Below are 72,089 nucleotides of genomic sequence, written 5' to 3' on the forward strand. Positions count from 1 at the left end.
GAGGTTATGATCCACCACTCCCAGATCCTTCTCAGCAGCGCAGCTGCCAAGCCAGTTATCCCCCATTCTGTATTAGTGCATTTGGTTTTTCTTCCTTTTAAAACAAGATTATACATTTGGGGATCTTCTTACTTGTCTTCTGGTTTCTGAGCCTTTAGGGTGCATGCATTTCAAGCTTCTCTCTTTTCAAATAAAAGCTCAGTTTTTCTGCTAATCACCTGACTCCAGATGCTGGAGCTTTAAGAAGAACACCAACCTTTGGGAGATTTGTAATGCAGTTGCACGAGTTGGTGACATGGTTTGATCTGGAACAGTGAGACTCCAATAGAAAGGTAGGCTCTGGAGCCAGTGAGCAGATACCTGGCCTCCCAGAAGGCATATGCCTGAGCATCAGGACAGGCAGTCCCTAGCATGAAAAGCAGGAGAGAGAGAGAAGACCATGTGAGTTCTGAGCCAGAACAAATGAAACAGCTTCCGTAGGAGTCAGTGTCATAAGAACATAAGAACGGCCGTACCAGGTCAGACCAAAGGTCTATCTAGCCCAGTATCTGTCAACCGAGAGTGGCCAATGCCAGGTGCCCCAGAGGGAGTGAACCTTACAGGCAATGATCAAGTGATCTCTCTCCTGCCATCCATCTCCATCCTCTGATTAACAGCGGCTAGGGACACCATTCTTTACCCTTCCTGGCTAATAGCCATTTATGGACTTAGCCACCATGAATTTACCCAGTTCTCTTTTAAACATTGTTATAGTCCCAGCCTTCACAGCCTCCTCAGGTAAAGAGTTCCACAAGTTGACTGTGCGCTGCGTGAAGAAGAACTTCCTTGTATTTGTTTTAAACCTGCGGATACCTATTAATTTCATTTGGTGGACCCCTCTCTCTTGTAATATGGGAATAAAGTTAAATAACTTTTCCTTATCCATTTTCCCACATCACTCATCATTTTATATACCTCTATCATATCCCCCTTAGTGTTCTCTTTCAAGCTGAAGAGGCCTTGCCTCTTTAATCTTCCTCATATGGGACCTCTTCTACACCCTATCATTTAAGTTGCCCTTTTCTGAATCTTTATTTTAGTGCTAGAATATCTTTTTTGAAGGTGAGGAGACACATCTGTACACAGTATTAGAGATGTGGGCGTACCATGGATTTTATAAGGCAATTATATATTCAGTCTTATGGTCTCTAATTCCTTTTTTAATGATTCCTAACATACTCCTGTTTGCTTTTTAATGATTCTACTATTCCCTGTTCTGCCTCTGCACAGCTGCATGGACATCTTCAGAGAAACTAGTCACGATGATGCCATAGATCTTTTCCTGACTCGTTGTAGCTTAATGTAAGCAAGTCATGCGAAGAGCTCTACCCTGAAATACGTGCGGTGTGACAAGAATTTCAAGAGGTATTTTGCATAGGCACCGGATCCTTACCCATCTCCAGGTTGCCGAGCTGTGACTGTTTTGTGACAGAAATGACTCAACCTCAGTTGGGTGGTACTTGCTAGACTGGGACATGGGTTCCAAACCCAGTGAATTGATGAGAAGCTGGGACAGTATCTGTGCATCTGCTGGTGCAGCTGCCTTGTGGAGCAAGAAAACCAGTTCCACTCTCCTCCACTGTGGAATGTCAAAATTGATTTTTTTTATTTCCCTTAGACTCTATATACAGGTTACTGAGCTCGAGCTCACTTTGGGCAATGGTGCACAGCTAGCATTGGGGCTCCCCTACAATTGAGTGAAATCACAAAAAGAAGCTGAAATACTGAGCTGAAGAGCATCTGAGTACTGTGGCTAACTAGGTGGGGAGCCTGAAGCTATATGCGAGGAACAGAGCAGCTGGCGGAGTGAAGCGAGTTTGTGGTGGACGGCTGGAAGAGGATCACGGGACATCTGGTGGAGCAGAGCAGCTGACAGAAAAAGCGCTGAGTAGCTGGTAGGGTAGTGTGGAGAGCCCAACAGATGCGAGTGGAGTTGAGCAAGTTTGCAGGGACAACCGGGAGCAGCCTCACGAGGGCAGCTGGTGGCAGCAGCGCTGGTGGAAGTGGAGGCAGTTTTGTGAGGACGGCTGGAGGAGCAGAAGTGGAGCGGGCTGGTAAAAGCAAGAGCAGTTCCGTGGAGAAGGCGAAGCAGATACCCATGGAGAGGCAGGGCAGTTGGCCGCACGGGTCGACCACGTAAAGGTGCCCCTTTCTACCCAGTTGGGAGTCTGGTGAGGGACCTCTCAGATAGACCTCTCGAACTTTGGGGCTGCCTGACTCCTAGAAGAAGACTGTTGATATGTCGGGACTTTTTGGGACTGTGGGTGATTTGTGGGGGTTGCTGACTCAAGAGCCCAGGGAAACAAGACACAGCCCATTTCCTGGGGTGGGTCTTGCTCACGGTTTGGTCTAGGAACTCTAGTTTGAGTTGTTTTCCCAATTTTAGTGGCTTTTTGGTTTATTTCATGTAAATTAAACCTTTTTCTGCTACATCCGAGGGAACCTCTCTGTGCTTGCGAGAGGGGAAACATTGCCTCTTTGGGGCACCTAGGGGTGGCTTTGATGTAAGATTTTCCCAGGTCACTGGGTGGGGGCTCGAGCTGGGTTTTGGCATTGGGTTATTGAAACGGATACCGGCTCCTGGGAACCCATACTGGAACCCGGCCTTGTTGCTGCAACATCAGAGAGCCAGAAGGGTTACATCTAAATGATGCAAGACACTAACTTCATATAGATAGAAAAATTAAGTTAATGACTTTTGGTTGGGTTGTTACTAGTTTAGATTATAGTTACTACGATATTTCAGTATATGTGTCAATTCGAAGTTTTGATCTGAGTGAGTCGATCTATTTGTAGTTGGTATTTTTCCATCATTCTACATTATACTTAATTAAGAATTCATTTGCCATTTTGTTGACCAATCACTTAGTCTTTTGTGAGATCTTTTTGAAGTTCTCACAATCTCTTTGGTCTTAACTATCTTGAGTAGTTTAGTATCATCGGCAAACTTGCCACCTCACTGTTTATCCTTTCTCCAGGTCATTTAGAAATAAATTGAATAGGACTGGTCCTAGACTGACCCTTGATGGGGAACACCACTAGGTTACCTCTCCAATTCTTGAAGAATTTACGATTAATGTCTTACCCTTTGTTCCCTGTCGCTAACCAGTTCTGAATCCATGAAAGGACCTTCCTCTTTTATCCCATGACAACTTAATTTACGTAAGAGCCTTTGGTGAGGGACCTTGTCAGAGGCTTTCTGGAAATCTAAGTACACTATGTCCACTGGATCCCCCTTGTCCACATGGTGTTTGACCCCTTCAAAGAATTCTAATAAGATTAGTAAGACACGATTTCCCTTTACAGAAACCATGTTGACTATTGCTCAACAGTTTGTGTTTTTCTATGTGTCTGACAATTTTATTCTTAACTATTGTTTCGACTAATTTGCCCGGTACCAACGTTAGACTTACCGGTCTGTGTCCAGCATGTAATAACCCAGGGTGGGAAAGCCTTGGGAGGATCAGGATGTGCATTTGGTTTTCAATCCACATAACTATCTTGCCAACCACCTATGCAGCCTACCCCCTGGGAACACCACTGTAAGCTGGAGGCCAAGATCTACCCCTTGTATCTGGGCCCCAAAGAAAGGCTGCCTCCAGGGAAGGCAGTGTGTCCTACTGCTGGATTGGGTTTGTTTCCTAGTTGGACTACGGGGTGATGCTGGGAAAGTCATTTTCCCTCTCTGTGCCTTAGTTTCCATCTGTAAGATTGGGGTAATGATACTGATCTCCTTTGCAAAGCACTTTGAGATCTACAATGACAAGAGCTCAATGTCATTATCTGGGCTTCCCCTGAAGGAATGAATGGCACTGCCACACCCAAGTGTTCAAAATTATGAGATTAGGTTAAAACTCCTGAGACTTTTTATTTTAAATAAATATATTTTGCTTTGTTTTTATTTGCCCTCTGTTTTTTCAGCTTTTGGGGTGCACCTGGGTCATTTTCATGCTTTTCTCTGCAGCCACAAGGGCTAGAAATTCACCTTTTTTAAAAAAATGAAAGCTGAGTCTTATGTATTCACATGACTTCAGGAGCTGAGCCTGCAAGAAAAAACAGATATGACAAGACTTGTGAAAAAGTCATGAGGGCTAGTGACACTGTAGTAGGTAAATCCAAGCTTTGTAGAGTTAGAATGGTCACCTTGCCTAAGACGTTCATTCGCTATTTGCACTTCAAATAAACACAAGTCAAACTTCCTAACACAGCAAGTCATCAGCCGGCAGCATTCATAGCCAGATCAGAGAGTTAACCTCTGTAGCTGACATTTAAAGGGGGCTGGATAATTTTATGATCATTGAATAACATTTGCAGTTCTGTGCAATAAGCAGAGATAGGTATCAGATCTCATGCTTCAGGATACCAGGGACTATTTCTCCTGCAAGCTGCTCTGCACGATTAGCCAGGTGCATCACAAAGGACTAGGATCAAGTCATTGCCAAGAGCAGGACACCAGACTTGATGGCCAGTGATCTCACCCAGCATAGCAAACCCTCTCTTTCTAAGCTTTTATCCCAAGTAACTGACTTGAAGGACATTGTGCTACAAGGCGCCAGCATAAACCACAAGAATGCCGAGTTGGGCATCCTTTTGGTGCTCTGAATATAACAATTAATGCACATAAGCCACTGAATTATAGGCTGGAGACTCTGGGGGCCCATATGGCAGTTAACAAGTAACACTGATTCGCTTCCAGAGGCTGTGGAGACATAGACTCTTATTCTTCGAGAGAGGATCACAGCAGACACAGGAGACTCTGGGCAAAGCTCACATCCTCTCAGCCCTGCTGCAGGAAGCAGTTGTACTTTCCATTGATCAGGAGGGGACTTGTGGGACAACCAGTCACTGAGTGCAATTCTTCTCTGGCTTCACCAGCCAGAACAATTCACAGCGAATGACTTAGCCCAGGAATTTAGCCCCTTTTCTCCCCAGACAGACACTGATTTTCACAACCATGTTTCCAAGAGTTTAAGGCAAGATGGGACAACTAGATTACCCAGTCTGACATACGCAAACTAGAGCAGTTGAGGGTTTTGATCCAGGCTCCGGCCTGGTCTACACTACGCGTTTAAACCAAATTTAGCAGCGTTAAACCGATTTAACCCTGCACCCGTCCACACAATGAAGCCCTTTATATCGACATAAAGGGCTCTTTAAAACGATTTCTGTACTCCTCCCCGACGAGAGGAGTAGCACTGAAATCAGTATTGCCATATCGGATTAGGGTTAGTGTGGCCGCAAATCGATGGTATTGGCCTCCAGGCGGTATCCCAAAGTGCACCATTGTGACCGCTCTGGAAAGCAGTCTGAACTCGGATGCACTGGCCAGGTAGACAGGAAAAGCCTCGCGAACTTTTGAATTTCATTTCCTGTTTGTCCAGGTGGTAGAGGTGCTGTATCCAGCTACGGAGTACGGTTTGCCTAGTCCAAATGCCAAAAAGAGCTCCAGCATGGGGTGTATGGGAGATACTGGATCTTGATTGCTGTATGGGAGACAAGATCTGTTCTATCAGAGCTCTGTTACAAGAAGACGAAATGCCTAATTAAGGATTTGGATAAAAATCTCCACGGGCTTTATGATACAGAGTCCACCAGCACCAGTCCTGTGTGACAAGCGTAACAGAAAGCCAAAGAATGAAAATGACCCGCGTCGATGAGGGAGGGAAGGCGGTATAATGAGCGACTCCAGCTTAGTCCCCCATCAGTCCCACAACAGTTCCCTTAGAAAAGCATATTCATGGTCTTGGGTCTGGAGGCTCCAATGCCGAAGGTCAAAACATTTTTCTGGGGGTGTTTCAGGGTGTTATATGTCGTCAATTTACACCCTTCCCACCCCCCGGAAAGAAAAGGCGAAAGAAAAACCGTTCTCGCCCTTATTATCAAGTGTCACCCCTGTCATAACATATATCTAAGGGTTCAATGTTGGTCTTTACCTGTAATTTGAGGTTAACGAAAGGGAACCAAAACACCTGACCAGAGGACAATCAGCGAGGAAAACAAAGATTTTTAAAAGCTCAGGGGAGGGAATGTTTGAGCGCACTGTGTGTCCCTTTGTGACTGGCGTCTTTTGTCTGTCTCTTGGCTTATGGAGAGGAGTGCGGTTTCTCTCTTTCAAGCTTCTAAATCTCTGCTTTCCCAGTTTGTAAGACAGGTTATAAGACAATATAGCGTTTTTATAATTGTCCTTTTATGTCGGGGTTTACATGCTTTTGCTAGCTTGCATTTGAATTGTTTTTAAATTGGTATTTCGTTTCTTTGAATAATAGTTGTTCTATTCATTTTTTCTTTTAAGCCAATTGATCCTGTATTGTCAAACTGATACCAGAGACTATGGTATGTGTTTTTCTTTTTCTTTTTCTATATAAAGCTTTCTTTAAGACCTGATTTTGAGTTTTCTGCGATGGGTAGGCTAAGGAACGAAGGAAGGGAAATTCTCTTTGTGTTTACGATTTACGGAGGTGATCTGTGCAGCCTCAGCGGGAAGAAGGGGGGGGAAGGGTGAATTGTCCTCTCTCGTTTTGAAAGTCAAGGAGTTAAGTACAGTATCGTCCAGGATAACCCAGGGGGGGAGCCGGACAGAGGTAGAAGAGGAGTTGTTTTCCCTTTGGTGCTGAGTACTCAGGCTTCTGAGTCTTGGGGTCCCCCAGAGAAGTTTTGGCGGGACCAGATGGAGCTCAAAGCACGGCTGGAATCCTGGGCTGGGTGGCAGTGGATGATCAGATCTAAGCTAGTAATTAAGCTTTAGAGGGTCATGCTAGCTTCTCATTTTAATTGAACGCTAAGGTCAAATTCTGAGTTAGGAAGCTACGACACACCCTATTGTGCTCACTTGCATGCTGCTGGGCAGACCGGGGTGCTGGCAAGCACTGAACCCACCACATCCCCTTCCTTGGTGGGCGGATGGCTACACGTATGACTGCTATGTCACCAGCAGCAGCAGCCTGTGAGTGCTCCTTGCTGGCCTCGGTGAGGTCGGCCGGGGGTACCTGGGTAAAAATGGGAATGACTCCCGGTCATTCCTGGCAGATGGTACAAAATGGCTGGTAACCGTCCTCATCATAGCAACTGGAGGCTGAGCTCCATCAACCCCCCCTTTCATGTCAAAAGAAAAGATTCTGTCCTGCCTGGACTATCATAGCAGCTGGAGGCTGCCTCCCCCTCATTTTATCTCACTAAAAACTCAGTGTTTCTTATTCCTGCATTCTTTATTACTTAATCACACAAATGGGGGGACACTGTCACGGTAGCCCAGGAGAGTTGGGGGAGGAGGGAAGCAACGGATGGGATTGTTGCATGGGCACCCCCTAGAATGGCATGCAGCTCATCTCTGGGGCTCTGACATGGAGCGGCTGTGCTCTCTGGTTCTCTAGTACATTTTCCCCATGTTCTAGGCTGGACTGACTCTATTTTTAGACAAACATAAAGAACGGAATGACCCAGGGAGCCATTCCAATTTTTGTCCACGCACCCCCGGCCGACCTCAGCAAAGGCCAGCCAGGAGCACCCATGACAGCAGCAGACGGTACAAAATGACTGATAACTGTCATCTTATCACCAATTTACAATGACAGACGGTGCAATAGGGATGGTAATCATCTCTGCTACCTTGCAAAGGCAAATGAATGCTGCTTTGTAGCACTGCAGTACTGCGTCTGTCAGCAGCATCCAGTGACAGTGACAAGGCAAAACGGGCTCCATGGTTGCAATGCTATGGCATCTGCCAGGGCAATCCAGGGAAAAAGGGCACGAAATGCTTGTCTGCCTTTGTTTTCATGGAGGAAGGATTGAGTGATGACATTTACCCAGAATCACTCGCGACACTGTTTTTGCATTGGGATCTCAATCCAGAATTCCAATGGGCGAGGGAGACTGCGGGAACTAAGGGATAGCTACGGGATAGCTACCCACAGTGCAATGCTCTGGAAATTGACGCTAGCCTCGGTACATGGATGCACGCTGCCGAATTAATGTGCTTATTGTGGAAACCCCAGGGAGACGGAGCCCAACATCACCAAACCCACCAGCCTGAATCCCACCCGACATCACCTAATACCACCTGACCCAGGGGCCTGAAGAGCTCCTGGCAGAATTCACCCAGTCATGAAATGGACTCATTCAGGGGCAGCGGATCCTTCTCTTTAGCAGAGAGGTTGAGAAGACACACATCATCTTCCCCACAACCCCATGCTGCAGCCCCTTGGCAAAACCAGCTCCAGAAGGAGCACTGTTTCCCAGGGCCTCCTTGCTGCCACAACATTACTCTGACATAGGCCTGGTAGATCATGCCTACCTCCCCACAACAGGCAGTCTGGCTACCACACTGGTGGGCCCCATGACTGTAGTTAGCATGAGGATACCAAGGACTGATTCACCTTCATTAGATTTGACTCCTGTAATTGCCTGGCACACTGTGGTGCTGCTTTAGAAAAAAAAATTATAAAATAAAGAAGGAACAACAAAGCAAGGAGACTGTCTTGTCCCATAGTAAAGGTGCTCGTTCACAAGTGTGTACAGTATTCTTACATGCCCTCACACATAATCTCAAACACTTGTACACACTCACATGTGAAATCCTTCTCTGAAAGCTACAGGTTCTCTACATGCAAAGATTTCCACCTTATCTCTGCTGATCACTGCTCCGAACTGGAATTGTTCGAATCTCATTGTTATTACTCATGGCTCTCGAATAATCTCCTTTATAACCTTGACTATTAGACAAACTCTCAGAGTTTTTCCTTAGAGTTACGGATAGGTAGTTAAATAGATATTAAACCCTGGAGCCTATGCCAGAGGAGTCAGGTGAGTGAACCAAACCCCACACTTTCTGCAAACAGCTTGGTGAAAGGGCTGGAGGGCTGGGGAAGGCAGTGCTTGCTTTGCTTTCTCCTTGGTGGATCTTGCTTTTCAAAGGAGTGCAGCAATCTTTTTGCAGTTAGTCCATGGTTCCTGTCACACAAGCAATTAATTGTTATAATTATTTCTATCCTCTCTTAGCTTCCAATCTCCCCTAAGCAGGGGTACTGTCCCTGCTTTCATCTCCATGCTTTTTCTCTCTAGTGTATAGAACTTGCTGATTATTTCTCTCTGTGAGAATGTGAATGCTCGAGGAGTCCATCAGACATAAGCCCAGTACCTCCGACTACAAGAGAGCTGCAGCACTGACCAGAGGCATCCAGTGGTGGCCAGTCGGAAAATCACTTCTAGACTGAGCAGAGCATCTTCAAGACAGGAATGGGATCTGCTTCCTAAGCTAGCTGCTTCTCCTTGGGATGCCAGCTTGCTACAGGGGGTAGCTGGAATGCTAGACCGGGAGCAGTCAAGGTGGAAAAGCCAGGGCATGGCCTGGGGACATGTGGCGGATTTTTTGCAGTGGCTGATGGGTAATTCTTCTGTTCAGTGCTGCTTACATAAATGGGGGAATGATCCCACTACAGTGGGGCACTTTCCTGGCTCATACACTACCCCAGTGAAATGGGCTAGTGAAAGGATCTGACACCTCGCTCCCACTCCCTTTACCAGAGGCCTGCCTGACCTCGAGGGCTCCCCTTCCACTCTCCTGTGTGGCAGAGACCTTGTAACCCCAGCAAGGCTGGGCCCAGGATTCCAGGGAGGCTCCACCCCCAACCTTGTCGTGGTCACTCAGGGCAGGGGCTAGGGTGTCCCTACTCCGGGGTGCTCTCTGCACTGGACACTTCCCTGACCCACTGATCATTACATACAGCTCAAAGCAAATACAATTTATTTCACAGCAATCAATTTTAAAAATAAGGAAAAATGGGAAAGGTGAAAGGAAAATCTGTCACCTCGCTCTGTGGCTTGGGGACGTCACAACCAGCGTCTCTGGAACATCAGGGCAGTTCAGTCTGTTCCTCACATGTCCCAGGCCCCTGCCCAGGCCCTGGCTGTGCTGCAGGGACAGTGTGGGTCGGACACTTGCCTGGCAGGGGCCACACGCCCTTAGGCTCTAGGTGGCAGGACCCTTCTTCCCAGGGTCACCTCCGCCCCATCAGGGTTACCATCCCCCCCAGGTCTGGCCTGCGGGGTCTCTTGGCTGAGATATCTCCCTGTGCTGGGCCCTCTGCCCAGGGTCCCCCTTGTCGCTCTCCCCAGCTGCTCTGGACAGCTCCAGCCCCAGCTCCAGCCCCAGCTCCACCCTGACCTTGCCCCAGCGCCGCTGCTGCTGCTCTGCCTCCAGCCCCCTGGGCTGCTTCTCTGGCCCCTCTAGCTCTGGTTACTGCAGCTCCGCTCTCAGCACTGACCTGCTCCCTGAGCTGCTTCTCTGCCTCTGGCCGGCCCGGCCCTGCTCCCCAGCTCAGCTCAGGCCCCTGCTCTCCCCTCAGCTCGGCCCCACACTGTTCCAGGCCATTCCAGCTCACAGGAGGATGGGACCCCCCTGGCCTCCTGACTCCCTTCCTGACCTGGAGCATTGGCCTCTCCCCATTGTTCCTGGAGACTGTCAGTCTCAGGGTCCTGATTTCCCATCGACCCTCCCCCTTCCTTTTGGTACTGGGAGCTAGCAACCCCTCCACCCCGCTGAGTTTCAGTGTGGGGCCAACAGTCCCTTACACTGAGATAGGACTGATCCTTGGAGGTCTCTGGTCTCCCAGCTGTGGAATCAGGATAGATCTCAGTGCTCAGGGAGGATTGCGTTAATTGGAAGAATTGGCCAGTGACCACAGAAACCCATCAGCATTGCAAAGAACAAGACTTCTAATAAAGCCAGAAGGACTTTGTGCTAGGCAGTGATAACAACCCTTTGTCATTCCCAGCACCTCCCACATGAGGGTCTCAAAGTCATTTACAAAGTAATCACGTATTCACAAACAGGAGCAACTGAACCTCCACCCTGCCTCTCCAAAGCTTCCCAGCGAGGACAGTATGGCTAGCAGCAGGGGGGTGCCTGCAGCATGCCCAGAGATGGCTGCAGCAGTCTCTGGGCAGGCTTCTCTGCCTGGCAGGTATTAAGGGGCAAAGGGAATCTTGCCTCCAGCATGCTCTTCTTCCACACAGATTCCTATTCCCACCTTGCCATTGGCCAGGGCTTGTCATCAGCTAGTTCCTCTCTCCTGCCAGCCCTTTCCCACCTACTCCCCTCCTGCACTGCCCCCCATATCTGGCCTATGCTACCCTCTAGGCCAGTGCCATCTTGAGCATAAGAACATAGGAATGGCCAGACTGGGTCAGACCAAAGGTCCATTTAGCCCAGTATCCTGTCTTCAAACAGCGCCAGTGCCAGCCGCCCCAGAGGGAAAGAATAAAACAGATATCACACAAGTGATCCAGCCCCTGCCACCCACTCCCAGCCTCTGGCAAACAGAGGGTAGGGATACCGTCCCTGCCCATCCTGGCTAATAGCCACTGGTGGACCTGTCCTCCATGAACTTATCTAGCTGCTATGGTCTTGGCCTTCACAATAGGTGTTGGAACTAGCTTGAAGTGGTTTCCATCCTATACAGTGTTTACAGTTTGGTTCAATGGCTCTCAGGATCCCCACTATACAAACTGTTCCAGCACCCGTGGCCTTCACAACATCCTCTGGCAAAGAGTTCCACAGATTGACTGTGCATTGTGTGAAGAAATACTTCCTTTTTTTTGTTTTAAACCTGCTGCCTATTAATTTCATTGGGTGACCCCTGGTTTTTGTGTTATGAGAAGGAATAAATAACAACACTTCCTTATTTACTTTCTCCTCACCAGTCCTGAATTTATAGATCTTTATCACATCTCACCTCAGTCATCTCCTTTCCAAGCTGAAAAGTCCCAGTCTTGTACGGAAGCTGTTCCAGACCCCTAAGAATTTTTGTTGCCCTTTTCTGTACCTTTTCCAATAGATCTTTTTGGAGATGGGGTGACCACAGCTGCATGCACTGTTCAAGATGTGGGCGTACCATGGATTTATATAGAGGCAATATGGGCAAGTTCTACTCCATAACAGTGCCATGTCCAGCCTATTTAGCCCCATCCCATCCCTGGACCAGGGCTATCTCCAGCCTCTTCCCTTCCTGCACCCATGTGTCACCTCTTCTCCCCCCGAGACTGAGACCATCTGCGGCCTCTTCCCTGTGTGCAGCTCTGTACATGGCATTCTGAGCAGGAAGCCTCTCCACAAAATCACGCAGCTCTTCAAATTATCTAGATTGGAAAGGACCTGAGGCTGTTCAGCAGTTCCAGTCCCCAGCATCACAGGGGCAAGAGTAATGGCTCAGCTTATCTAGCCCCTGGCATTGTTCTGGAACCTCTGGGTGAGAGACACCATTGCCGTGCCTGGGGACCTATCGGGCTATTTCATCCGTCCCCCCACACCACGGAAACGTTGCTTTTAATTAATCCTGAGAGCCATGCTGTCCAGGGAATCACTCTGTGAAAGATACAAGTGACACCTATGGAAGGTCTAAGAGAGTAAAAGAAAATTTAGAAAGTGCTGCAAGCTGAATTGTTCTAAATTGCAGTAAATACTCTGTAGCCTCTGAGGTCTGAGAGACAGAGAGAGAAATCACTGGGTACACAGGTAAAGGAGGAAATGTGGGGCACTGAAAAGCCTATTTTATGTGGAGTGGCATCTGCAAGAAGAGCTGATAATTGAGACAGGCAATTCTGGAAATGCTCAACCGGACCAGAAAGCTCAGAACTACAGCTGGCAGAGACCTTTGTGACAAAAAACCCTTTTCACCAACAAATGGGACATTTTTGTGGGTACAAATGGTTGCTGTAAAAATTTTTCATTTCTTGATGACATTTCAAAAGAAATTTTTTGCAAAACTTTTTGAAAGTTCTAAAATTTTCACCATAAATGATGAGCGGGAGAAGGGAAAAAGAATCTTACCAAGAAGAAGGGGGAAAAATAAAAAATTTCCAAAAATTGGTTATACAAAACTTTGATTCAAATTTTTCATGCCCCCCACTAAAAAAAACCCCCAAAACCAGAATTTCTGAACCAAGCAAAAAGTCTTTATTTAAAATATACATCTTGTGTGCAAGAAAAGATGCTCTTTTGAGCAGCTATATTCAAACCAACGTTTGCAAAGGTTGGAGCAGTGGTTTCCTTCAGTCTGTGCTGTCTGCTGAGGGAGGCAAGGTAATGGGAAGAGAAAACATTCTGCCAGAGACGTAATCAGGCAGCAAATGTGCCCATCTTGCCCAGGGAAAGTCTCAAAATGTGAGAGGGAGAAAGGCAACATGGGGTTCTCTGAGTCGAAGGTCCCTGTGTCTCTCACAGTCCTCAGTTAGCTACAGCAACAATCTCCAGTAAGTGCAGCTCTGCCTTGCACTAATTCCAACCTGTGAAGCTGGGATCCACTTTCACTCAGGTCCTCACATCCTCTAACTAGAGCTGGTTGAAATTTTTAAAACAAAAATTTTTCCCACCAAAAAGTGGGCTTTCATTAAAAAAATATTTTTTTTGAGTGGGAAAATGTCATTTTCAATGAAAATTGTCTGTTTTTACAAGAGGAAACTTCACATCTTGGCCAAATTTTACATCTAATTTTGAACTGCAGTTTTGGGGGTTGGGTTTTCTTTTTTGAAACTCAAAAAGTTTTGGTTTTCAATTTTTGTTTCCCCTACCTGTTTTTTTAACTCTTTTCTTTCTTTTCCACTAAAGAAGTTGTGGGTGAGTCTGAGAAAATGAGGGGAAAAGCCATTCATACCTGCAAAAAAGTTCTTAATTTCCTTCAGTATTTTTCCCCACCCCCCACCCCTCCTGTCTTTTCCCTAAATCCCCGATCTGAAATTCAAAACTTCCAAACGTACGGCTTTTCAAAAAACAAAAACTCAATTTGAAACAAAAATGTTCAGTTTGCTTAAAAATTCCCTGTGAAAAATCAAAACATGGAGCATGAATTGTTTTGTGCAAAATCTGTTGGAATATTCAGACATTGCCTTTGGGATCATGGAAGGTCTATCAGACCTGAGCCCTCAGAAACCAAGAGTGGGATAGAAACATCAGCCATTGCTTCACTGTAGTAATAGAAAAACCCTGGGAGACCAATGAGGGACATGTGACCAGATTCAGCTCTAGCATACGTGAGTGCAACCCTTGGGGAAGTAAATAGGAGTTGTGTCTGTGTACACCAAGCCTAGCTAGACAGACAGTCCCTAGGCACCTTCACTCAGCCACCGTTGGCCATCTGTTCCCTCCCCATCCATCACTAACATCCAGTGCCATTTCAAACACAGGCTACCAGGGACCTCTGAATATATGATTTAGTTGGTGTTGGTTCTGCTTTGAGCAGGGGGTTGGACTAGATGACCTCCTAAGGTCCCGTCCCACCCTGATCTTCTACAATTCTATGAAGACAGACACATGGGATGCAATCATGGCCCCACTGACGTTACTGGGGGTTTTGCAGTTGACTTCAGTGAAGTCCAGACTTTACCCCTGGACTCAGCACTAACATCACAATATTCTTCTTAACTGTATGTCTACACTATGGGGTTACTCCGATTTTATAGAATTTGATTTTTGGAAACAGTTTATATAAAGTCAAGTGTATGCGGCCACACTAAGCACATTAATTCGATGGTGTGCGTCCATAGTACCGAGGCTAGCGTCGACTTCCGGAGTGTTGCACTGCGGGTAGCTGTCCCATAGCTATCCCATAGTTCCCGCAGTTTCCCCCACCCATTGGAATTCTGGATTGAGATCCTAATGCCTGATGGGGTCAAAAACATTGTCACGGGTGGTTCTGGGTACATGTCGTCAGTCCCCCCTCTCCTCCCTACCTCCATGAAAGCAATGGCAGACAACCGTTTTGGGCCTTTTTTCCTGGGTTACCTGTGCAGACGCCATACCACGGCAAGCATGGAACCCATTCAGCTTAACGCAGCAGTCATGAACATTGTAAACACCTCACGCATTATCATGCAGTTTATGCTGAACCAGAACCTGCAAAACCAGGCGAGGAGGAGGCGGCTATGGCTGCGTGGCGATAAGAGTGATGAGGACATGGACACAGAATTCTCTCAAACCGCTCGCCCCGGTGCTTTGGAGATCATGGTGTTAATGGGGCAGATTCATGCTGTGGAATGCCAATTCTGGGCCCAGGAAACAAGCACAGATTGGTGGGACCGCATAGTGTTGCAGGTGTGGAACGATTCACAGTGGGTGCAAAACTTTCATATGCGTAGGGCCACTTTCATGGAACTTTGTGACTTGCTTTGCCCTGCCCTGAAGAGCCAGAATACCAAGATGAGAGCAGCCCTCACAGTTGAGAAGTGAGAGGCGATAGCCTTGTGGAAGCTTTCAACGCCAGACAGCTACCGGTCAGTCAGGAATCAATTTGGAGCGGGCAAATCTACTGTGGGGGCTGTTGTGATACAAGTAGCCAAAACAATCACTGAGCTGCTTCTACCAAAGGTTGTGACTCTGGGACATGTGCAGGTCATAGTGGATGGCCTTGCTGCAATGGGGTTCCCTAACTGTGGTGCAATGATAGATGGAACCCATATCCCTATCTTGGCACTGGAGCACCAGGGCAGCCAGTACATAAACCACAAGGGGTACTTTTCAATGGTGCTGCAAGCACTAGTGGATCACAAGGGACATTTCACCAACAGCCAGACATCAGGGCGGTTAGAAGAGCACACCAGGAAGTGCTGTGCATCAGAGAAGCTTTGAAAACCAGTTTCATAACTGGCCAGGCTACAGTGTGAGAGATCTGTTTGTTTCTCCTTGATGAAAACCTGCCCCCTTGATTGACTCATTCCCTGTAAGCCATCCACCCTCCCCCCTTCAATCACAGCTTGCTTTCAAAGGAAATAAAGTCTCCCCCCACCTGCGTTCTTGGGCGTCTGGGTGAGAAGGCTATGGACCATGGGGACAGGGGAGGGCGGTTATACAGGGGCTGAAGCTGCACTCTGTGATCCTGCTGCCATTCCTGAAGCTCCGCCAGACGCTGGAGCACGTCCATTTGATCCCACAATAGCTGCAGCATTGCATCCTGCCTCCTCTGATCTTCCTGCTGCCACCTCTCATCTCGAGTGTCCCTCCTATCCTCACGTTCATCCCTCCTGTCCTCATGCTCATCTCTCCTGTCCTCACGTTTGTTGACTGCTTTCCTGTACTGTGATACTGTGTCCTTCCACTTATTCAAATGAGCTCTTTCACTGCAGGTCGATTGCATGATTTCAGAGAACATTTCATCTCGCGTGCATTTTTTTCGCTGCCTTATCTGAGATAGCCTTTGGGATGGAGGAGGGACGCTTGAAAAATTTGCAGCTGTGGGAGGGAAAAAAGGGAGAGAAGTATTTAAAAAGATACATTTTACTGAACATGCGTGTACTCTTTCACGGTGAACAACACTATTCACATTACATAGCACATGTGATTTCAGTACAAGGTCGCATTTTGCATCTTAATACTGAGTGCCTGCAGCTTTGGTGTTAGAAATCACAGAGATCACAGACGCAGGGCTGGGCAACAGAATTCGGCTTGCATGCGGCCATGGTAAAGCATTGTCTTTCGGCTTCTGCAATCTTCATAAAAGCTGCACCCTCCTTTACCATACCAAGCAAAGCCCATTGAGTGCTGCGGTTTTTGTGTTAACATGCAGCAGCAGAAACCAAACTAACCCCCTACCCCATCCAATTATATGGGATGATCATTTTACCCCTCCCTCCACCGTGAGGCTGGTATCAGGGAAGATCCCTGCTAGCCAAACACGAACAGCTCAGCGCCAATGCCTCCCCGCCCTCCAACTGCTTGGCTAACTGCAGGGAAGGATTTCTTTTCAGCCACAGGCAAACAGCCCCGTAGGAATGGCCACCTCCGTTCCCTTAATTAAATTCCCGTATTTCAATCAGGTTATCCTGAACAATATCACTCTCCTGAGGATAACACAGGAGATAAAGAATGGATGTTGTTTGAATGCCAGCGAACACCGGGACCATATGCTGCCAGGCTTTGTCATGCAATGATACCAAATTACTTGCTACTAGCATGGCGTGGTCAAGTGTCCTACCAGACTCTCTGCTCTGCAGAGGCTTTTGGAGTACCTCCAGGAGAGTTTCACAGAGATGTCCCTGGAGGATTTCCACTCCAACCCCAAACACATTAACAGACTTTTCCAGTAGCTGTACTGGCCACAAATGCATCCCAAGTTCTCAGGGCAAATTAATCATTAAAAAATGTTTGCTTTTAAACCATGTTTTATATTTACAAAGGTACACTCACCAGAGGTCCCTTCTATGGCTTCATGGTCCAGGATATCGCCTTGGGAGAGCTGAGAGGCTACTTCAGTCAGGCTGAGAAAAAGATCCTGGCTGTTGGGGAGAACAGTGTGCTGTGTGCTCTCTGCAAGCTTGTCCTCCTCCTCCTCATCATCTTCCCTGTCCGCAAAATCCTCAGGCATGGCTGAGAGTACCCCCTCCTCGGAATCCACAGTCGGGGTGGGGTAGTGGTGGCGGCTCCCCCTAGAATTGCATGCAGCTCAGCGTAGAAGCAGCATGTCTATGGCTCTACACTGGACCATCCATTTGCTTCTTTGGTTTACTGGTACACTTGTCTGAGCAACTTAACTTTCATGCAGCACTGTAGTGAGTCCCTATTGTGTCATCTCTCCATCATGCCCTTGGAGACTTTATCAAATGTTTTGGCATTTTGTCTTTTGGAGCGGAGTTCTGCTAGTACGGAATCCTCTCCCCATACAGCGATCAGATCCAGTACCTCCCATATAGTCCATGCTGGGTTCTCGAACTGCACGGTCACCTGTGCTGATCAGCTCTCCACGCTGGGCAAACGGGAAATGAAATTCAAAAGTTTGCGGGGCTTTTCCTGTCTACCTGGCCAGTGCATCCGAGTTCAGACTGCTGTCCAGAGCAGTCACAATCGTGCACTGTGCGATAGCTCCCGGAGGCCAATACCGTTTAATTGTGTCCACACTAATCCTAATTCGAACTGGCAATGTCGATTTCAGTGCTACTCCCCTTGTCAGGGAGGAGTACAGAAATAGGTTTTAAGAGTCCTTTATGTTGAAGTAAATGGCTTTGTTGTGTGGACGGGTGCTACTAAATTCGACCTAAACTCGTAGTGTAGACCAGGCCTAAGAAAGTTGGTTTGAATAAGAGCTGGCTGAATAGTAAACAAACTGATTCCTGAGCTTTTAACCCAGACACAAGCTCTGAGTCAGATTCACTCTGATTGGTGGGGTTATGTTATCTGCTGCTCTGATCAACAGTTTTTGTTCAAATCTTTCTTCAAGAAAATATAGCCTTGTTTCAAACCAAAATGTTCACAAAAAGCTTTGCATGTTTTTGCATTTTTTTGTTTTTTCATTAAAACAAAAATGTTTGGAATTTTGAGGGGTGATTGGGCGTTTATCCCCCTTTTTTTCCCTTTCCTTTTTGGCCACTGAATGTAATGAATAAACAAAAATAAATAAATAAAACCTGGATGATGTCCAGGTTCCCGCCACCCACTCCCATTTTTGACACTGAATAACTTTGCACAAATGTTTTGAATTTAGGAAAAAGTACAGAGCCGCAAAAGGAAAAATGAAGAAAAGAGGAAGAAAAATCAATCCATCCCCATCCCCTGAACAATGCTGAACATCATTCATTCTATTGCAAAGAGAAGCAAAACAGAAAAAGACAAAAACTAAGTATAAAAAGACAAAAACCAAAAATTCCTCAACATTTTTCACAAAGAATGTAACCACCCATGAGGCCCTGCCCCTTCCCCCAAGGTCCTGCCCCTGCTCCACCCCTTCCCCAAGGCCCCACCCTGCTTTGCCTCTTCCTCCTAAGGCCTTGCCCTTGCTCTGACTCTTTCCTTGAGGCCCTGCCTCTTCTCTCCTTCTTTCCCCAAGGCCCGGCTCCCATCACTCACCCCTCTCCCTCCCTCCCCCTATCGCTCGCCGGATCATCTCAAGCGGCCTGCCCGGCTGAGCAAGGGCTGGCGTGGGTTAATGACCCGGCACCTCCCTCCACTCTGTGGTAACTGAGCTTTTGGTTCAAGTGCCATTTAGGGTTGCCAGGTCCCCTTTTCAATTGGACTTTCCAGTCGAAAACCGTGCACCTGGCAATCCTAAATGGCACCTGGACACAGAAGCCAAAAAACATACTGTCCAGGTAAAATCTTGATGGGTGGCAACCCTACCTGCTATTCATTGCTCACACATTGCTATTTATTATTTGTTTAACGTGCTGCTGTGATCCAGTCTGGGAGTAATGACAAAGCCATGTGACTCAGCTCACCAACCACCCAGCACCAGTAATGAACGAATAACTAAAGTGAACAGTTCTCAAATCATCGAGAACCTGACAATTATCAATCCAGACCATTTGGCAAATACCTGAAAACAGCAAATACGTTTGCAGAAATCAAGAGCCATTACCTAGTGATGCACCAATCAAAACAGGGCCTAGATTTATGCTAAACATCAAGCCTCCTGCACGAGTAATTTTACTCCCATGAGTACGGTCTTATTGACTTTCACAGGACTGTTGATGTGAGTAAAATTGCTCATGTGTGTAAGTGTTTGCAGGATTGGGACCAGTGGTTTGACCAGCTCTAGTTAAGATACTTTCCTTTCCCTTTAACAGGAGCTGAATAAGAGAGACAAATAGCTGTCCTCACCTATGTCCACTGCGTGTATTTTTGCTGACAAATGACACTCCTCGGGTGGGTATTAGAAACTCATTATTTCCCCATATCAGGAGTGATGATCTCCGAAATAGAGTTTCTGAAACATTCTGGAGTAATGATCAGATTATTTTTGGATGACAAAGTTCTCTGGGAAAGTCAGGGGGATAATTCATTGGCATTTGATCAAATCTAAAAAGCATTGGATTCAGAAACCTGGACGAGCGGGGAAGGATCCCAGATAGCGCATATAAATCAGCCACACTTATTATTTCTAAGTAGATGTAATTCAGACAGGCTGGCGCTACAGTATTTCTTGGGGTAGGATGACTGAAGGGAGCTCAGGAATCTGAAATATGGTTGATGAGAAATTATCTTGGAAGCAGCATATTCACTTTATTGAGAATAGCAGTAAGAGGCCCATAAATCTTCCTAAGAGCATTTCAGGTGCTTTTATGACTCGTGCATGGGATTTATGGCATATTTTCAGAAAAAAATGTAATTTAAAAGGACACTGTCAAGTACTTTTTATGGCTTTTATTTATTTTTTAATCTTCATTGTTTGCAAAATGCTCCTCGGTGCTGGAAAATGCATTTCTGCCCTGTTACATCTGGAAGATGATTTTTTTTTATTTCTCCCCCTGTATTTTGCTAGAGCCAGAGTTAATGTGGCTTGGGCTCTAGCATCAGTGGAGCGACAGCTTGGGGAAAGTGTGCTTGTGAATGACTTACTATTGCAGAGACAGCAATGGGAGCACATGAATCTGAGTAAGCCCCACAAAAAATAGCCCCCACATATGGTATATATTTTAAATGTCACACTGGGAGATTGGTGGATAATTTCCCCCATTTATTGAAAAAAGTTATTTGATTTTTAATGGTGAGGAGAGACACCAGGCAGGCAGCCCTGCAATACTTGATGCCTCAATTTTGGGTACATCACTTCAGTCACCGAGGGACTGATTTTTAGCTCATTTCATGGGGAGCTTTTCTCAGTATCTCTGAAATTCAGGTGATGGCTTGAAACGTGGGAGACCTGGATGCAAGTCCCTGTTCTCCTTTGGATCTGCGTTTGTGCACACCATGTAGCCAGTTGCCCATCTGTATAGTCTGGATAACAGTCCTGCCCTGCATCCTGGGCAGGTTATGAGGATAAATGAATTAAGAATTGGGAGGGGCAGCGGTACTGCCAGGATGGGAACTATATTAATCATAGAAGAATCATAGAATCATAGAATATTCGGGTTTGAAGAGACCTCAGCATGTCATCTAGTCCAACCCCCTGCTTCAAGCAGGACCAACCCCAACTAAATCTTTCCAGCCAGGGCTTCACCAAGCCTGACCTTAAAAACCTCTAAGGATAGAGATTCCACCACCTCCCTAGGTAACCCATTCCAGTGCTTCACCACCATCCTAGTGAAAAAGGTTTTCCTAATATCCAACCTAAACCTCCCCCTCTGCAACTTGAGACCATTACTCCTTGTTCTGTCATCTGGTACCACAGAGAACGGTCGAGCTGCATCCTCTTTGGAACCCCCCTTTAGGAAGATGAAGGCTACTATCAAAATCCCACCTCACTCTTCTCTTCTGCAGACTAAACAAGCTCAGATCCCTCAGCCTTTCTTTGTAAGTCATGTGCCCTAGCCCCCTAATCATTTTTGTTGCCCTCCGCTGGACTCTCTCCAATTTTCCACATACTTTTTATAGTGGGGGCCCAAAACTGGATGCTGTACTCCAGATGTCGCCTCACCAGTGCTGAATAGAGGGGAATAATCACTTCTCTCGATCTGCTGGGAATGATCTTACTAATGCAGCCCAATATGCCGTTGGTCTTCTTGGCAACAAGGGCACACCGTTGACTCATATCCAGCTTCTCATCCACTGTAACCCCTATGTCCTTTTCTGCAGAACTGCTGTTTAGCCAGTCAGTCGCCAGCCTGTGGCAATGCATGGGATTCTTCATTCCTAAGAACAGAACTTTGCACTTGTCCTTGTTGAATCTCATCAGATTTCTTTTGGACCAATCCTCCAATTTGTCTAGGTCACTCTGGACCCTGTCCCTACCCTCTCCCCTCAGTTTAGTATCATCTGCAAACTTGCTGAAGGTGCAATTCATCCCATCATCTAGATCATTAATAAAGATTTTGAAATAAAACAGCCCCAGAACCGATCTCTAGGGCATTCCAATTGATATCGGCTGCCAACTAGACATCGAGCCATTGATCACTACCCGTTGGGCCTGAAGATCTAGCCAGCTTTCTATCCGCCTTACAGTCCATTCATCCAGCCCATACTTCTTTAACTTGCTGGCAAGAATACTGTAAGAGACCGTATCAAAAGCTTTGGTAAAGTCAAGATATATCACGTTCACTGTTTCCCCATATCCACAGAGCCAGTTATCTCATTATAGAAGGCAATCCATGTTCACAAGTGCTTCAAAATGGATTCCTTGAGGACCTACTCCATGATTTTTCCAAGGACTGAGGTGGGGCTGACTGGTCTGTAGTTCCCTGGGTTCTTCTTCCCTTTTTTAAAGATGGGCACTACAGTAGCCTTTTTCCAATTGTCCAGGACCTCCCCCGATCACCATAATTTTTCAAAGATATTGGCCAATGGCTCTGCAATCAGCCAACTCCCTCAGCACCCTTGGATGCATTAGATCTGGAACCATGGACTTGTGCAAGTCCAGCTTTTCTAAATAGTCCTTAACCTATTCTTTCATTGCTGAGGGCTGCTCACCTCCTCCCCATACTCTGCTGCCTCCCCATACTCTGCTGCCTCTGTCCATAGGTTTCAGTGGTAGCCGTGTTAGTTTGTATCAGCAAAAAAAAAAACCCCAAAAAACAAAACCCCATCAAAACGAGGAGTCCTTGTGGCACCTTAGAGACAAATGTATTTGGGCATAAGCTTTCATGGACTACAACCAACTTCATTGTAGTACATCCTGGGCAGAGCCCTCCTGCCAAAGCATTCAGCAACGCCAGGACATTTCAGAAGCGACCCCAGCACAATATACACAGACATGTCTACACCTGGATTTATTAGCCACATAAAGGGACATGACTAGCCTGGGGCCTAGATAAGCCACTTCACAGAAAATGTGAGTAATGGGTCAGGTTTTCCTGGGTGTAACTCCACTCAGTTCAATGGAATTAGACCAGGGATGACTGTGACCCAGTAAACTGATGGAAAAGACTTCACTGCACCAAAGGACGTGAGCATGACAAGTATCTGGTCTGGAGTGCCAGGACCCTTCCACTGGCATGTGGAAGAGAGGTGATGGAAAGCGATTACTCCCAGCTACTGGCCCCAGTGATTAATTCTGCTAACCAGGTGCTACTTAAGTCCAAAAGTCACTGGTCTTTGACACACGTGTTCTGCTAGTATTGGGGGAGTGCCTCGGAAGGGCTTCATTGTACAAGCGCTGTCCAGACATGGAACAAAGAGTACGGCTGTATGGCAGCTGGGAGATGTAATGCACCGCTCTGGTAGACGAACACTTGCTAGGCCTCTGTGTGAGTGACTGCACTAGAGAGCAGCATGGGTGTCCCCGCTAACCACCCACATCTGTACCTACGACCTCCCATGGGGTTGTAGTTGGACAGCATCCTGTGCTACCCCTGGATAGACTGCTAATCGCAGCTTGCAAGCTTGAGCTGAACTGGTGAGGGACATCTGCCAGGCTGGAATTACACGTCCCACCTGCAGTGGAGATGGAGCCAAGGAGCACAGTCCCTGCCCCAGAGCTCCCAGCTGACCTGTTGGACAGAAAGCAGCAGGCGGATGAAGCAGACACCCCAGAGAGGGGAAGATGAGTAACAATAACATTACATGACTCAAGCCAAAGTCCAAGCACATCATTTGCCCAGCCAGTGTGATGTGAATGGAATGTCAGACCCCTGATGGATTTTACTGTCCCTCGATCCCCTAGAGCGTGACACATCCTGATTGGAATCACTAGTCAAGTCTAAGGGCTAGTCTGCACTGGCAATGCGGCAGCTCATTAACATGCCTTGTGTGGTCACAGTTCTCCCAGCACTCTAAAAAACCCACGTCCACCAGGGGGGCAGCTCCTAGCACTGGGGCACTGTCTGCACTGGCAAGGCGCCAGCTCATTAACATGCCTTGTATGGTTGCGGCTCTCCCAGCACTCTAAAAAACCCACCTACACAACAGGCGCAGCTCCTGGCGCTGGGGCACTGTCTGCACTGGCTCTTTACAGCGCTGAAACTTGATGTGCTCAGGGGGTGTTTGTTCACACTCCTGAGCGAGAAAGTTGCAGCCCTGTAAATTGCAAATGCAGACAAGCCATGACACCAAACATCCCAGACTTCAGCACAGCCACAACAAGAAGCAACCTTCTTTGTAATAGCTGCCCAGGGAAGAGTCACGGACTATTGGGAAAATACGCTGGGTAATTCCTGCTCTCCCCAGGCACTGACGAAGAAAATGCCCTGTGGATCCCCTCCTAGCTCTGACCATGGGGTGAGGGCAGGCGTCGGACCTGCACAGTGTGCAGAAGTTAAAGCTCTGAGGGTTGCCCAGGAGTCAGGACCCTTGCACAGTCAGGGGCCTTTGTCTACAACTGGGGCTCCCTCAGCAGCCACTTCCCTTTATCTTTTCCCCTGCAAGGTGGTCTGCCCTGCTCAGGGAGTACCATGAAGAATCAGCACAGGCTCTCCCCCTCCCCACTGACCAGCCCCCTCCCCTGCTCCAACCCCTGACCTTACAGAGTGCCCTGTGTTTTTCAGCTAACAATGATGATGCAACAGGAACGGGGGTGGGGGGCAGAGGAGAGAGAGAGAGAGAGGCCACCTGGGCATGGACAGCCTGGGGGACAATATGGCCCTTTGATCCTTTTCTGAGTGATTTAATCAAATCCTCTCAGTACCCAAACTCCATCTTCATAGAATCATAGAATATCAGGGTTACTCATAGACTTATAGACTTTAAGGTCAGAAGGGACCATTATGATCGTCTAGTCTGACCTCCTGCACAATGTAGACCATACAATCTCACCCATCCACTTCTATAACAAACCCCTAACCTATGTCTGAGTTATTGAAATCCTCAAATTGTGGTTTGAAGATCTCAAGCTGCAGAGAATCCTCCAGCAAGTGACCCGTGCCCCATGCTCCAGAGGAAGGCGAGAAACCTCCAGAGCCTCTGCCAATCTGCCCTGGAGGAAAATTCCTTCCTGACCCTAAATATGGCGATCAGTTAAACCCTGATCATGTGGGCAAGACTCACCAGCCAGCACCCAGGAAAGAATTCTCTGCAGTAACTCAGATCCCACTCCATCTAACATCCCATCCCAGACCACTGGGCATACTTACCTGCTGATAATTTGGCAACTGATCTTTGATTAATTGCCAAAATTAGGCTATCCCATCCATTACCATCCGTTCATAAAACTTATCAAGCTTGTCTTAGAGATTATGTCTTTTTGCCCGTCCACTACTCCCCTTGGAAGGCTGGTCCAGAACTTTACTCCTCTAATGGTTAGAAAACCTTTGTCTAATTTCAAGTTTAAACTTCCTAGTGTCCAGTCCACATTCCACAGACCTCCCGAGATCATCTAGTCCAACCCCTGCTCTAAATCATCCCAGCCAGGGCTTGTCACGCCGAGCTTTGAAAACCTCTAAGGATTGAGATTCCACCACCTCCCTAGGTAACCCATTTCAGTGCTTTCACCACCCTCCTAGTGAAATAGTGTTTCCTAATGTCCAACCTAGACTTCCCCCACTGCAACTTGAGACCACTGCACCTTGTTCTGTTCATCTGCTACCACTGAAAACAGCCGAGCTCCATCCTCTTTGGAACCCTCTTCCTGTAGTTGAAAGCTGCTATCAAATCCCCCCTCACTCTTCTCTTCTGCAGACTAAATAACCCAGTTCCCTCAGCTTCTCCTCAAAGTCATGTGCTCCAGCCCCTGATTATTTTTGTTGCCCTCCGCTGGAGTCTTTCCAATTTGTTCACATTTGTAATGGGGTACAAAACTGGATGCAATACTCCAAGTATGGCCTCACCAGTGGTGAATAGAGGGAATAATCACTTCCCTCGATCTGCTGGCAATGCTCCTAATAATACAGCCAATATGCCATTGGTCTTCTTGGCAACAAGGTCACACTGCTGACTCATATCCAGCTTCTCATCCACTGTAATCCCCAGGTTCTTTTCTGCAGAACTGCTGCTTAGCCAGTCAGCCCCAGCCTGTTGTGGTGCATGGATTCTTTCTTCCTAAGTGCAGGACTCTGCACTTGCCTTCTGACCTCATCAGATTTCTTTTGGCCCAATCCTCCAATTTGTCTAGGTCACTCTGGACCCTGTCCCTACCCTCCAGGGTATCTACCTCTCCCCACAGCTTAATGTCATCTGCGAACTTGCTGAGGGTGCAATTAATCGCATCATCCAGATCATTAATGAAGATGTTGAATAAAACCAGCCCCAGGACTGAACCTGGGGGCACACTGCTTGATATCGGCTGCCAATTAGACATTGAGTCCAACGATCTAGCCAGCTTTCTATCCACCTTATAGTCCATTCATCCAGCCCATACTTATTTAACTTGCTGGCAAGAATACTGTGGGAGATTGTTTCAAAAGCTTTGCTAAAATCAAGATATATCACACCCACCACTTTCCCCATTGTGACGGTACACCCCATAAGGCTTTATGGAAATATGCTTATGAATGTAAATATGACATAACTGGAATATTTTTATGCTACATATGCCATGTAACATATCGCTGTAAAGGTTATGATCTACTGAATCTATGCCTCCTGTTTGTATGCATGTGTCGTTGTGTTTGAAGTTATGAATATTGGCTGTGTACTTGCTTAATTTCTAAGTAGCCTTAATAAAGCATTTGGTCAGCTTCTTGAGAAAGGAATGCGCAAGTTAAATGCCTAATCAAGAAACACTTAATGAACAATGGATCTTGGAAGGTTCCAATCCACATAAGAAGTCTGCTTGAGGACATTCAAAGTAGCGTGTGAACCATGGCTACTACCTGTAAGTTCTGAGTCATGCATGGACATGTAACTTGCCCATGTGACTCCAAAACTCCAGCTTGTAGCTGGGATTCTACATATGGGGAGGGAGGGGTGTCCACCCACAAGAGAAAATCTATTTAAACCCCTGGGAGACCCCCCCCCATTTTGTCTTCAGCTGGCTAAAGAGATAGCCTTACCACCCCCAAGGATATCTGAGACAATAACTACAGGATGTGTGAGTGATTGCTGGACTCAAAGTAGGAGAAGACTAGTCTGTAAAAGGAAGCTTACCGGAATTCTCCTGAGGGTGAGGTTTTATCTGTATTCAGTTTTCTTACTGTATTAAGCATAGACTTGCGTGTTTTATTTTATTTTGCTTGGAAATTCACTTTGTTCTTTCTGCTATTACTTGGAACCACTTAAATCCTACTTTTTTATTTAATAAAATCACTTTTTACTTATTAATTAACCCAGAGTATGTATTAATACCTGGGGGAGGGGAACAGTTGTGCATATCTTTCATCAGTGTTATAGAGGGCAAACAATTTATGAGTTTATCCTGTATAAGTTTTATACAGGGTAAAATGGATTTATTTGGGGTTTGGACCCCATTGGGAGTTGGGCATCTGAGTGTTAAAGACAGGAACACTTCTGTGAGCTGCTTTCAATTAAGCCTACAGCTGTTAGGGGACATGGTTCAGACCTGGGTCTGGGTTTGCAGCAGGCTAGCGGGTCTGGCTCAAACCAGGCAGGGCACTGAAGTCCCAAGCTGCCAGGGCAGGAAAGCAGGGGCAGAATTAGTCTTGGCACATCAGTTGGCAACCCCAAGGGGAGTTCTGTGATCCAACCCATCACACCCATATCCACAGAGCAAGTTATCTCCTCATAGAAGGCAATCAGGTTGGTCAGGCATGACTTGCCCTTGGTGAATCCATGTTGACTGTTCCTGATCACCTTCCTCTCCTCTCCTCCACTTCCTCTCCTCCGAGTGCTTCAAAATGGATTCCTTTTTACTCCAACCAGGAAACCTCTACCAGATAGAAAAGCATTAGCTAGAGATGACTAATCTGTTCCCCTAATATCACTTCTCCTTGTCAGGCTACGTCTTCACTACCCGCCGTATCGGCGGGTAGCAATTTATTTCTCAGGTATTGATATATCGCGTCTCATCTAGACGCTATATATCGATCCCTGAACGCGCTCCTGTCGACTCCGGAACTCCACTGGAGTGAGCGGCAGTAGCGGAGTCGACAGGGGGAGCTGTGGACGTCGATCCCACGCCGTGAGGACGGTAGGTTATTCGATCATCAGCTACGTTATTCATCCCCTCCCCTAGTGTAGACCAGCCCTCAGTGACCTCCCTTCCCCCATGTAATTCTTCCTTTCCTCTAGAAAAGTGGTTTCAGTATTTTATTGGTGTTGCAATTACTTCATGGAAAGCAATAAAATTTTATGAGAAATTAGCAAAACAAAAACAGGCCTCTTCTAAATGCAAACCTGTACTATGCAGACAAAGATTCTTGCTTGAGAGTCGCTGATAAAAAGAAAGACAGAAAGACTTGTCCATCTTCTCTGACAACTTAGTGTTATAAAATAAACAAAGAAATTTCCAGCAGCCCAGAACTGCTGCTTTGCCAGAGCCCCGAGGAACATGAATAACAAGAATTTCAAGTTCTGTTCCAGACCTAGAACCTGTGGGAGCTAAATTGCAGAAATGAGCTCTTCCATCCCTAGCCATCAATGAAACTAATGAAACTCAGCACAACGAAAGGTGTGGTCTGAGCACAGGAACCTGGCTCGAGGGGAGAAATGTACAGATTAATTAGTTGGTGATTGAAATTGATAACGCTTTGCACTTATCCTCCAAGCACTGTGCCAGCATTAATGAACTTAGCTGCACCACACCCCTGGGAGGAAGGTATTATCCCAGGTTTAAAGACGGGGAAGCTGAGGTGCAGCAAGGGCCAGTGACATGTCAAAGATCACAAAGAAAGTCAGCAGCAAAGCCTGGAGTATAAACACAGCTCTGTTGGCTCTTCATCTTCTGCCTTAGCCACAATATTATCTTTCCTCCAAAAGCTAATTATTATTAATGTAACCCTTCTGCCCCTCTGAGTTGGCAGCAACAAGGGCCAGGTTCAGTATCCAGGGGTTCCGTTTCAGTAACACAAGGCATAACCGGCTCGAGCCCCCACCCCGTGACCTGGGACACTTACATACCATCCCCCTGGGCGCCTCTAGGAGGCAATACTTTCCCTCTCGCAAGCACGGATCTGAGTGTAGCAAAATCCTTTTTAATAAAGGAGGGAAACAATGCGGCATCACATTGGAGAAACACCACAAACAGGATTTATAACACAAACCATAAGCAAAAAACCCACCTCCAAGTATGTTTGGCAATGTCTTTCCCCTTAGGGTCTTAAGTCCAATCACCCCAAAGTCCAACTACCCAAAGTCTCTGATCAGTGCGCATCCAGAGTTCAAAAGTTTATCTGCAGAGTTTACCCCCCTCAGCCTGGGTGGAAATGGGGGGGGGGCACACAGAGTGGTGGGCCCACACAGAGTGGTACAGGGCACCTTACAGGGCAAGACCAACTGCTTCGCCTTCCATGGAGTTCTGCTGCAGCCTTCACCACGACCAGCTCCTCTACACCAGCTGTGCCACTCCTCCAGCCAACCTGCGAGCCACTTCAACTGGCCCCACAAATCACTCCACTCCGCTCACTGTTCCATGGGCTGCTCCAACATGCTGCAAACTGCTCCACTCTGCCAGCCACTTAGCAATAGGTCTTCAGGCTCCCCCACTAGTTAGCACAGCACTCAGTGCTTTCAGCTCAATATTTCCAGCTCTTAGCAACTTCAGCTCACAGTAGGGGAGCCCCAGGGCTGGTGCACCATTGGCCCAACATGAATTCAGCTCAGCAGCCTTTAGATGGACTCTTAATAGAATCAAAACTAGCTCTACTCTTTAACAGTAGAGAGAGGAGGATGTGCAATTGGTGTTCCAGACCCTCAGGGGCAGGGGGCCTATACCATTAGGCAGGCACCAGTCCCCAATCTTTCTCAGTTCACTGAGTTTTGGAACCCATGTCCCTCGTCTAGCAAGTGCTACTTAATTGAGGTTGAGTCATTTCTGTCATAAAGCAGTCTCATAGTTCCTCATTCACATAGTCAGGGTAACACCACTTTATTCTTCCTGCCCCTGTAACAAAGAAATTGGGGATCCCAGGCTGCCATGGGCTATGCTAAATGAGGTGGGTGTGCCAATGCAAATACCTGAAATTCCTTTCCACACTCCCCATAATTCACCACCAGATGTCAGGGTAGAGCTCATCCTGACTCTGCTTACATCAATAAACACAATTATTTAAAATAAGCGCCAGTGTGCTATGCTCTTGGTTTGGTGCACTGTGCACATTTTACCCCAAATAGATTTATGTCAATAAGAAGTGACACATATCAGATTAGAGACAGAAGGGCAGAGCCTTTAAATCAGCCTGTGATGGGAATCGCTGGGGGAGCTGTTGCACCCAGCTTCACAAGCTGTTTCATGCAAGCTGCCTTCAGGTTTTGAAGAAATGCTCATATTGTAAGTTTTGTGATGTCATTTCTTTTGGGGTGAGCTGTTGCAAGTAGTGTGAAAGTTTTGCCCTTTGCATTAATCTCTCTAAAGTGATTCTAAAGTCAGCATTGGTCCTTGGGTACCAGGCATTGCTTTGGCTGAGAGTCCTGGAAGAAGGAGTTGCCAGGATGGCATTTGACCACCTCTGTTCCAGATCGTGGGTATAATGGGAACAACATAAATTACCCTTAGAAAATACTCAGAATCCCAGTCACTGATGGGAAACCGAGCTGCAAGGCCCTGAGATCTGCTCCCTCTTGGCAGAGATGTGACAATACTTTTCTTTGCTCCATAGTCTCATTACCTGCAGTGAATATATTTATGTTGCAGTGAAGTGGTAGTGCCTGGCATGTATTTTGTTTCTTGTTTCCCTTAACCTGTTCTTGCTCAAATGATGACAGAAGAACTCAGAAGCTGGTAGTATCAATTAACCAAGCCTGGGAAAACACAGCATATCAAATCACTGTAGCTAAAAAGCCTCCTCTGCAGGTCCATGGGTTTGTTTATTTCTGTTGGCTTTTATCTAGTAACTGATCTATCTTCCTGAATTTTATACAGTGCCATTGGAAAATGAAGCTCACAGTGGGCTCAGCAATTAGTGGTAGCAGAGAAATATAAGGCAAAAACAAGTATTGCTAATGAGCTGACACATTAAACAATGAGTCACACTTCCATAAGGAGCCCAAATCGAGTTATAACCCTAAATAAACAAGCTGTGAGAAACAGTTTACAAAATATGAATGTGTTACTTATTTAACTGCTGTTGAGAAGCTGTGATCTGAACCCTGAGATGTATTTAAATATCTGAAACAAACAGACAAGGGGCAATTTATTAGGACTCTGTGTGCAAGGCTGTAGCAGGCCGTTGCTGGACTGCACCAGAGGGCTGAGGTGGAAAGAAGTTCTCAGAGGGACAGGGTAAGAAACTAAGGAAGTGGGAGCTCCCAGGGTGGTTTCATCCACCAGTCTATTTGGTAGGTCAGCCATTTTCCATCGCACTTATCACTGCCTGCAAGAGAAGCCCATGAGCGCCCAGCATGAGGCCTAGGGTGCGCTAGACTAGAAAACTCTAACAGTTACGGGTTGAAGGCCCGTAAATGCATGTAAGACTTTAGGTGGGATTTCCTAAAGCACTCAGCACTGGCCCTATTCTGCTCCCACCAGAGTCAGGGGGAGAGTTACCATCAACGTCAGTGAGGGCAGAGTTAGGCCAATGCTGAGAGCTGCTGAAAATCTCACCCCAATTCATCTCTGCCCACATAGTGATCTCTGGCTGTGGGGCATATTGTGGCACTTGCTGTGATGTTACTTTGTAAAAAAGATTCACATAAAGTGCCTGAGCCTCTATTCCTACTGAAAGTGTCTTGCTGTTGACCAGTGTATCCCTGTAATGTTCATCTGTGGGGTTAACCACATTTCTGCCGGTGTCACACCTGTGAATGTAACTTCACACCCTGGGGGCACAACCACTACCATTGCATCATAACCTTGAGCTTCTCGCTTGCTGCCGTCAGATCACACCTTTGTACAATATGTGGTACATTTAGATTGTGCGTTTGACTGAGTGGGTGTCGCAATTTGATGGCTTTGTGATTCAGTTGATATGCAGCCCCATTATTTGCCAGTCTCTTTGCATAATGGAAACATTAAAATAATATCACAAGGGAATGGCAAACCCTGGATTATCTGGTGGTGGTATTCAGGCTTGGAAACTGGTCACCCCATTCAAATAGTTTTATGTCAGGACCTTGGCTAGGTGATCAAAGCTATATAACCAGGAATCAGGGCTGACCAACTCTTGGGGTTTTGACTGTCCCAGGAAATATCCGTCATTGAGTTAGCAACGTGCAGCCTGACTCCAGGACCGGCGCTAGATGCTAGAGTTTTTTGGGACCAGTGGACCTTCTGCAGGCATGCCTGCGTCAGCTCCATCAGAGCCGCGGACCAACGGACCCTCCAGACGCACCGCCTGCCACCCCCCCCCCCACGGCAAAATGCCGCCCCCCAAAAATCCTGGTGTCCTAGGCGATTGCCTAGTTCGCCTCAATGGAAGCGCCGGCCCTGCCTGACTCCCCTATTTATAGATTCCAAGGCCAGAAGAGACCATTATGATCTTCTAGTCTGACCTCCTACATAACTCAGGCCAGAGAACTTTCTCCCCCAAAATTCCTAGAGCCAGTCTTGTAGAAAAACACCCAGTCTTGATTTAAACAGTGTCAGTGATAGATAATCCAGCAAGATCCTTGGTAAATTGTCCCAATAGTTAATTACTCTCACTGTTAAAAATGTGCATCTGATTTCCACTCTGAAGTCATGGTCACTTGTACCTAAGCTGGTGCTGCTCTGCCACGTGACAAAGGCCCAAACAAGTGTGTGACACTGACTAGGTGTTTAAAACAGAATAAACCAGGCCACTTCCACAGCTTTGTCAATGAACATGCACACACTAAATGCTCACATGTGGCGGAACTAAGCCATGCCCCTGGTATGACTGGAAGAGTCACCCATTTGTCTATCAGTTCCAGATGTGATGATAGAGGATGTGATGCCATATAGATGTGTGCGACGCGAAAGTTTGCTATGTAGAAGGCTATGTCTGGTCAGGGTGGCAACATGACATCCATCCACATATCAATCCCATTACACATGGTAACATCAGTCCCTCATTGGTATTACATCACATGCTTTAATGTCATCCAGAGCCCCACTCCACACTTGTTAATATCTCTCCTTTAATGGCCAATTACTGCTGTTTACAATGTTATACTATTGGGGCTGGCTGGAATAGAACAATTCTGTTTGATCTAAAACATTGAAGTTTCGAAATTTTTGTTCTGTAGTGGAACAAAACTGGGACGTTTTGAATTTTTTTTGAGAGAGAGACACAGAGAGAGAGAGAGAGCCTAGAGTAGCCAATTTTCTGTCAGTCTCTCCTGTTGGAGCTGCTCCACTTTGTATATATAATTAAATATTCAGTGGGCCTGAAAGCACACACAAGACACTGAGTGTAGCATGGTGGTTCATGCACCCAGATGGGATACAGGGGACTCAGAATCGAGTCTGAAAAAGGCAGAGTAGAGACTTGAACCTGGGTCTTTCACATGTGCACTGGGTGAACTCTGGGGCTGTTGGCTATGTCCTTTTCTTCTCTTACTCCTCAGCAATTCCATCTTGCACCTGAGAAACCTTCCCAATGACATTTTCAGCAAAACCAGTACTTTTCCACAGAACATTTAAGACCCAGCTTGCCAAAGCCCTGGCTAGGGTGATTTAGTTGGGAATTGGTCCTGCTTTGAGCAGGGGGTTGGACTAGATGACCTCCTGAGGTCCCTTCCAACCCTGATATTCTCTGATTCTATGTTTCAGCAAAACAGCATTTTACAGAAAAAAGCTATGTTAAAACTTCCAGTTGCTGTGGAAGGGGGTGCCAAGTCACTGTCTGGGGTCTGAAAAGCATGCAGTGAAGCAAGAATGGGGCAGGACTGTGTGGGAGAGGGAGCAAAGGTGCACAGACCTTTGGTTCTTGTTGTTTTTTCCCAGTCTCAGTGGATACTCTAAGTTCTAGTGCACACCAAAGTCCCCCTGCCATCTCCTCAATGTGTCCTTACACTAGGATTCTGTGAGGACAGCATAGAGCCAGCATTGACAGCTCCTATGCCTGCTGGAAATGTGCTGTCAGCTTCTGCTCCTGAGTGGAACGGGGAAGTCAGTCTGACCCAGGGGTGTTGCTAGGGCTAGAAAGAGAGAAGTATTTGGCATCCTGGTCTTGGGAAGCCATTCTGTATCCCACTCCCCTCAAGTGAACTCTGCAGCAGACCCAACCTAGACAGTTTAAATGTCTCCCAGTAGAGATGGATAATGCACACCCCTGAGTGTCTGAGACCAGAATGGTCAAGTTCGAAGGGCTGAGACCTCAGAGCAACCTGCAAGCTTAGAGACACTGGACATCTAATTCTGAACCAATACAGGCTGGTCAGCATGAGACCTGGCCAGGCCCATCCTTTCTGGAAGAGACAGGCAGCTTCTCTGCACAGGAGTTGGAGGCAGAAGCAGATGTACAGATCATCCTGCCAGATGTTCAGAGAAGTGAAGAAGTGAGAAGAAGCAATTATCTGCCTTCCAGTCCTGTAACAGCCTCCAGAAGGAGACTGACTGGGACCCCTCCAGTGCTGCGGAGACCAATTATTCAAGTGGCAGAGCAGGGCAAAAAGGGGCACACCCATCCCAAGTGCCTCTGTCATACCTTTGCTCCAGCTGTGGGTGAAACTAGTTGTGCTAGTTGCAGGCAGGTACTCTCCCAGAAACCACATGGGCAGTGGGCAGGTCTCCCACATGGCCCCCAGCCACAGGATCAGCCTGCCTGCCTGTGCACCAGCTCGCTGCTGACTCAGACATCACCTGTCTCCCTGGCTGACAGGGACTCCCAACAACTGTAAAGACTGGCAAACTGGCAGCAGCTTTGGTTTTGCAAAAGCCAAAGAAGGGCATGGTCAGATCTGTGCCCTAATTTCTTGTAATAAATTCAGGGAGGGGGAGTTCAGCTTCTTGGGTGTGGGTTTGCCCCATCTCCACTCCTCACCATTTCTCTGATCAAACCCATCCAAACTACTTCCTCCTCCACCTAACTTCCTGATAGCTTCATTGGCAGTGATGCCTCTTGGCTCCTGGTCTGCCAGAGACACAAGGGCTAAAGGCACCAGGGAGTGATTCCTGGCTGGCAGGGCTAAGGAGGATGCAAAGAAGATTTTTAAGTACATTAAGAACAAAATGAATCCTAGCAATGGTATAGGTGGAGAGGGTCAAACTGTTAATGCTGATACAGAAAAGGCAGGAGTGTTCGGTCAATATTCCTGTTCTCTATTTGGAAAGAAGCAGGATGACGAACTCATATCACTTAAAAACAAACAGTCCCAGGTTCCGGCAGATGGAGCTTTAGAGACACCTGAAGTCTGGTGTTGCATCCCTGATCATCTTGGCGAAAAGCCATAAATGGACCTGTCCTCCAGGAACATATCGAATTGTCCTTTCAACCCAGTTATACTTCTAGCCTTCACAACATCCCATGGCAATGAGTTCCCCAGCTTGGCGGGGCATTGTCTGAGGTGCTTCCTTTTATTTGTTTCAATCTGCTTCCTATTAATTTCAGCATGCGACCCCTGGTTCTTGTGTTATGTGAAGGGCTAAATAACACTTCCCTGTTCACTTTCTCCACACCAGTCATGATTGTATAGACTTCTATCATATCCCCCCTTAGTCATCACTTTTCTAAGCTAAACAGTGCCAATCTTTTTAATCCTCATATGGAAGCTGTTCCATACCCCTAATCATTTTTGTTGCCCTCCTTTGTACCTTTTCCAATTCTAATATAGCTTTTTTGAGATAAGGCAACCAGAACTGCACACTCTAGTCAAGGTGTGGGTGTACCATAGATTTATACAGTGGCATTATGATATTTTCTGTTTTATTATCTATCCCTTTCCTGTTGTTTTCTAATATTCTGTTCCCTTTTTTGACTGCCGCTGCACATTGAATAGATGTTTTCATGGAACTAGCCACAATGACTCCAAGATCTCTTTCTTGAGTGGTAGCAGCACTTATCAACATTGAATTTCATCTGCCATTTTGTTGCCCAGTCACCCAATTTAGTGAGATCCTTTTGCGGCTCTGCACAGTCCACTTTGGACTTAATGGCCTTGAGTAGTTTTGAATCATCTGAAAATTTTGCCGCCTCATTGCTCACCCCTTTTTCCAGATCATTTATGAATGCTGCACAGCACAGGTCCCAGTACAGATCCCTGGGGGACCCCACTATTTACCTCTCTCCATTGTGAAAAGTGACCATTTATTTCCACCTTTCCCCCCTTATCTTTTAACCACTTGCTGATCCATGAGAGGAAATTCCCTCTTATCCTATGAGTGCTTACTTTACTTAAGAACCTTTGGTGAGGGACCTTGTCAAATGCTTTCTGAAGGTCCAAGTAGATTATATTGACTGGATCACTCTTGTCCATATGCTTGTTGATTCCCTCAAAGAATTGTACTAGGTTGGTGGGGCATGCTTTCTCTTTACAAAAACTGTGTTCATTCTTCCCCAGCATATCATGTTCATCTATGTGTCTGATAATTTTGTTCTTTACTATTGTTTCAACTAATGTGTCCAGTACAGAAGTGAAGCTTAGCAGCCTGTAATTGGCAGGCTTTCTGCTTACAATATACTTTAAAAAAAACACGCACATAAGGATGATGAAGTACTTTCTGGTCCATTAGTAACTAAGGAGGATGTTAAACAACATCAGCTAGGGATAAATACTCTAAATCAGCAGGCCCACATACCTTGCACCCAAGAGTCCTAAAGGAGTTGGCTAAGGAGATCTCGGACCTGCTGATGTTCATTTTTATAATCCTAGAATTCTGGAAAAATTCCAGAAGAGTGGAAGAGAGCTAATGTTGTGCCCCTATTCAGTGAGGGCAAGTGGGATAATTCAAGTAATTATAGGCCAATTAGCCTAACCTCAGTCCTGGACAAAAGAGTCAAAAAGCTGCTAGGACTTGATTGATAAAGAATTAAAGGGTAAGAGTATAATTAGTGCCAGTCAATATGGTTTTGAGCGTCAAACAAACCGGATTTCATTCTTTGTGGGGATTAGAAGTTTGGTTGATAACGATAACTCCATAAATTTAGACCTTTGTAAGACATTTGGTTTAGTACCTCATGATATTCTGATTAAAAATTAGCACTATACACAGATTTGACAGAATTCAATTTTTAAAGTTTTCATAATTTTGATGGAAAATCTTGATGTTCATTTTAAGCATTTTTTTCAATTTTCATTGATTTAAATTTTCACAGTTTCATGCGGGAGTCAGACAATAAAGGGTCAGACAATAATTATTTAATGATAGACTTTGTGATTCAAAAAGTTAAAGCTTTGTAACCATTACCACACCAATTGTCAACATGACATTTCAAAGTATACTGATTGAATATCCTTAAATCCAACTCTAATAAATTGTCACGCAGCATTTCTCTTCCTTTGCCTGGCTATAAATTTTTATCATTATCGATGGAAAGATTTTTGGGTTGGTTGGTGTGTATGGTGAAATCAACATTTACCAGCAACAGTCTGGTCCTTCCAAGCCTAGTTAAACCATACCAGTAGGGCACACATTAAACTGAATAAGAACTGGCTATTGGGAGTCACCCTGGGATGGGGTGTTCTAGTGGAGTTCCACAGGGATCAGCACTAGGGCCAGTGCTATTCAGTATACAGGATACTCTCATTTATCTGAAACCCTGTTATCCAAACCTCCACATTATCCAAATTCCTTCCTTGTTCCCCAGGTATCTCATGCTGGGGGACAAGGAAGGGATTTGGCTAATGCGGAAGTTTGGATAATAGAGCACAGACCCCCAGCCATGACTGCGAGGAGAAGAAGGACAAGCTCCCAGCCATGGGAAAGGCCACTACAGTGACCACCTTTTCAAAAGGCAAAAGTGGGACACATGCAGGAACGCCGCCCACCTCTGTGGCCCCTCCCCTGCTCCTCCTCTTCATCCGAGGCCCCACACCTGGCCAGGCTGAAAGCCAGAGCCAGGTCATGGTAAGAACTGCCCAAGGGGCCCAGGCCGCTGTGGGGAGCCCCGGATCCTCCACCTGCCATGGGTGGGGCTCCGGTGAACATGAGCCAGTGTCCCCACCCCACTGTGCTGCACCGTCCAGGGCAAGTGAGGGTCTGGGGCTCCGCACAGCAGCCCAGGTTCCCTGACCAACTCTTACCAGTGGCTCTGACTTTTGGCCTGGGGCAGGGCTTTGGGGCGAAGAGGACGATCAGGAGTCAGGGTCTCATGGTAAGGGGGAGCTAAGGTCTGTTCAGTGCCCCCCTGCAACCGAGAAGAGGCTGGTACTGCCTCAGGCAGGTGCGGAGTAGCACCACAGGGAATCTAGTTCAAATGCTGTCCCCTAGTCATTCAGCCTGGGGCCAGGACTTGAATTCTGCATTTTGGGATTGTCACCCTAGAGGCCACCCTGCTGCTGAATGGTTCCTGTGGTAGTGCAGGGAGCCCTCTGCAGCCCCGCTGTCATGGGAGTGAGTGAACTGGGCAGAGCACAGACCCCTGGGCAGGAGCGTGAGGAGGAGGAGAAGTATCCAGATGCGGGAATGGCCACTCCAGTGATGAATGGTTGAATGGCTCCTGTCTTCTCAATTATCTGAATACAATGGGCCCAGGTTATTCGGATAATCAGGGCTATGCTGTATTTTCAGCAATGATCTGGAAGCAAATATAAAATTACTGCTGATAAAATTTGCAGATGACACAAAGAAGGGCAGGGCAATTCTACAGAATGATCTGGATTGCTGGGCAGCCTGGGCCTATTCAAATCCAATGTGTTTTATTATAAGCCAATATAAAGTTATATATCTAGGGACAGGGTGTGCATGCCAACCTACAGAATGGTGGCTGTATCCTGGAAAGGATGTAGGGCTCATAGTGGACAGTCAACTGAACATATGCTCCCAGTGTGACGGTGTGACAAAAAGTCCAGTGTAATCCCTGGCTGTATGAACAGGGGAACAGCAGTAGGAGCATGGAGGTGACTTCACCTCTGTATGTGGCATTGCTGAGACTGACCGGAACACAGAATCCAGTTCTGGGGTCCACATTTTTAAAAGGATGTTGAAAAATTTGAGAGTGTGCAGAGAAAAGCCACAAACACTATTTGAGGCTGGAGAAAATGCCTGACAGTGAGAGACTTGGCTCATCTGTTTAGCTTATCAGAAAGAAGATTGAGAGGTGACTTGATTACAGTGTGTAAGTAGCTTCACGGGGAGAAAATACCAGGTGCGAACAGATCTAGCAGAGAAACGCAGAACATTTGGAAGCTGAATCCAGACAAAGTCAAATTGGAAATAAGCCACAAATTGTTAGCAGTGAGAGTGAGTAACCGTTGGAACAAAGTACCATGGGAAACGGTGGATTCTCCATGTCTTGATGTTTTCAGAACAAGACTGGCTGCCCTTCTGGCAGATGCTTTAGTCTAACACAGGCTTTTGGGCTCAGCGCAGGGGTCACGGGCTGACATTATAGGCCTGTGTTAGATAGGCAGTCAGACTAGATGAGCTAAGGGTCCCTTCTAGCCTTAAACTCTATTAAGGTCTGATTAATAATGGGCCTTTACTCGTGGTGAGTAGTACTTACTCGCTGCCTCGTTGCCAATAGAGCTACCTGCATGAGCAAGTGCTGCTCATCGTGAGTGAGGGTTGCACAGCCAGACCCAGACGTTAGCCTTGTCTATCTATTCAGAACCTGCAATCACTGCCGTGTTTACGAACAATTGGAAAAGTCTGTATTTGTCCAGGCAAACCGAGACCTCCTGCGCACAGTCAGCTGCTCAGTATGGTCAATGATAAGCTATTGAGTGGATGTGAGGGGTCAGGGGCAGGGGGAAGAGTATGCCACCAGTGCACCACTCCTCTCCCGGGGCTACTGCAGAAGGTGAATCTGGGTCTGTCCCTGCCCCTTGTCTGCCCTTCCCCTCCCCTTTAGTGAAATGTGCACTCCCAGGGCTGCACAGAGGGAACTGTATCTGCACTCCCCCAAGAGCAGGGGCTGTGACCTTTGACCAGCCGTTGCATGGTGCATGCAGCTGGAGGGAGTCCTGGCTTCTCCTCCTCCCCATCCCCAATGAAGGCTCCTGACTTGGCCCATGTTTTGTGAAGTCCTCTGAAAGCCCCTTGGCATGAAGGAGGCTAGAGAGGCATGAGATGCCACCAGAGCTGGGGGAACTCTGCAGAAGATGTTGGTAAACAGGGATTCACTGTGCGTTCACACCAGAACCTTCCCAGGATTCTCTGGGGTTCGCACTAGGAACCTTCCCAGGATTGTTGGAGAACAAATTTACTTCCAGAACTGCTTAGGGGCAAACTGATCCTGGGGTATCTTATAAACATGAGAATTCATCTCCTTAGCACAGTTTTTGACAGTGATTAGACAGCTGGTGAACTGGCCTGCAACGTTTCATGGCTTCCTCATGCTCCACCTGCTGTTTCCTGTCTTAGATTGTTCGCTCTTTGGGGCAAGGACCATCTCTTTATTCTGTTTGTACACACCTAGCACTATGGGCTCCTAGGCCAGAACCAGGGCTCCTCAGTGCTGCTGCAATACACACAAGTAATAATTCCAAGACTTACATCCACCTGCTCAGGGGACAGAGAGCCAGTCTGTGACCCAGGTGTCCAATCAGACATGGGAATATTGAATATCAGAGACTGAGTCCTCACTCCGGGCTGTTCACACACAACCTAGAGAATAGGAATCACACACAGGGACCTGTGAACAAACCATTTTGAGCAGCAGATAAATCTAGAAAATCACAATCTGCTTGCAGAAAATCCAGGAACTGTTAAAGTGGCAAAATTCATCAACTAAATTATGGGCTGCAAATTATTTGCCCTGCTCTAGAAATGGCAATCATAATAATTAATAAAAGTAATGTTATTGGAGGAGTCAGGCCACATTTCCAATGGGACAGGAAGAAAAGCTCTGCCAACCAAGTTCCAAACATTTAAATAACCACATCAGAGCTCGGTTTCCTCAGCCCAGCTGCGTCCATGAGTGTCTGTGCTAGTAATGAGCACAGAGCGTGTCTGTACGTCCCCAGGCCTGACTTCTGGCAAACTGACTTTCACCATGAAGATCTAAAATCACTCTAGAGTCTTTCATCCCAAAGGCTCACAATGCAATCTGCTCTGGGTTTCGCTCAGCAGGGACACACCACCACAGGAATGCAGCTGCCTCTAGGGAGAGGGGTTCCAGCCACTGCACACACAGAGTTCCAAGCAGCAGGAGGAGGGGAAAAGACAGCCTGGCAAAACCCTCCTCTTGTGGAAAGGGGCCATGGGATCTCTGTCTGTGCAGAGAGCACTGGGCCTCAGAGACAGGGCCCAGGTGCAAACACTGGGTTTGGGTTCAACCTCTTGCCCAATAGTGAGGCATGTTTCTAGAGGTGCGGAGGGGAAAAGGGTCAGAGATGAGGATGAGCCCTAAAATCCAGGTCTGATTTTGGATTTCAAGTCCCCCCAAAGCTCAGGGCTGTTTTAATCCAGGTCTAATCTGAAAGGGCCCGACCCAGTGAGCAGCATGGGACTGCAGAGATGCAACTTGACAAGATGAGGGCTGCAGCCTGTAGCAGGATCTGAGACCCTGGCTCTAGAGAAGGTATCTCAGGCCACTCTCCCTCCAGCCCCCCGGCATGAGCCAGGAAGCTCCTGCTGCAGACAGGCCATAATCTATGTGGCTCACAGACTGAAGCGGTGAGTGGGAACAAAATGAGCATGACATTCCCTGTGAGCCAGGTGTCAATCCCCCTTCGGCGGGCTCCCTGCTAGCAGCAGCTGTAGCCCAGGGAAATGCCACAGCCACAGCCTCAGCATAGGGGCACAGCTCCCCAGCACACTAGCTTCTTTCCCTTCCTTGCAGATCTCTTTGCCTGGGGCTGTGAGGGCCACTGGGGAGAGCCAAAGGCATGTGGGCATCATCCCCTCCCCCCCACACACACACGTCCTCCCACCCTCCTCTGAACCAGAGCACGGGAGTCCCTGGGTCACTGCTTAAGTGGTTCCCCTGGGGAGCCCAGAGCATTGCTTCTCTGCTGTGTTCCTCTCCTGGGCAGCAGCGGGCTCAGCAGGACTCTGCTCGCTGCTGGTATTTTTAACTCCCTTAGTTAGTTTTAAACCTGCCCATTTCAAAGCTCTCTTTCTTTTCCCCTTCGGGCAATTTTTTTCCTGCTACAGCAAGACCTTTGGGAAGCGCATGGCCTTGCCTGAGAGCTGTGCTGTGGGCTCTGCCTCACTCAGGGCTCCCAACCAGCCTGAGCGTGTAATCAGCCTCCAGAGCTGTGCCAAATGCCTCATCCCCAGCTCATACAGCACTCTCCATTCTATCCTTGAGTAAGCAGCACAGAGCGCTCACCATGGGCGGCCGCCCGCGATCATTCCTTCAGCACACACCTTGGGCCTTACATCCATGGTAAGAAATAGATCAGCTCGAGAAATCATCTTGAGCCTCATCTGGGAACCTCTGTTAGCAGCAGCTCCCGCTTTTCCAGTCAGAGATGATTTACTCTGAGCTGCTCTATTGATTTTATTGTGGGAATGTGGTGATACCTAGAGGGAAAGAGAGGGAGAGAACTGGCCTAACTGAGTGTGTGGGGAAGATTCCAGCCCTGAGTCTAGCGCTTCTATGTTTTTGCATCCGTACAAGAATTATTTGTAATGTTTTATGCACCCATCTGCTCCCTGCGTGCTTTCTCTAAATCTTGCTCTCTCTCCCCCCCACCCCCCCCACACGTTTGCTTTCCATGTAGATTACTTCTGCTGAGAGTCTAATTAGACCCAGGGAAGCCTGCCTATTGAGCAAGCCTGGGGAGAGCTTAATTAAAGTCAATGGAGAAAATTATAGGTGAAAAAAAAATTAGGGCAGCAGGGAAAAAAATAACAGGAAAGAAACCAGAAAAAAAAAGCAGCATGGAACAAACCACAGTGAATGAGAAGCCCAGTGTCTGTATCTGCCCAATCTGATCCCTTCTGAAGCCAGCCTGCAGAAAAAGACTCGATGAGCAGGAGAAGTTTTGCACAAGGATGTGTGAGTCCCTGTAACCAGGGTTTGGTTTTATATTGTAGGGAGGACAGTTTGCAAAGACACAGACCAATAGTCACAGCCTTCTGTGTAAGAACTTGGGCTGAGTTACTGCTTCTAGGCTTGCTGTCATGTCCTGTGCTCATCTCTTGAACACTACACCCCAGCCCAAGCAGCAGCAAGCTAAAATGTAAAGACCAGTGAAGGTAGGTCCTCCAAGCTTGCCTAGAGAGGACTTTTCGGAGTTGGAAATCACAGAGACGTAGTCCTCCAAGGGCTAGAGAGGCTAGCACCAGCCAATCAGAGCAAGGTGACCCAGATAAAAGTTGCTGCCTAGCCTTAGGAGGTCAGTTCCTGCCTGTCTGGGAGCAAAGGAGGCTGGTGCCAGAGCCTATGGCTGGCTGGGCTCACACAGCTGGGCGACAGAGAGAGGAGCCTGGGGGCACTGGACCTGCAAATAGGTTACCGTCTTTCTAAGGCTGGTAACTGGACCCCCAAGGCCCTGCCCCTGCTCCACCGTTTTCCCCCAGGACCCTGCTCCTGTTGCTTGCAGCGTCTTCGCCAGCATGGACAAGGCACCTTGCCTGCCACCTGTGGGCTGTGCAGGGCCGTGAGCCGCAGGAGCAGCCTGGCCCTGCAGGCAGTGGCTGCAGCTGCCGCTGCGCTGTCCCCTTCCTTCTGCTTTGGGTTGCCACCTTTTCCACAGATCAAAAAAACCAGACACTAGGGCTTGTCAAATGGCACTTGGACACACAAGCCAAAACCCAGCCTGTCCAGGTGAAAACTGGAGGGTAGCAGCCCTACCTGCGGGTAAAAGGCCCAGCAGGAAGAGGCCCAGGGAGTTAGCAGCAGAAGATTGAGCCAGGCTCTGGAATCCAGAGTAGCAGACGGGCCTGGGCTCCCCCCACTGACTACAGGCAAAGTGGCATAAACCCAAAGACGTGGGCAGGGCTTATCTGGGAGCCCAAACAAAGGGCTGAATTAAAAGGGCCCAGAGCCAGGGCTGAACACTCTAGCAAGAGGCAACAGCTTCTGGAGGGGGCTTATTCGGCCTTTGGACTTGGCAAGAGGGCCATGGCACTAAGCCCTGCTCAGGTCAGCCAGCCACCTGCAAGGGGCACCAGGGTGAGAGAAGGACTGTGGTGCCACACTCCACCACTCAGAGGCGCTCCAGAGGTTATTGCCCCTTCACACACACTCTCTGCTCTTCTCTAGAAAGGGAGAGAAGTTTGGTTCAAAGGGGCACAGGTTGTGTCACAAATCTCAGGACTTTATCTCCGTCTCTGCTAGGTCTCATCTCTGTAGCATTTCTTGGCCTCTTATAAGTCTTTGCACCAGACAAAGAACTAATGTGTGCTGTGCTATAGATTCATAAGGTCTCATTCTCCACTGCACACACCTTGTGTCTGTCACAGCTCACAGCAACTGCACCTATAGTCCCCCTCTGGGGTCCACCAAGACACCCATTCTAGGCTCCTCTTGTGGACAGAAAACCACATCTCTCTCCCTCCTGGCCAATGTATTTCCAGACCGCAGAGCTTCCTGCTCCTACTGTGACCTCTCCAGCACATTCAGGCTTCCTGAGCAGGCCTGCTTTACTTTTCTCCGCAGAGATGGAGAATAGTATAATTGGCACACTTACAAGTTACCACCCAGCTCTTTCTAAGCAAGCGCATTACTTCTTAAGGTAAAAGCAATACAGAGAAAATACATTAAAAACAATAACACATGCTAATAAATTCACCCTGGCCAGTGACTAGTCCTTCATATCCCACTCAGGGGTTTGCCTGTGGATACCAGTGCATCACTTCTTTTACTCAGAACAAGAACACTCATGAGTGAGTCAGTTACTCCTTTGTATAGTTTGTCATTGAACTGTCCTCTTGTAACAGGTCAGCAGCAGACAGGGCGAAGCTTCAAAGGCTGAGTGATATGTGAGCATTTGCAATCCCCTCCTCCCAAATACTTCCTAGGAATTCCACTTCACATAGCTTGTCCCAAAGAATCATTCATGTCTGCTCCATTGTTAAACATAGTCCTTTGGAGCGCACCAGACTATGCATTCATCCTGTCTTCCTCCTAGACATTCCATGCAATCCCACAATAATACACAGCTATTTGCACTTTAAGTACAATGAACTCGTAAAATAATGAAAGTTAATTCAACAAGGCTTCTCCAAGATATTGCAGGACATTGTCATCACTGTCACAGGGTCATCATTTACAATGAACATGGGTGAAGAACACTGCCATTCTGAGCTGGTAGCATTTTGCACTTACTTTGCACTTGTGTAAATGACCATACAAGGGGCAAGGCAACAGAGAATCAGACCTGTAGATTTTGAAACTAGAAGGGACCAGTGTGATCATCTAGTCTGACTTCCTGCACAACATAAACCAGAGAATTCTACCCAGGAAGTCCTGCAACAAAAGAATATAAGTAACACTATTGAATTCAATAACTTGTAGTCACGCTACAGCAGATCTTTGAGAAAGTCTTGATTTAAAAACTTTGAATGTAGGAGAATCCACATGCCTTGGTGGTATTTACGCTCCTGTTTAAAAGCTGTGTATTATTTCCAAGCTGAGTTTTTCTAACTTCAGCTTCCAATTATTGACACCTGTTATTTTTTTATCTGCTAGATTTAAAAGCCCTCTATTCTCAGAATAATACCTCCTCACTATGGAGCAGCCTGTGATCAAGTCCCCTCTTAACTTTCTTGTGATAAGGAAAATAGAACGAGCCTCTTCAGGCTCTCCTGTAAGACAGATTTTCCAGACCTCAGATTGTTCTTGTAGCTCTTTTCTGAACTCTTTCTAATTTGTCAACAGCCTTTTTGAAGTGTGGACACCAGAAGTAGACACAGAGTCCAGTGACGGTCACGCCAATGCCATAAATACAGGCAATCCCACTTTCTTACTCCTCCGTGATATTCTGCTGTTTAGACATCCAGGGATTGTTAGCCCTTTGGCCACAGCATCACAGAAGCCCATAGTCATTCAGTTATAAAGACCTGAATAGCAATGGTTTGAGAACTGATCCTCGTTGATGACTTTCCTTTAGCAACTACATTTTGAGATCTGTCAGTTAGCTAGTTTTTCAATTGAGTTAATATGTGTCAATAATAGTGCCCTTGCTAGTTTTTAAATCAAGTTAATATGTGCCAATAATAACTTGCACAGATGGGGAAACTGAGGCACAGAAAGGTGAAGTGACTTGCTGAGCAGTCTACTGGTAGAGCTGGGATTTGAACACAGTCTCCTGAGTGCTATGGCAGTGCTCCGGCTGTACTGCCTCACAAATAAAGGAGGCTATCACCAAACAGATTTGTTGTGTTGTTTTTCTCATCCTGTAGGATCATTGGAGAAATCAGTCAGCAGGGCTGGAGAGGTGCCCCAAGTGGCCAATGTAGCGAGGGGTAAGGGAGGGGAGAATGCATTTCCATAGCTGGAATGCAACACACACACAGAGTCCCTGGCTCCCCTTGACTAGTGTCAGCTGTAATAAAGGAGAAGAGTCCTCCCAGCTCAGCCAGCACATACTGTGTGGTCTCCCTTTGGCTTTAGGCTCCCGAAGTCTTTTACTCTGCCTGAGTGATGTCAGACTGAATAAAACCAAATAGATCCTGATGGAGGAAGCTGCAGTTAAGTGGGCTGGCTGATTCTTTGTTTTATTTGCTCATTGACTTGCCATAGTTATAAAATGTCATGGAAATAGCAAGGCTCATAACAGGCTCAGATGCCATCCCGTTAGGCCAGGTGCTCTCTCACCCTGTTTCTCTGCAATTGTGGATGTGTGTTACAATTATAGTGCCAGGGTGAGTCACTGGAGAAAAGCTTTAGAATGTGACCATGAAGGGATCAAAAGCCAGAAGAAAAATAAAAAGAACTGCAAATTATTCATTAATGAGATTTAAAATCGCATGATTTATAACCCAATCTCCTGATTTTGGGTGCCTTATTCGTGACTTATAGCCCCGTGGGGCAAGCCACACTGTCGCTGGATGCCATGTTGCAGAAACAACTCTGTAAAGCACTTCCTAGGCTTCAGCAAACAGTCATGATATTGCAGAAGTTCCAGTGAAATATGAAATACTGGCCCAGGAAGGAGCTTTGTACAGCCCAGAGGCTTCCAAGAGTGCTGGAAAATATGAAAACCGTGGACTTGCACACAGAAAAATGTTAGAAGTAAAGATGACTCACATATCACCTATTTCCTAAACAAAATGTGGTAATTGCAGAAGAAAAAAACCCAACAAAATGCTACTGACTCTAGCTGCAAGAGACAACAGTAAAAGTCTAGGCACCTCCAAACATGGAAATTTATTGGGACTACGGAGATGAAACTGCAGCATGACGGGACATTGTGCCATCATGAAGCTGGAACTGCTACATGTAATCCCCAGTGCCTAGCTGGGTCCTGAAAGGCATAAGAGCAGAATTTGTGATGCCTCACAATGGTCAGACAGGAATGCGGATATCAAAGATAAAGTTTCCAAGTGTGAAATCTGCAATCAATAGAGCAAACAGAATGTAAAAGAACTCAAGAGTTTCTTGAGCATCCTTGATCCAAGGTTCAGATCTGTCAGATTTAAATGGGAAATTGCTTCTTATTAGTGGACTAAGACTCAAATTCTTTTGAAATGGAGCTGACAGACAACACGTCCATTATAAATATATCACACGTCGTACAGGTTTCCAGATGAGTTGAGAATGGATAATCACCTGCATTTCCTGAGCAGCTCATGTCAGCAATTCTCTCTGATATATCAGTTCAGCCTCATGCCCTGATTGTGGACAATCAGGTGGGGTAGTACCAACCTCAGTACAAAGGGCAAATCAACCGCTGGGGAATGCAAGGAGTCCATTCTTAGCATTGCTGGAATGTTGCAATGAGAGCTGGGAGAAATTCAAAACTGTTTCCTGTCACCCTGTGGCTCCAATGGCATCTTTTAAAAATGGCCTTTTTTTTGTTTTTTCAAGATTTTTTTTTTTTTATACAAAAAATGCAAACAAAAAAAACCTGACAATTTGGACAAGGGGTTTTATTTATTTATTTTTCTTTCCTCCCCTTCCCTTCTCCTTGTTCCTCACTTCCCCTGGGATTTTGTCTCTTCCGCCTTCCCCCCCCCCCCCCCCCCCCCCAAAAAAAAATACTTACCATTTTCCCACCAGCTCCGATCAGAACAGACCTCACAGAGCTTTATTATAGCACCACTGGTTCAGAAAGTCATGGACAGAGGGACCAAAACTTTGGTGTCAATATCTGACAAGCTTCTTTGGCCAAAGACAATTCACCCCAAAGGAATTACACAAGTACTGTACACCAGTAAACTAGAAGAGAAGGAAAACCACAGCAGGTACCTCAGCAGGAATGCCAGTCGACTATCCCCAGTGCAAGTGGGAGAAAAGGTTAGATTCCAAACAGGAAGTGACTGGCACTACACTGAGGGAAGAGTTATGCCACTGACACCAGGGAAACCAGCTCTATTATCCACACCAGGGGACCCACCTATGCCACTCACTCCATTCTAATCAACCTGAAGGGCAGGACGACCTGAGGAGCAGAAGAGATCTTAACAAACCAAGGAAGAGACAGGCTCACTGATTCTTGGGAACAGCTAGCATTTTATTGACAGGCCCATGACCCAACAGAGGTAACACACACACACACATACACATGCACACGTATGCGCACCTATGCGTGTATACACAAAGAGTTACTGACAACGAAGAGCACCGGGAGCAGCCTGGCTTCCAGAGAACAGTTCCATCTCAGCAGCCAGAAAGGCGCTGCTTTGCAAACAAGTGGCCAGGTGATCAAAAAGCCACTGAAGGACAGACCGATGCCCAGGAAAAGGCAAAATAATCCTCTTCTCTGTAGGTGGGTTCAGGTCAGCAACCCTGGCCTCTAGCCTGGACATTTGTGTGTGTGTGAGGAGGGGTTGTGGTTGTTAGTTTTAGCTAATATGCTTTGTTTGCATTTGATTTTCTAAAGGAAAAAAAAGAGGGAGGATGTAGCAGTTGCCCCAGGAATTAGTGAATGCCGACCCCTGTGTCAGCTGACCGGGTATTAACCATTTGTAGCAATGACCCATGTTGTGTGACTGAGGCCAGTACACAAATATGAGTCTCTAACCATCACTTGTGCTGTGTCCCACCTTTGTGATATCTGAAGCATTTCCACTTATGCATTTAATAAAATACAGATATCATGGAATACTTCCAAAATCAGACACAAATTCTCGACTTTGCCTTTCAGTTAGCCCTAAAAAAGCATATTTCATTTAGCAAAATTAGCTCATTTTTTGACTTCATAATGACACATGAAGTCTGGGGGTTGTGACAAGTTTAACACTTTCTTAGCACTTCTCTCTATCTCTCTCTCACACACACACACACACCCTGATGCTATGTAGAGACCCCAGCTCAGTGTGGCCAGCACCCTTCATTAATTATCGTTATGACTCCGCACTATCAGGAAGGCCTGGACTTCATGGTCCTTCGATACTCTGTAATTTTTGATCACGGTTTTTGCATGCAAAATTAATTGTGAGATTAAGCAAATGCATGTAGCTCTCTAACTACCTAATTGCCCCAGCAAAAATCAATCTGAAAATCAGGCTCCCTGCACACCCACAGACGTGGACAATAGCCTCTTCGTGGCCCAGCATCAGAGGCTAATCAGTGCTGATTAAGCTGAAGCTAGATATTCCTAGAGAGGTTTTTAAAAATCAGAGTGTCAAGCTGTTACGGCGTCCCGTGGCCCCCACCTCTTGCCCATTGGCAGGATGTTCACTGGCACATGACCTTTCCGGAGTTTAGCTCAGACCTTTTGGACTTAGCATTACTGGCTGTTTTCCAGCCTTCTCTGAAGAACGTCATGCCAACAGCAGGGGGTATGTCTGCGTTCTGGCAGCGCCAGGCTCCAGCAGGCCTTTGAACTGGCTTTTTGAGAAGAAAAGCAAAGAGGAGGAAAGGGAAAATCTAGGTGAAAGTCCAGAAGGCCTCAGTGGGCATATCCAGGGCAGGCCCCTCAATGGCAGGGCCATGCTGCAGCTAAAGCAAAGCAGCAGCCCAGTCTCTTTGATTTATTGGCAAGGCCAGTAGGTGTTGCATTAGGTTAAGTATTAACAGATCTCATGAGCCTCATTAGCTGTCCCCTTTTCACTCTCAAACCAAAGAGTTACTACTCCAAAATCTATAGAGGCTTGGCAGCCTCTTCGCTGAGTCCCAGATGCTTATTCCGTCTTCGGAGTTAACCCTCGCCTTTCCTGCTCGCTGCACGACTCAGTTTGAGCCACAGGCTCCATTCGGCAGATCAAAATGTGTGCTGCATTCTAGGTGCCTAAGGAGCAGCTCAAGCCAGGCACCTGCTCTGTTCACTTCCTGCCAAGGGTAGGGCCTGGAGTCCTGGGGACCCCAGTGCCAGTATTTCCAGGTTTGCTTGTACTTCTTTATTTACAGGCGTTGGCAGTGGGAAGACAAATCAGCTCCCACCACCTGAGCCTCAGCCCCAGGCTCTCCCTTGCAAGCAGGGGCATGGCGCGTGGGGTGAGCTGCAGCTGGAAGCTTGGCAGTGTTGGCTCAGGGTTCGGTTCATGTGCTGCTCATGCCCCCAGACTCTCCCTTTGGGTTCTGGTTCAAACAAAGCCCCAAAGTGAGGTCCAGCCAGAACAGCAGAGCCTTACCTGCATCCAGATGGAACAGCCTCCCTGTGAGCCCCTCCCAAGGGCAACTCTAGACATTTTGCCGCCCCAAGCAGGGAGACATGCCGTGGAGAGTGCTCTGCCGGTCGCCGGTCCCACAGCTTCGGTGGACCTCCCACAGGCGTGCCTGTGGAGAGTCCACTGGTCCTGCAGCTCCACCAAAGACACAGGACCAGCGGACCCTCCGCAGGCAAGCCTGCGAGAGGTCCACTGGAGCCGCCTGCCGCCCTCCCGGAGACCAGCAGAGCGCCCCCTGCGACATGCCACCCCAAGCACGTGCTTGGCGTGCTGGGGCCCTGGAGCAGCCCCTGGCCCCTCCAATAGACCTGGCTTCCCCTTACCATTGCCCAGGCAGCAGAGGACTGGCTCCATCTCCGCCACCTTCCAGGGGCACCTGACTTGTGTAGCCCCCGCTGCATCCTCAGCTATTATGTGGCTCTTGTGCGTTCCAACCGTGGCTCCCCTCCTCCGGGGAAGGCACAGGCTGCTCAGTGGGCACGGGCCTGGCTCCTCAGTCCCAGGCACCCCCAAAGGGTCCATGCTCCCACCAGCATCAGGAAGTGGGAATGGTGACAGCGACTCTCCCGCCCAGCCCAGGGGTGAGTGACGATGCCAGGGTGGGGCTGGGAGAACCCACACACACTTTGCACTGGGGCAAGAAGATCCAAGTACTGATACCTAGGCCAATAGATGGCTGTAATTTGTGATCCAAAAGCCACTCACTGGCTAAACATGGGCCCTTGTACCACACGCCCCAGTCAGAGGTCTGCCTGGCACCTGGGTTTGTGCAGACGTGGCGCCATAACGCACTATTCGGGGGGTGGGGGAGGCGCTTATTTTCTGTCTTCCTAACCCACTCCAGAGGCCAGCCCCTGGGAGCTCCAAAGCTTGGGTGTGTCACCCATTGTGGCCTCAAGGCCCCCGCAGGCTCAGTCACTGCCTGCCTGTATCAGCGTTGGCCTCGGTCCTGCTATGGGGAAAGGGGAACAGAGGCTTGGGGAGGATGTTCCAATCTAGTGGGACAAAGCTCCTCTCACCCAGTGAGTGACTCCGAGAGACAATGACAGGTTCATAAGGGAGCAGTCTAGCACCTGCACAACCCCTGTTGGTTGCCCAGCACTAGCGTGCGCTGATACAAAGGAGAGGAAGGAGCGATGGCTCGCTCACACTGGTGCAGTTACCACAGTCCTGTGCCCTTGGGAGGGCCCTGTGCCTGCCTGCGCCTTCCACCAGCTCCTCCCAATGCCAGGGGGCCCTTTGGCTGGCTCTGGCCCATGGTGTCACTCACCAGTGGCTCACTAACTTGTTGCTTTTGCTGTGGAGTTAGCACGAGGGAGATGAACCGTATTAGAAAGCCTGGCAGCTTGATGGCCTCTGTTCACCTACACCAGTGGTTTTCAGCCTTTCTTGATGTGCAGACCCCTAACAAATTTCAATCGGAAGTGTGGAGCCCTTTGGAAATCTTAGATGTAGTCTGTAGACCTCCAGGGGTCTGCAGACCACTGACCTACACAATGGCTCCAGCCTGGGCCATGCGCCACTGTGCCTCACCTGGCTCTGGAGGGGTCATTCTGGGGCCGGAGGATAGTCTGGCATCCATGCTCAGTCATTCCGTGGCCTCTCTGCTGTGGCTGCTCAAGAGGGGGCAGGTCGTGGCAGTTTTGTGCTGTAGACACCAGCTGGCTAGGAACGGGAGGTAGACCTACCACGTGAGTCCACAGCACTAAACAGCTCTCAAGTGGTACCTTCTTCCAGTGGCTACTGGCCTGGGCTGGCCTGGGAGGAGAGGCCGTGGAGAAACGTAACACAGCCTGTTACTAAATGATGGCACCTTTGCGTCCCCTTCATATACCCACTGAGGCTCAGACATTCACCCCAGCACATGAGGGCTGCACTGGCCAGCTTGTGAGGGTCTTGCTGCTCACACTGGGGATTCATAAAGCTTAAGGCCAGAAGGGACCACTGTGATCTAGTAGTGACCTCCTGTATAGCACAGGCCAGAGACTTTCACCACATTCCCCCTGCACTGAGCCCAGTAACTTGGGTCTGGCTAAAGCATCTTCCAGAAAGGCACACGGACTTGGGACCTCAGGAGATGGAGAATCCATCACCCCCTGTGGCCAATGGCCTGCACTGCTAAAAGCTGATTTCCAGCGTGACTTTGTCTGGCTTCAGCTTCCAGCCATTGGTCTAGTTCTGCCTGTCTCCCTGGGACAGTGCCTGGAGATTGACTCCAGGCCTGGGAGGTTCAAGGTGCGGGGAGGAGAGTAACTTGTAAGTAGCATGACATGAATTTAGCTGGAGGTTGCAGTGTCTGTTTCTGGAACATGCTGGTGCATTGTGGTGACAGGAGTGCTGGCTGCGATGTCATTCTGGGCACAGACTGGGCAGCAGGAACCTCCCCAAACCAGCTGAGCCAGGCGGGAGGAGCCATCCTGAGACACAAAATGCCCCAAGTGTCCTGGCCTGGGTCTGCCCCTTGCTTCAGCGACTCTTGGACAGTTTTCTGCAGCTCCAGAGCTGGAGGCTGCACTGGAAATCAGCTCCTTCAGACCTGCTAATCATTAAACAAAACTGCACTTTAATTAAAAAAGGAGAGTTGGGCAGCCAAGCGTGTGGTGAGGAGAGAGGAAGGTTAACAAGCTGGGCAAGGTCATTAGCCAGCCTGCTCCTCCTCTGCCCCTCCTCCCCTCTAGCACTAGGGCAGAGCCTGTGCAGTCCCCACATCTCTTACCTTCACATAGTTCATTAACCAGCCCTGCATTGTGGTCCGTCATATGGCAAGCTGATTGCTGCTCTTCACTAGACACCCCTCTCCCTTCCCCATCCAATCCAGCTCTTAGCCTTAGCAGGTGTCTTCCATCTGGCACTCTAGAGGAGACCCAGTCAAGCTGCAGAGTGAGGCCGTGGTGGGTTTCCCTAGTACACAGACCGGGGGGCTGGGAGTCCTGCGCTGCTCCTCCTCACCACAGCAGGGCAGGGAAATCCTCTTCACCACTAGTGAATAGACTGAGCCTGCAAGAACATGCTAGTGTGTGTGCATACATTTGTGAATGTGCCGTTGTGTGAGACAGGGTGTGTTTGTGAATGAGAGTGTGCGTGGCAGTGGGTGTGTGTGTGAGGCAGGGTGTGTGTGTGTGAATGAGTGTGTGTGTGTGTGTGTGTGTGTGTGTGAGGCAGGGTGAGTGTATGAATGAGAGAGCATGTGGCAGTGTGTGTGTTTGTGGGTATGTGTGTGAGGCAGGGTGAGTATATTAATGAGAGAGCATGTGGCAGTGAGGGAGGGGTGAGGCAGAGTGTGTGTGAATGAGAGTGTGCGTGGCAGTGGGCGTGTGTGTAAGGAAGGGTGTGTGTGTGAATGAGTGTGTGTGGCAGTGTCATGGTATCTTTCACCAATCTGAACCTTAGAGTCCAAAAAAATGGGGTACCAGCATGAATTCCTCTAAGCTTAATTACCAGCTTAGATCTGATAAGCTGCCACCAATCAGGACTTGGAGTGCCTGATAAACTCTGGTCTCCCCAAAACCTTCCCTGGGGACCCCAAGACCCAAATTCCTTGAGTCTCACAACAAAGGGGAATAAACCATTTCCCTTCCCCCTCCTTTCTTCCTCGCAGATCTTTCCCACCCTGGGGACACCAGGAGATCACCGTGATTCAAACTCCTTGAATCACAACACAGAGAAATCAGGTTTTTTCTCCCCCTTCTCCCCCCCTCCCAGGCTTTTCCTCCCTGGGTTATCCTGGAGAGATAGACAGATTCAAGCTCCGTGAATCTAAAACACAGAGGAAATTCACCTTTCCTCCCCCACTACTCCTTCTCCCCACCAATTCCCTGGTGAGTACAGACTCAGTTCCTTTGCCTTAACAAGGGGAAAAAAATAATCAGGTCTTAAAGAGAAAAACGTTTAATAAAAGAAAGGAGAATAAAGATAATCACTGTAAATTCAAGATGGAATATTACAGGGTCTTTCAGCTTATAGAAACTGGAGAAAAGCCTCCTCCAGCAGAAATACAATTTAAAATACTTCCAGCCAAATACACATTAAAACTCTACCAGCCAGATACACATTTGCAAATAAAGAAAAACAATTAAAAAAACTAAAGCCGCCTTCATCCTGATACTCACTAGAATTAGAACAGAGGAGATTGTTTTAGAAAGATTGGAGGAATCTGCTTACGTCTGGTCCCTCTCAGACCCCAGAGAGAACAACACAAAACCCAAAAACACAAACAAAGGCTTCCCTCCACCGAGATTTGAACATATCTTGTCTCCTGATTGGTCCTCTGGTCAGGTGTTGCAGGTCATTGTTTGTTAACCCTTTACAGGTGAAAGAGACATTAATCCTTAGCTATCTGTTTACGACAGGCAGTGTGTGTGTGTGTGGCAGTGGGTGTATGTGTGTGAGGCAGGGTGAGTGTGTGAATGAGAGAGCATGTGGCAGTGTGTGTGTGTGGGCGGATGGGTGGGTGTGGCAGTGGGTGTATGTGTGTGAGGCAGGGTGAGTGTGTGAATGAGAGAGCATGTGACAGTGGGCATTTGTGTATATTGCTTGTGTAGGAACAGCCTCCTGCCATTCCTACACACAAACCCACCCCTGAGCTGTGTGCTTGGGTCCACAGGGAGCTGGAATGGACCTGACTGTCTTGGCATTGTTTATGTTAGACTTGTGTTTATTGTTGGTGAAGCCATTTATGGGGCTAAATCACAGCAGATCAGGTCTTCCTGCAGAGTTCCCACCACAAGAAAACCCAGTTTCCTTCTCTTTGTCTCTTTTCTCTGCCTGTCTTTAGCCAGTACATAGAGAGCTAGGCAGAGATGTATGCAGTCCATGGGAAATCAATATCCTGGGTTATTTCTTGTCCAAACATGGTCTCCTGAAGTGTAGGACATTCCCAGGGATACGTCCACCCAGGCAGTTATTGTTATCCATTCTGCATAGGGTGCCAAATGAACGCAGATGGGGTCCTTGCTCCAAGGAGCACAGATTCCAGTGCCAGACTTCATGTATCTTTGGTACTTATAGACCCCAATTATCTTACTATCTGAGAGTTCCACAGTCCTGAATGGTTTGTCTTCACAACACCCACAGGTGGTAGGGATTATCCCCCTTTTACAGGCAGGGACTTCGACAGAGGCCAACTGAGAACCAGGTTTTCAAAGGTATTTGCGTGCTTAAGGATGCAGAAAGGCATCTAGAGGGATTGTCAAAAGCACCTAAGTCAGTTAGGTGCCTAAGTCCCATTGAAGCCAGAGTATGCGTATGCACACGTTGTGAACCAGAGTGTGATGTGCGTACATTGTGAACCAGGAGATACCCCAATCTCACTGGTGTTGGGAGCAAATCTGATTATTTTCCTCTTGTTTAGGATTTGTTGAGCTGTATGTACACTGCATGCTAATGTTTACCAACAGGACCTATGCCACAGCATCTGGACATGGCACTGCAGCCAGTGGGAGTTAGGTGCCAACCCTGCTTAGCTGCTTTTGAAAATCCTGCTAAGTGCCTGTCTACATCTTTAGGCACCTAAATCCTTTTGAAAATACAGCACTTAGTTATGCAGCCAGGGTCACCAGGAAAGCCAGGACTTGAACCCAGTCCTCTTGTATCATCATCAAATGGGGGTACTGCCTGTGGGGTGCCACAGGGACCAGTACTAGGTTTGATGTTGTTCAACATTTTCATCAATGATCTAGAAATAAATAGAAAGGGATCTGGGGTCATAGTAGATCACAAGGTAAATATGAGTCAAGCAAGACACGAGAAGTAATTCTTCTTTCTCTACCCCCACACACTGATTCTGGGCACCACATTTCAGGAAAGATGTGGACAAACTGGAGAAAGTCCAGAGGAGAGCAACAGAAATAATTAAAGGTCAAGAAACCATGACCTATGAGGACAGATTGAAAATATTGGTTTGTTTAGTCTGGAGAAGAGAAAAATGAGAAAGGACATGATAACAGTCTTCGAGTATGTAAAAAGCTGTGATAAAGAGGAGGGTGACAAATTGTTCTCCTTACCCACTGAGAACAGGACAAGAAGCAAAGGGCTTAAATTGCAGCAAGGGAGATTTAGGTTAGACATTAGGAAAAGCTTCGTAAATGTAAAGCTAGTTAAGCACTGCAACAAACTACTGAAAGAGGTCATGGAATGTTCATCACTGGAGGTTTTTAAGAACAGTTTAGAAAAATACCTGTTAGGTGTTAGCACTTAGTCTTGCCTTAGTGCAGGGGATTGGCCTGGATGACCTATTGAAGTCCTACATTTCTATGATTCTATAAAATCACAACTGGTAAAATGTATGGATGATGCAAAGATTGACAGAGTGATAAATAATGAGGAGGACAGAGTAGTCAGAGTGTGATCTAGATCACTTGGTAAGCTGGGACCAGTGAGACAAAATGTATTTTAATAGAGCCTACTGCCAAATTCCGTATCTGGGAAAGGCATGTAGGCCATGCCTATGGACCGGGGGGGTCTGTATCCAGGAAAGCAGTGACTCTGAAGAGGATTAGGGGTCATAGTGGACAAAGTAAAGTCAACTTGAGTTCCTAGTGTGATGCTGTGGAAAGAGGGGCCAATGTGATCCTTGGATGCCCAAACAGGGGAGTAGTGTGTAGGAGCAGGGAGGTGATTTGACCTCTGTGCATGGCACTGGGGAGAGTGTTACATCTTAAAAAGGAGATTGAAAAATTGGAGAGGGTAGAGAAATGAGCCACAAGCATTATTCCGAGGCTGGTGAAAATGCCTTCCACCGAAAGATGGAAAAACTCAATCTGTTTAGTCAATCAAAAAGAAGATAGAGGTGACTTGATTACAGTGTATAACTACCTTCCTGGGGGGAAATAGCAGGGCCGTAAGGGCTCTTTACTCTAACCAACAAAGCAATAAGAAGAACCAGTGGCTGGAAGCTGAAGTCAGACAATCTCAAATTAGAAATAAGACAAACAATGAGGGTCATTAGCCACTGGAACCAACTCCCAGGGAAATGGTGCATTCTCTGTCTCTGGACATCTTCACAGCAAGACTGGATGCCCGTTGGGAAGATATAGTTGGGCTCAGTGCAGAGGTAACAGGGTGAAGTATAATGGCTTGTGCTATACAGGAGGCCAGATGAGGCTTCTATCCTTGAACTCCATGAATCAATGAGTCTCAGACTAGCACCCTAACCACTGGGCAACCTGACCTCTGTCTTCTCCAGTCCGGATATGGACCATGTGAGTCAGCTCCTCCCAAGAAGGTGACGGATATGACAAGCCAAGTTCCCATTTCCCTGCAGTGAGTCCAGGACAGGAGGTCCTCTGCTGACAGGAGCTGGTAGTGCTAGCAGCTGACTCAGAGCAGTAGTATCAGACAGCACTCATCAGGGAAAGAGCCCTTTGATTTCAAAACCTCTCCTGGGCAGCTCACTAAGACTCTTTAAATAAGCCCATAAAGCACCAGCATTAACATTTGGCAAGACTGAGGTATTAACATGTCTCAGATGACTGCTCTGGTCCTGTTATGTCAAGCAGAAAAGGTGTTTCAATACCTCCACATCCTGGCACAGCAAATCCCTCTGCTTCCCTGCCTGCCAATCTCTAAACCCTCATTCCCTGGGGAGCTAAACTTTCCCCTCTGCAGTGATGTTAAATATCACTGCCCTATGCCCCCAGTTTCCCACAGATGAGATTTCTTTGGGGAGCACTCTGAGCCCTGGACCCCTCAGAGGGGAGGTGTGACGCTAAGTCTATACCGCAATCACAAATGCGATTGCAGATCAGGTTGGCATTCATGCCCTAGCTTTAATCTAGCTAGTGCAGCTAAAACAGCAGTGAAGATGTGGTGGGATGGATCCTGGCATGGGGTAGCAACACGAATATGTCCCCAGGGTCCCCAGTGGGTTTTTACAGCCCACCCCGAAGCCCGTGACGCCATGTTTTCACTGTTATTTCTAGCCGACCTAGCTAGGTGACAGCCAGCATGAGTTAACCAGCCCGTGCTGCAATCATATCTCCAATTCCAATGTGCACATACCCTTAATTTGCTGGGGCTGGATTACCAGGGTGTGATCTCTTCGCAGGTAGGGAGTGTTCAGGGAGCCCACATGACTTTCCATGGAGTCCTTACCCACTGTATTGGGCATTCACTGGTAGTGCAGGAGCTCTCATATTACACTGCAATGCCTTGGGTGGAATCAGCCTGAATGACACAGAATGGGGATCTATGTCCTTTTAAAAATAATTACGGGATGAAAAGTGCTAGTAGTAACCGGAGCTGCCATTTAAAAGACTAACCACAACAAAGGCATTGCATGCAGGACGTTTACTTGACAATGCTCCCATTATATATCCCCAATGCAGGTTTGTCTTCATTAGAGCAGTAATTCATGATATGGCCTCTCTAACACTCAAATCAGAAGGAAGAATATTAAAAAAGTAATTATACTTTTCAAAGTAAAGCTTTATGGGTAAATTGTATGCAAATCACTGTCTAAATCAGGGCAGCATATCTTAAGCAGATCTAAAAGTTGCAAAGGCTTCCACGGCATCATTGATATGTAATCAACATAGATGTATGATTCTGCTCCTTACTTAGGCAAATTTTAATGGCAACATTCAAGTAGGTAATTGGTATTTATCACAATGGCTGCTGTGAAGAAGCTATAATCTTGTTACAAGTGGAACTGGACTATTATAAATCAAGCTGCTATGAGGTTACTGCAAGACTCTGGCACATTTCAGTTTCCAGATGCTCTTAATCACCCTTTTAACCTTCACCTCATTTGTAATATGGGCAAATAACCTTCAGGTCTTTGAAGTCCTCTTCCCCAGATGTCGGAGTTTTCAGAAAAAATAACCAGGCATCCTCACACCATTTGTCCACAGTAGCAACAGGCACCTTTTCTCTAATCAAGATAGTTAAATGAGAATTTAAAAAAAAATAGCAACAGGAATAAAACCTGAAATTGATCATTTATCTGCACCAGGGAAATCACATCATTCACAGCAGGATTTCCCAGGATTAGGGAGTTCAGACTTATCCCCTAACTCTGCTCACCAGTTCGTAGGGACTATGGAAAGGGGATGAGAGCAAACAACGAAAAATAGACAAATAACATTCATCTCCAGGTATCTGTAAAGCGAATGAGAGATAGACAGATGGAATGACAAACATAGATGGAAACTGGTAGCCTTGATTCTGCCTGCTTTCCAAACCACACTGCCTGGGAAATCCTCTGAGGCTGGTGCTCAGTGACATGGTCTATGCATTGGAGCTCATACATGCCTTATCTTGCTACTCTTGTTACTGCACGGGGAGAGTATGCACAGGGATAAAGGCAGTCAGGATATGGATGCACAATAATGCTGCCCATTCTGAGGCGCAAATTCCAATATCATGCTGGCAGCCAGAATCTACTCCTACCTCGGACATAGGATTTGCAGAGCCAGTGGTGGGAAGACATCCAGTTCTTGTAACATTCTGAAGGTTGCTCCCTTCACAGAACTGCCCCACTCAGTCCTACACCCCGTCATTAATCCCAGGATTGCATCTTGCTTCCTTGTTGTTAGTGTGAAATGTCATCTTCTAACGGAGTGCTTATTAGCCAGCACTTTGCACACACCTTTAACCTGCAGAGGCAGAGCCAAGAAACCCACACAGAACAGGTTAGGAGATCCTGTCTGACTGGTGCCCACATACTGGAGTAACTCACCTCCTGGCCTGCGTTGTGGGACTGGTTTCAGAGACATGGCTCATCATCACGTTTCCCGTCCCAGTATTTTATTTCCCCCAAGAGTGCTTGGGCTCTCTCTTTAGCTTCAAAGCTTCACAGCACCCTCCAGTGTCTCTGAAGTAGAACAGCGCCAGGATTGGGGAGTCTGCAAATAATCCTATCTAAGTCTTGCAGCTTCCCATCCAGAAGCCAAGTCTGAGTGCAAGGCTCTGGTTCACAATTTGGGTGGTGTGGAGGAGAGCTTTTCCTTTTCTCTGTCAAAGATATATCATATGTGAACAGTTACACAAGTAACAGTGACAGCAAACACACCCACACACACTTATGTACACAGTCACACATTCACATTTAAACACACACTACCTGTAACACACTTACCCACACACTCTTACACTGTGCATCAGACACACACTCCACATGCATGCACATACACTTGGATAGCAATATTACCTGATAATTAATCATACAGATTGTCACAGGGTCCACTCACCACTCATAGCACCTCCTGCTGGCCGTCCTGGGAATTAGCTCTGCCAGGCATTGCGCTCCCCCTCCAGCAGTGTCTTTTCCCAATTTGTCTCGCCCTGCAGCCCCTTTCACTCCAGGAACTGCAGTCTCCTCTTCATTGCTTGCCCTCTGGCCAGGTCACTCAGGTCCTCCTGTCCTGGGGAAATCACAGGCTTTCCAGACCTGCTGGCTGGCTGGTGTCTCCAACTCCCTTGCCACTCCACAGTGGCTGGGAGCGGAACCCAGGCCTGCCCTCTATGCTGGGGTCCAGCCCAGAAACTCTATAACAAGCAGCCAAGATCTCTGCATCACCCTCCCCTCGTTGCTTTTCCCTGGGCTTCTTCCTACCTATCTGGCATCCCCTGTCTCTGGATTTGCCACCCTACCAACTCCCTCCACTCAGGGAGTGGCTGCAGCTTACTTCTCTACCTTCTTCCAGCTCCTCTCTGTAGCCACTACCTGGCTTTACACAGGCTCCGTCTGTTTCTGCGCTCAGGGTTCTCCTCTCAGCATTCAATCTACTAGGGTAATTGGCCCATCTGGCCTCTATTAACCACTTCCACTCCTGTGTGGGGTGGACACCCCACCACATAGACCAACTCAGAGCTTCCTAACTCACAATTTACAAAGAGAGGTTTTTAAAGCTTTTTGGAGAGGACAGCTGTGATCAATGCTCATCCCAACCAGCACCTGCCTACACACAAAGTCATATCAAGAGTTGCAGAAATGAATATATAAAAACTAAGATCCAAACCTTGCAAAGTCTTACGCACATACTTACTTTCACACACAATGAGTGATCCCATTGGCTTCAACAAGACTATTCAGTGCAGCAAGTTAAATATAGCTCATTTCGTCTGAAAAATACCCCCAAACTTCCCCATCCAAAGGAAACTTTGTTGAAAAAAAAAAAATCTCCCAACCATCTCCCCCACTCCCAATTTTTGGTTTTCAGCTGAAAAGCTTTTAATGAGAAATATCAGAGGGGCAGCCGTGTTAGTCTGGATCTGTAAAAGCAGCAAAGAGTTCTGTGGCACCTTATAGACTAACAGGCGTATTGGAGCATGAGCTTTCGTGGGTGAATTCCCACTTGGTCGGATGCATCCGACCAAGTGGGTATTCACCCACGAAAGCTCATGCTCCAATACATCTGTTAGTCTATAAGGTGCCACAGGACTCTTTGCTGCTTTTAATGAGAACTGACATTTTTTTCCCCAGGAACCAGACAGTTTTCCTGAAAAATTTCATTTTGACAAAACCACAATTTTTTGCTAAACAGATTTGATGGGAAATTTTCAACCAGCCATAAAGCTAAGCATGTGCATACATTCCTGTGGGATCAGGGCACCATTGGGTTTTCTTCCCAATGGCAGGAAGCCCCAACAGGCATCATGTCTGTCCCACACATAATCAGCTGAAATGTTTAAACACATCTGTTTTGGTGGCACTGGCACATCTAATGTGTCCCCTGCCTGGGAATATCCTGGCAAATGAGTTCCCAGGCAGGAATAGTCATAGAAATAGCACAGGCCAGAGAATATTTGTAGCATGTGAATTCTGAAGTTGTAACCATTAATACTGATTCTGGAAACCAGATTCCAAGCGCTACCATCATTCAATCAGGCAGTCGAATACTATATACCATGTGACCTAGGTGTCCAATGAAGACTAAACAACCCAATTCAAATTTCCAGTGTCGAACACTTGCAGTGACCTTCCAAGCTACAGGTCCAAGAATATTCACAGAGATTAACTGGCAAATCATTTCAAATGCACCACAAAATCTGAGCAAACCAGAAGCTGCTTGTGGCCAATTCACAAAGAGGAAAGAGGTGAAATTGGTTAAACAGATTGTTAACAATACACTATTCATTCAGCTTCATGAGCAGGTAAAATATGGCACAGAGAGGTGTGGTGCACAGACAGAAGGCTACAAAAAGTAATTACTCTTCTTCAGCCAAGTACGACAGATTTGCACAAAAGAACCGGGAAACCCATGGAAATGTGGGCGTGAGGGCAAGTGATACAAGTGTGTTGGGGTGGGGGAAGGAGGCACCTATTTTTGCTCTGATTTTTTTTTTTTTTTGATGGGGAAGGGAAGTTAGATTTTTCTGTGTCAGAAATGCAACGTGACACCAGAGACTCCATCAAATGACACTGCATGTCAGGTCATGTCACAACATAATTAAAACATTTTATCTTGTTGAAGAAGCTGTTGCCATCAATTTAGAGAGTGACTGATCCAATCTGAAAAAGTGGAAATTGCTCTCCCCTGCTTGCTAGACTGGGGATATATCTGGGAGATGGAATGTTATTTTATATTCTATTTAGGGCATTAGCCTTAATCCCATTAGAAGATTCATAGCATATCCAACCATAGACAGACAGACAGACAGATATCTCCTTAGACACCTGCACGTCCTGCTGTATGAAGCAATTTGAAAAGAACAACAACAAGCAGCCTCTTTCCTAGCTCACTTCTGAGTGCTTATCTTTCCCTTTAATGCAGTTTAGTGCCAGGTTTTACAGACTGCTCACACTGTCGGGAATGTTTGGTAGTATTCTGTTAACTTGATGCTTGAATGTTCCAACACTATTCATTTAAAGCAAGCATCTGGCATGTAGCAACAAGATGGCTGATAGAATAAAATTAGGCAAGTTTATATGATTAGCCATAGCTAGGAGCCAGCATCAGTCTCAGTTTATAAAGAGTTGTAATATCTCCTGTAGGTTATTTATTAAATACAGCAAAGCTGAATTCCCAAGCTGGGAGCACCAGGGCCATGCACTGCGCAGTCCTGGTGCAGGGCACTCCGGAGCTTGCGAGGGGTGCGGGAAACCCTTGTGGAGATGATGGCTTTTAGATGGAGCAAGGGATGGTGGGAAGAGACATGGACCCAGCTCTCATGCTGTACACATAGGAACAAATATGGGAGGACAATGGGAAAGCAATTGTGATCTTTTAAAAATAACCTAGGCAACACCATGTGTGTTTGTGGGAGGGGGGAGGGGGTTACATAGGAAGGGGACACTACGCTGAAGGGGCCTCATTGTACCTCCAGACAGAGAGATGTAGGAGAAAGAGGGAGGGCAGCAAGAGGGTAATGGGGGGGGGCAGGCCAAAATGAGTCACATCATTGCAAAGCAGGGCTGAGGAGGGGACCAAGGAGTGAATGAGGTGTGCTCAACAGCAAAACTGGGATCCACAGGCAGACTGAGAATGCTCTCAAAATCTATCTATCTATCTATCCCCAAATACCCTAGCTAGCTACCTGTGATGTCTGCACGCTGGATGTACTGTGAATATTTCCAAAGCACAGAACACTTTTCCATGTACTTTCTCGAGTGCCCTATCTGGGGATTTCACCAGGGCCAGCCACAACATTCATACTGGATCCAGGTTCAGATTCCAACCCCCTCTTCCTCAAAGACTGGGGACACTCAGCTGTGAGGTGATGTCTTCTATAGACAAAGTGCCTAAGTGCTGCGGTGATGGGTGCGCTATAAAGACCTGGTAGGTGGCTAAACAGCCAGTAGTGAAACTCAGGTTCAGATCCTGATTCCTTCTCCAAACCTCCCTGCCTCACCTTTCTGGGCTGCTTGAGGCTATGAAAGTAACAGGTTCTGGGGCCCTCCCAAGCCAGCAGCACTGTGCAGGGAAGCCACGTTCTGAGCAGGGAGTTGGGGTATGGATGGGGATCTATTGCACTTGTATTGTTCTTACAGCTACCCCACAGGCCCCATCCCATTAGAGCCTATCGGATCCTGCAGAGCTCCATTCTGCTTCTTGAAAATAAAACCACTGTCCTCTGTATGCAAAGGGGGGGTGCACAGTTTAGAGAGAGTGACAAGGCGAGACCACCCTGGCTTTTCCATCTGAGAGAACCACACAGGAAATCTATGAATAGGGACATTTGTGGATGGGAGACACCTTTAAACTTCATTGAAATGCTCTGCACCAGGAGAGCTCTTCAGAGTGGGAGGATGATAAATACTGCACTAAACAATAAAGCCGGTAACCCCCGAGTAGAGCTCATTACATGTGTAAGGCAGAGAGAGCTTCAGGCTTTCCTCCCATGCACTTTCTACGCTGGCTCCTTCTCATTTCTCAGTTCCTGCACCACAGCCTGCCCAGGCTCAGAGACTCCTCCAAACACACCAAGTCCAGACCTGCTCCATCTTTGTACCGCTAGATCCACCTCTGAGAAGCAGCCGGTTTTGGTTATTCCCTTTTATGCTAACTGAAGAAAGAGTTCAAAGTCTCTGGAAAGATCCTCAGCTCCTGAAGCCATGATTTGGGCAGATTGACTCACCAATGAGCTGGAGCAGGCTTGGGAGCCATTTCTTCTCCGTCAGTCGTTCCAGAGCAGACAGCCAAAGCAGGGCCACAATCTGTCAGGAAGCTTTAGCACACTGCTATTGCACAAGTGGCTCTGTCTTCCAGGGCGGTGCTGGACACGTGTTCTGGGTGCTGCATGGAGATCAATACGCCTCCGTAACTAGCCCAGATTTCAAAACCTTTTCCCACTCTGAATTAGGACAAAAAGTCAAAAGCTCAAAAATTTGTGCAAACTGACAAGACAATATAATAATTATAGTAATAACAAATAATTTCTGTTTGGCTCAAACAAAAGGTTGTGTTTTGATCATTTCAATTATGACTGTTTTAATATTGAAAATGTTTAAAGCATAATTAGCTTAAATTCCTAAACAAAAAGTCATTTCAGACCAAGCACATGGAATTTTTCATGTAGAAAATGGGAAAATGGGACATTTTAACAATTTCAGAACTTTGTTCCAAAATTTTTCTGAAATGAGAAATTCATTAAAACTTCCACTTTCCAGCTAAACGTTTCAGTTTCAAATAATTGGAATTTTCCAACAAAAAAAGTTTCACTAAAAATTCCTGCCCCACTGAAGCATGCGACCTCGTGGTTTCAGGCCCTGCCATGGCATTGTCTGTCAACAAATTCAGCCATTTTGCTCTCACACTAGTGAAATAATGACTAGTAACAGTATAACAACGCTAACCGAGAAAACCAAGCCTGTCATTTCCCCACACAAAGTTTATCTACCAAAGTAAAATATCTCAGGATCTAAATACCTCACAATCTTCCAAGTATGTATCTGCACTATACCCCTGTAAGGTATTATCCCCACTTTGCGGCTGAAACCCCTGGAGTCCAAAATCACCCAGGAAGTCTGTGTCAGAGCGAGGAATCGAATCTAGGTCCCAGGAGAGTACACTAAACTCTGGGCCAACCTGCCTCGTCCAGTGCCCTGTCTTGTATTCCTCTCCTGTGTACATTAACTTGTCCTTTCACAACATCTGCTCGCTGTCTAATCTGCAGCACTCCACTCCTCAGCCTTCCTCTGGTACACAACTCCCTCCACCTCACACACACAACCCCATGTGAGGTACACAGCATCCCCTGGCTCTGGCTTATGACTGACCCTGCAGCCACAGTTTGGGAATTCAGCGACATTGGAACATTTGGGGTTTACTCTCTGTACACAGACTAATTGTTTTACCAATATTAAGATCAACTATTTTTCTCTCTTTCTAAAAGTGAGTTAACTGACTATAGTGAGAGGGTTTATCTTTCTCTCTCTCCCCCACTAGGTTATCTATTTACCTATCTATTTACATGTATTTTTTCCCAGTGAATTATGTCAGTGAGGCAGTAAAGTGTTATGTATTTGCAAGCTCCCTAATCTTTAAAAGCATAGTGATGCATGCTCCAGATGAGAAAAGAGCCTCCATCCAGTATGTTAATAGATAGCATTAGGGCAATAATGAAAAGCACTTGAGACAAGTAAGCCCCTATCAAAAGCTGAGTAATAGGGCTGCACAGAATGAATCACAATGCACCTCCTCTGCAGAAAGATATTAAGACGTCTGCTTTAGTGCAGGGTCTATTCACTCTAACAGCTGCTTCATTTCTCTGATTAAAATGGGAGTGGGAAGACCTTTCTCAGTGATTTCCCTTTTTACCCAGCACCTTCCACGCACACACACTACATACAGATACAGACACTACACACACACACAGAGTAACACACACACACTACACAGAGGTACGGTCACTGTGCACTCATAACACACATGCACAGTAACAGACACACACACTAAGACAGAGATACATGAATATATACACAAATCTCTCTCCCTCTCATACACACAGATGCTACATCCATACACACACAAACACACAACATTCTTACACATACTAACACCTACACACAACTGTATACTACACAGTATATACATAGATATACACACAGATAAAATCTTAGAACATATTAAACCTCTCACACATACATTACCCCCATTCATAAACTCCACCTCCCCAACTTCTGTGCATTAAGCCCCAGCTTCTTCTCATGTGTATGTTCCAGACAGTCCATCTGCCCATCCACAGCTTTCTCTGGGCAGTGTGGGCACAGCCATATCCCTCACAGACTTTACAGCTTGATTCTTCCATACAGATAATGTGTGATAGTTATCAGCCCACTCAGCCTATCAAGTGTATGCTCAGGACTGTGCAGCATTTGCTCTGGGCGATCGGACACATGCTTGAGTCATGGTGAGAATGGGGCAGGCAGCTGTGGGGGAACATGGGATATAGCTTGCCCAGTGACAAGCAGGAGATCAAGGACTGGCCTAGCCTAGTTGGGCATGAAGAGACGAGTGCGAGAAAGCCAGACAGCAGCAGGATAGCGCGGAACAGGCTAACCTGGGATGGCGCAGGATGTTTTTGTGCAGTAGAAAAGAAAACACCTTGCTGAACGCAGAGAGGCTGGAATTCCCTCCGGGGCCTTGGCCCCAGAAGGGAACTGCAGCGTTACAGCCACTGCCAGTTATTACTATTATTAATTAGGCCTCCGAGCCCCAGTCCGGGGTGGGGCCATTGTGCTCAGTGCTGTACTCCCAGAAAATGAAAATCCAGTCCCTGCCTCAGAGAACTGACTGTTCACCCAGTTGTTGAGACAAGCAGTGGGGAGGACCAGGTGACAGGAACAATCGTAGTCAGCACAGTCAGCAGCAGTCCCGGCACGTCTTCTGCCCAGCCACTGTGGGAGCTGTGGACATCAGGGCAGAGGGATCTGAAGCAGGACATGGCAGCGGCTGTGAAGATTTTTATGGGGGGGTCTCCCAGGTGGGGAGATGGCAGGGGAGAAGGTGCCTGAGGGTCATTGGACTAGTGGGTCCTGAGGGCTCATGTCGCTCGCAGCATGGAGCTGGAGGACCCACAGCTCAGGGGTACGTTAGTTGACAGGCAGGGTAGGGCTCAGCCATGGTGAGCCTGACGATAAAAGATGAAGTCTGTGTTTGACTCAGTGGGAAAGGTGTCGAGAGAGAAGAGAGGAACCTGAAAGCGAGCCAGAAAGACCATCTGAGCTGTGGTGTTTCAATGGACCCAAGGGGCGAGAGGTCCTTTGTGTTGGGTACTTTACAGTCACACGGCACAGGATGTGTAGGCCCTTCCCAGGCTGGGTCCTACTGCCCTGCTCACACCCCTTCAGTAACTTGGTCATTTGCATGCAGCCAGCTGGGTGTTCTACCTTTACCAAGCCTGGAGGGAATGGGCAGCATGGCCCATCCTTCCTCCAGTGCTGGGGAATGGACAGCTGCTGGTCCCTGCGGCTCGGGGATTGGCTGCTCATTACAGGCAGCCCAGTACTCACATGAAAGGAAAGGCAAGTCGAGAGAGGCTGTTACCTTCTCATCACACGAGAGCAAAGGGAAGTTTGGGGAAATTAAAAGGTGGCAAATTCAGAGCTGATTAAAGGGAACACTTCACACAGCACCTCATTACACTGTGGAAAGTCACTGCCATGGGATGTCATGAAGGCCAAGAGCTTTGCAAGCATCAGAAAGAGACTGGATATTTGTGTGGACACCATGAATATCTGGAGTTGTATGCTTAATGATAACAACAATTATGGCCAGGAAATTAAACCTTGTGCTTCACAGCATTAGCTGATCTCTTACTATTCCAGACCGGGAGGAGACCTAATGTGGGGACCAATTTCCCCACATCTGCTGCTGCCAGGTTCTCACATCTTGCTCTGAAGCACCTGGTTCTGGCCACTGTCAGAGACAGGATTCCGGGCTAGATGGACTTTGGGTCTGATCCAGTCTGGCACATCCCAAGTTTCTAGGAACTGTCTGATCATTCTGTAATGTGTTGAAGGCTCATTTGTGATGCTCAGTTTCTCCTTTTTATGAAAAAGTAGAAGTCAGAGATCCAGGCTGGTGCTTATGGCGAAAGCAGTGCTTGTGTCCCAGAGTCACCGGGCCCAGACTTAAACGTGCAGCTGGGTCCTGACAAGAATGAGAGAAGATCCAGCTCCCTATGTCCTGACCTTGGCCTGTTTCAGAGACAGTGGAGTGACCTGGTGACTAGAATAATGTGTTTCTAGTGGGCCAACCCCACTCCCACCCCTGCATCAGATCACCCCTGAGTCCATGGGGGAAGAGAGGGAAATGTGACATCTGGTTTTAGCCCTGTCTCTGGCTGGAATGTTGTTAATGATGCCAAGGAGCTCAAATCGCTCACATTCTAGACCAGCCAGGTGAAAAGAAAGGAGGAGAGAGTGGCCTGCATTAGCGAGCTCCACGTCGGGCGTTGGTGAGTACAGCCAGGCAGCCGGAGCCCACTCAGCCCCTTGGTGTCCCTGGCTGGCTGGTTACAGAGGCTGCACAGGCTGGCCCAGCAGAATCTTTGACCTGGGGCTATCCAGGACAGAGCTGTTGGTGGAAGGAATAGCCCAACAGTCACTAACTCCCAAAGGTTCCAGCCACAAATCTCCCAGAGCAGAGCAGAATCCCCTTCACAGAGCCTGGTCCAAGATCAGTTAGGCAATGAGGATCTCTACATTCACTGCAAAGGGAGTTAGATCAGTCTTTTTCTCCAAGCAGCTCCCTGAGGTGGGTTTGTGCTGGCGGAGCCATGGGACAGATGCCATGTGAGGCACTGAGAGTGGGTGGACCAGACTCAGAGGCCTCATGCTGGAGGCTTCTGGGTCCTGCCACACCCCATCCCAGAGAGGAGCAGAAGAGAGGTCCTCCAAGTGGCCTTGAGTGGTCGCGGGGAAGCAGCCAATCAGTGCCCAATGGGGGCATATAAAAGCTGCTGCAGAACAGCGCAGCAGTTGCTGACAGGAGCTGGAGGAGAGTGGCCTGTGTTCCTGGCTGGCTGAAATAGCAGCAGGACCACAGACAGCTCAGTGTGGGCAGGGACTAGGGGAGCTAAGAAGGAGCTCTGGCTGCCTGCTGGGACTAAGGACCAGGGAGGAAGACCTGGGGGTAGGGCCCCATGTCAGGGCCAGGACAAGTTACTGTGTACCCCACTGTGTACCCTAGAAGGGGTTTGTTCTGTTTCACATACAGACAGTGTGTGTGACTCAACTGAAGGGCTGAGTCACTGAAAAGCTGCCTGAGAAACCACTGAGGGGAGTCACCATAAACGGAAAGACATCTGACCAGAAGGGGCACTCACAAGAGGTTGGTGCTGCGCTGTTACAGGCCGAGAGGGGCAGGCCATGCAATGGGCCAGGAGAAGTGCTTTAATGTTTGGAAACTACTTTAGATCCATTCACGTGTAGCAGGAGGGAGTGAAGACCTTTAAGGATGAGGTCAGTTGCCTTGACAGATGCTGGTCCCCATTAGGATGGACAGTCACATGGGGGACCCCAGGTGGCACAACCCCTCTTGGAATTGCCTGCAAGGCAGGAGGTCAGCTGTGCTGGCTGATGCACAGCAGGGCCCTAGTCCTTTGCTCTGCAGGGTGAGGAGGGGGCAGGAAAGAGCAGCCCCGGTGGCCCAGAGAGCACAGGGACTGCAGCTGGGATTGGAGGCTGCTCTGCACTTCGCACCCAGACTGACTGTCTTCTTTGCTGCTTGTCTGCCCAGAGCCTAGCACAGCCAGACCCAGATCCTGGACTGCAGTCCCTAGTTGCAACTGTAATAGCAACAGCAAGCTACTCTGCTTGTGCTTTTGCGCAAGGCACTATCTTCCTGACTATAGGCACTGGAGAAATGGCACCTTCTTATACAAATCAAATGCAATTCCCAGATGCATCATCGTCCAGTCAAAGGTTCAGTGGCTGATTCTAGGGGGCTGACAGCCAGGTTAGGAGAGTAACTGTTTTCAAACATCTGAGAATGGATGCCTAGCATGCAGCTTAGCCTGGAAATTAATCCCACACGTCTCTGGCACCAGTCTGCAGTCGAGTGTGCTAGGATCCCCATGCCACTGCTTTAGAAAACCCAGGGGGAACATGGAATAACCAAACTGGCCCCAGAACAAGAACCTGGGGGATGCAGTAATCAGCAGCGGCAGCCAGAGAATTAAAAGCTGCAGAACAAGTGCACTGGCAATGATGTAACTCTGAACTCAGCCGTCCATGCAGCTGAGAGACTGAGGGTGAGAGTCTCGAGATGGCAGCTTGTGCAATATACGGTCCAGGCTCTGAGTTCTGTAGCTGCCAGAGCTCCGTGCTGGCTTTTCCTACCCATTCAGTGGTTGTTTGGGCTGGAGGGGAAGGCGCAAGGGGCAAGCTGCCAATGCGACTGGTTCCCTTAGTGGCAGTTCCCTAGCACTGGCATCACGGGAGTGAGAGTCCTATTCTGAGAAGCACCAGCTGTGGATGGTTCTCCGACCTGGCTGCTGAGGACGAGCTCGGTGGAGCGTCTAACAGGAGTGAATCCAGTTGCCCTTCTCCTTTGTAGGGAGCAAGTGGGCCAGGCAATAAGTGCCAGCTTGGGCACCTGAATGCAGGGGTGGCCTGATTGACCTTCTAATCAGCCCATAGGCAGCTCCACATCCCATTGCTGCTGACCTGCAACCCTCTCAGGGCCATCCTTACCAATTCAGTAGCTGCTGCTGAGGCCCCTGGCATGGCTGGCGTGGGGACACACACACCTGTGAGGTGCTATTATCCTCATGCATTTCTTTGTGAGGAGTATGCGATCCCAACCAGTGGCAGCAGCTGCAGAATATGAGGACAACTGGGGAGAAAGCAATGGCTTGGTGGCATCTTCCTCATTAGGATGCTTCAAGTGCAGCCTCCGTCCCCACATCTGCAGAAACAGCTTGTGCGACATCTTCAGAGAGGCAGGGGACAGCTGCAGTGCTCCTTAAAGAGCCCAGACAGGCATCAGCAGCCACCTTGTGAGAATCCCAAATGCTCTCTGTCTGTGAGATAATCCGTATGCAGAACCGTCCCAGCTACAGACAGGCACAGCAGGGGTGCTGAAGTGGGTTGAGTGGGAGAGT

This window comes from Chelonoidis abingdonii, chromosome 25 (assembly GCF_003597395.2).
Source record: "Chelonoidis abingdonii isolate Lonesome George chromosome 25, CheloAbing_2.0, whole genome shotgun sequence".
Classification (NCBI taxonomy): Eukaryota; Metazoa; Chordata; order Testudines; family Testudinidae; genus Chelonoidis; species Chelonoidis abingdonii.